This window comes from Pollicipes pollicipes, unplaced genomic scaffold (assembly GCF_011947565.3).
Source record: "Pollicipes pollicipes isolate AB1234 unplaced genomic scaffold, Ppol_2.1 Scaffold_3087;HRSCAF=3621_pilon_pilon_pilon, whole genome shotgun sequence".
NCBI lineage: Eukaryota > Metazoa > Arthropoda > Thecostraca > Pollicipedomorpha > Pollicipedidae > Pollicipes > Pollicipes pollicipes.
Genome location: NW_023596225.1, coordinates 8,137,550 through 8,195,049, shown reverse-complemented (window position 1 = coordinate 8,195,049; position 57,500 = coordinate 8,137,550). Strand labels below are relative to the sequence as shown.

Sequence of the window (57,500 nt, the reverse complement as noted above, 5' to 3'; positions counted from 1 at the left end):
GAACGTGACGACGACATTTGCAACACGCATGTTGCCTGAGGACTTCCTCTCTCTTTTGTTGCCAAACTAACACCCGTCGACCACATTTCCATCGCTTTTCTTGAACAACTGGAACGGCGACTATACTTCTGCAACGTGCTGCTGTGAGTTGCAAAATTAATGGGTTCTTTACCGCATTTTAGTAGAACCACTTAACGTTATGCGAGTCTGACTTGCGAATACTTTCATTGATATCGCTTGCACTTCCATAAAACCTTTCTTCACGTGATTGCGATCGCCGCGACCCTTCCGCTACGGGTGAGTGACGGGTGAGTGACGGGTGAGTGACGGGTGAGTGACGGAACGGCAAGTCGTACGAGTCAGGCAGTGACGCTCCACGCCGGCGAGCGACTAGATGAGTGAGACTCCACGCTATTGAGCGAATAGATAAGTGATGCTCCACGCCAGCGAACGATTAGATGAGTGACACTCCACGCCATCGAGGGACTAGATGAATGACCCTCCACCCCCGTCAAGTGACTAGATGAGAGACTCGCCACGCCATCGAGTGACTAGATGAGTGAGACTGCGCACCTGCAAGTGACTAGATGAGTGAGACTCCACGCTATTGAATGACTAGATGAGTGACACCCCACACCTGCGAGTGACTAGATGAGTGACACTCCACACCATCAAGTGACTGGATGAATGACACTCGGCGCCATCCAGTGACTAGATGAGTGACTCTCCACGCCATCGAGTGACTAGATCAGTGACACTCCACGCTGTTGAGTGACTAGATGAGTGACACTCCACACCATTGAGTGAATAGATGAGTGACACTCTACGCCACCTAGTGACTACATGAGCAACAGTTCGAGCGCACAAATGGCGCATTGCCACACAAAGGAGTGTGCGACGCTACGCCTGAGAACGAGCGGCCGTCGGGTGACGGTGGCGTTGACTTTGCTGCCGTGACGCCGCAGTCCCCGTCACACTGGTGGCGTGACGCCGCTGCCGTGACGCCGCACCGTTACGCCGCGCCGTTACGGCGCCAACAGCGACAAACAAATAACTGTGCCGCGGCGCACACGCAGCGTTCGGACCCCGGCCGGCCGACCTGACCCAAATCAGCCCCCTCTGACTGCGCGCCAGCCGCCCGCAGCAGGTCGTGCCTGGCGTGCTGCTCACGGCTGCTGCCGTCGAGGGGCGTACACTCCGAGCTCAATGTGCATATCATGCGGCTATTTATTATTACTAGGCTATTTCTTAACGACATCACGTCACTGAATCCTGCGGCGCTCAGTCCCAACTGCCGGGAGCATTTGTTAATTAACTGAGAACGACGTCCCACACTTGCATAGTTTTATTAATATGGTCTGCATTTCATCTTTAGCGTAACTAAGTTCAGCAATATGCTGGGGACTAAAATTTTCAAGCAATAGCAAACATGACGCTTACGCCATTCACTGTCCTTGCAGAGCACAACAAATTTGCATAGTTCAATGCACTTCACCGCTGTACAACGAGCTTGCCTGACGTCATCACTAATGTATACTCGTGGCATCCAATAGTTACACTGGTCATGCAACTAATCACTACGACCAAAATTATATACTGCCGGAGACAAGCTTTGTTTCCATGGAATGCTGCACGCAGTTGCATTAGCTAGCGCCGCGCATGCGCGCATGACACTATAGTGTGTGTTTCACGTCCATCGAGGCGCATGAAGACTCTCGGCAGCTTCGCAATGGGGAAAAGGATGAGACTGGAGCTGGCCCATGTTCGTCAGCTGGATGTGATAATCGAATAGTTGCTGCAATAACACAAATATATTATCTCTTTAAGATTTGCTTTCCGAGAACTTAGTGATTTTTTATAATTTGGGTCCTTTCAGTATTGGACGCTGGGTACTCTCTCGGTCGTTGCGCGCTCTCCAGAGAAAACTGATGACAACAAGGGGACATCGGGAGGCCCAGGCATCGTCGTTCGCCTTCACGCCCAACTAAATGAACGTGGGTTGAAATGAAAAAAGAGGCAATGAATCAAACTATTGAAATATTTGTTCCTTAAGCATAAGTGCTGCTGAAGCTCAAAAATGAAGTTCATGAGTTCTCTATTTCATAATTTTCGCAGGCTGATCGATGTTTTAGTTTGTTCATTGGTCTGGTTCACGCCTTTCTGATCTGCTAACTTGGTGGGCTGACCCCCATTCATCTATGAAAGTTTCTGAGATTGCGCAGCAGGCCTCGAGCTAACGAATGCTGCCGCAGGAGAGTCAAAGCCGGTCCAGCACCTCGAGGCGGACTGGACGAGCTTTTATACTCACTAAAACTTATTAAAGCTAAGCCGTTGACTCGCTCAGTATCTGCTACCTGCGCTTCCTGCCTCGGCTCGCCAGGAAACGCAGCGACAAACGCGACTCGTGCCACCTATGCGCAACAACTAGCATACGTTCTAAAATACGGTGTACACTGTGGGCACCATAAGTAGCACACGCTATCTGCATTGTTTGCTGGGTGGCTCAGCTCATAGATAAGCTCTGCTTGTTAGCCCGTCCTGGTCGATGCGTTGAGTGAAACGCCGTCCATGTTGCAAGCTAGATCATATTGGCACCCATGTCACAACAAGCCAAGAAAATGTAATGTCATTCAAAGAACACCATGCCATTGGTACACATGCGCACACGCACTCGCCCACACACACACACATAAACATCTCTTACGTCTGCCACGCCACTCTACTCGTTAATTTTGACGACGCACATTCGGTAGTTGGACGGGGAATCATGCAAACGTCTCGTAAATATTTGCGCGGCTGCGTGACTTGCGTGCTGCAAGCATTTCCGGCAGTCTCTGCTAAGCGCTGTCTGCCCGCGAGCCTCGCGCGCTGCCCCCACCCACGGCGTCGCCCCGCGCCGTCCTCTCACCAGGTGGGTACGTCGTCGGCGCCGCTGGGCGGCGGGTAGCCGGACCCCCAGCCGGGCCGAGAGAGACCGGCCGGCCAGCGCGGGCCCCGCCTGCTGCCCACTGCGGCAAACACACACAGTCAGACGATCGACGCCGCTCGCCGCCACGGCCCACGCGGCGGACGGGAGCAGGGGGGGGGGGGGAGGGGGAGGCGCTAGTGCCCCTCCAATGCTTTGCTCAGTGGTCTCGATGTCACGTTATGACCAGAGTGCTGCCATATTTCAGGCTGCCTACACCAGGACCGCGGTATTTGGAGGTATCAGTCGTCTTTGATACGGCCCATATCACAGCCAAAACGTTTCTACGTGTGACGTGCAAAGGCTTGGGAAGGAGACGACTTAAAGAATATGAATGAGAAGTAGATACAACTTTTCTGGCGCTTTTAACCAAGGACCTATTTGTTTGGAGCGGCCGCCTTCTGTGACTAAATTTCGTGAAACCTCGGTACAAGAAGATATTCTCGATAAGATAACCTCGGTACAAGAAGATGTCCAGTGACATATTGACTAGGAACACTTCTAAGCTAAATCAGCACGCACGAATTGAGGCATATGCTCCAAACCCCATAGGCATGCATGACACCGGCCTGAATACACTCCAACATGTTCTGGCATGCTCGAATCTTTTTTCACAGCCGTGTCAATTACGATTTTTGTGCTGGAGTAACATCCACGGACCTGAGAGCGTCAATACTACCGTGCATGGAGATTGAGTATAGCGGCTCGTATGTAAGATGATTGTTCATGACTGCGAGAGAGCCTCATGAACTGGTCCGGTCAGACGCAGGGCTGGTGCGACGCGTCGCATGGGTTCGTGTCACCATGATGCAGCGTCACGTCAAGTATCACATTACAATCCCATGCCCAAAAGGCATGACAATCACTTGACATCACCGCACCCTTATCCTGAGACATCTCTCTGCTGTTCGAAGCAGGTATGCGATGCCTGGATCGCAGCCTTCATAAGCTACCCTATGTATCGCTGTACGCCACAGAGCAGCGCGGAGGGTCAGGGCGTGTGTGTGAAGTACCTGGACCGGGCGCGGCGCCGCCAATCAGTTGGTCCAGGCCGTCCAGGCCAGCTGTTGGCCGTCCACCCAGCAGCATCGGCTCTGGAACGGACGCGAGACCAGATGGTAGGGCGGCGACGGTATTGGAACGGTGCGGTATCCAGCACGACGGTACGGTCGCCGTAGTGCTGGACTGCGACACCGCAGCGACACAGGAATACCCGAGCGATACTGAAACATCACAGACTGGACACCTGGCAGTGACAAGAATGTAGTGTTGTGGAATGGTCGAAATATTATCGTTTAAAAAGTGAGTGATCTCCAATAGTTTCACAATCTTCATATCTCTGCCCCAGATCATATTATTCCGTAGTTGTCAACGTTCTACTCCAGGCAGAGTAGCAGCTTGTTACGAAGCTTCGAAGAGCTCAATGCTACTTGAAACGTGTGGTAACAGAATTCAGTGAGCTTTCAGTCGATGGCTTCCAAGGATGCAGCAGCTCCGGGAACCTTTCAGAAACACCAGATGTAAGATAAAGGCAAACATTCAAAAACAGAGACAACAGTGAGCGCACTATTACACATTGGCTACTTCTCCAGACGCATTGTAGTCTTCTCTAGTCTACACATGCCAGTTTAGTCTCCCATCCTTTATCAATAACACGCACTGCTGAGCATGCTGTCGGTCATCACTGAACGCGCACCACGCTCAGCCTGCGTTATTCTGTCCTCCAGTGCTCTGAACCTCGCATGAATCATTTTTTACCGCAGCTGCCTATAGTGACGAGTATGCAAACACGTGTCATTACGTGCGAGTGTGCTGATTTGCACATCGCAACGCCATATGTCCAGAAAAATAAATTGTTAAGCAATATATCTAGTAAAATATGAGGCAATGCGAGATCGATTCACTTTTTGGCTGCTATAACACGCACAGTTTTTGGGACAATAGGGAAGCAAGAGTATGCTAACTATGCCTCATGACTCCCTTATCTCTCCCTTATCCCACTTCTCCTCTGTCAAAGATGGTGTGCACCAACATTTGATGATACTAATTTGAAGCAGGTTTTATAAGAGCACCGTTTTCTTTTTCACTCGAGATTTTTGCTTACATAACACGACATGTGTCGGGCCGCGTTCGATCTGTTGTTGGCAAGCATGTCAGCTGGAATTCGTGATGTCATGCGTGCTGGCGGAGTGTTCGATGCTTTTCCTCAGGTCCTTGTCAAAGAACCTCTCTACTCTCTTTTTGCAACCGTTATCCCTCCATCACAGATATCTATTCCTAGAAGAGTTAAGTGAGTGCAGGAGTTCTAAAATAAATAACGTATTATTGCGTTAGTAGCGCAGCTGTTCATATGACCCAAAGCGCATTGCTTTTATACTGTTCCACGATGAAAATATCACGTTAACCAGAGGAACTTGCTATATTGCCCCTCCGCCATTAAACCAGTAAGGTTTAAATCAAAGGACCTCGCTGTATTGACTTTGCATTGTTGACAGCCTCACGCAGACACGCAAACACGCACACACGCAGACACGCAGACACGCAGACACGCCATTCGAATGGTGGGCCGTCCCTCGTGTCTGGCCGGCTGCCTTACCGACACTCCCGCGCCCACCGCTCAAGCCACGGTCGGCGTCGTCCCGCTCGCGCCCACCGCCTCAAGCCACAGTCGCCCGCTCGCGCCCACCGCCTCAAGCCACAATCGGCGTCGTCCCGCTCGCGCCCAACGCCTCAAGCCACAGTCGGCGTCGCCCCGCTCGCGCCCACCGCCTCAAGCCACAGTCGGCGTCGTCCCGCTCGCGCCCACCGCCTCAAGCCACAGTCGTACCAGGACCCGGTGACGTCACAGGCCGTGATTGATTGACGGCGACCCGGGTGCATCGCAGCGGGCCAGGATCACAACAAACATGATCGATAAATGACGAAAGGCAAGTCAAGTTTAGATACGTACAGGGACTCGCATCGCGTTCGTTGTAAGCTGCGAGGCATATGTGCTGCCCCTACCATAAGATATGACAAAATTCTGTTATCCAAATTTGAAGGGAAATGTACTATTAAACACCAAAGCTGTGTTCTGTTCCCGAGGGCGTCGATTCGTTAGTCCAAAATTCACGAGATTTAACTTCGCTTATGTTTTTTATCTGCGCCGAATCCAGGACGCTGTAGATCCATGCACGCATAGTGCAAAGATAAAATATCAATAGATTACGTGGCTGATTAAATATCATGACGAATTCATATTTTTCAGAAATGTTGATTCACCGGTTTGCTTAAGAGGATCTGCCTCTATTGGTTTCCATTCCTAGCAACACCACAAGTTTGGCATCGTCCGATCGGAAGCTGACATCCTCCTGGCGAACAAAAGAATCTTAAAATTCAGTCTTTAACGAGACTCCCTGCAGTCCACAAAAGAGCAAGAGAACTGCATAGAAACGGGTTCTGAGCTTCGGCGGCCGCGCTACCGGGGGCCTTTTGATCAGATCAGTGTTTCCCGGAAATGCAGTCGCGTGTCTTGATCAGAGAGCGCGATGAGGCTTAGCGAGCAAGGCGTCGCCTGCGCGGAATAAAGGCTTTAGCTTACGTTTCGCGCTCATTTATAAAGACCACTTCAAAAATTGGTGCATGAATAGCAATACATCGGCACTTTACAGGTCAGATTATTGCTGCATAAATAAAAACGCATCGGTAGCTTTCAGGTACCATTACTTCCATCCTATGGCGTTTAGCTCACTTGACGCTTTACAGAGCGTTTGACTTAGAAACCAGCGCATGGTGGGTATTTCGGTTCGAATGTGAAAACGAACACCACAGGTAACTCTGGCGATGAATGGAAAGGAAAACTTCGCTGGATACTGTCACCCGTCCATTACTCAGCGTCGTCGTTACAAGGCAGGGAAAACATTGCTCTGAAAAACCGATAATGAAGCGCACATTAAGCTCAACAACATGTGGAGTACCTGATCATATCTTACACACGGAATCTATGAATTTTTTGTATAATTCTACCCACGTTCCGCCGCAAGGTGTTAAATGCTGCCTGAATGCTCGCCATCATCTTCATACACTGTCTGGCGTCATTAACTAAGTAGCAATTTTTACCTTGACAAGGCATTAAGTCGTTAAAGGCGAACAATTATCAAACGTCATATTCCGACATGCAACTGCAGCAAAAGCCACTTAAAACAAAAGCTAGCCGGCGCCAGCAAGTCGGGCTCCGCTACAAGACGCGTAACTTACCTCCGGTAGAAGACAGGCATATAATGATAAGTGCGGTCACATGAGAAGCCAGCTGGAGCATCTTATGCCAGTGGACCGTGCCACTGAAACAGACAGAAGGACGCGGTTACTTATTGGGAAATGTGGTCGCCAGACGACGTTTACAGTAACCAGTATGTGGCGGGATATCTCATCAAAGCACGGTTGAGTCATTACCAAACCGTCTTCTCAATGCAAACTTGAAGCTTGTTGACATACCCACCATACATGACGGACGCTAAATTGTGACCTTAGCCGTGTTCGCGAAAACAATGCGGTTGCGGCACGCCGCGTTATAAAGCATTCAAAAATGTCTCGGCGTGTGCATAACAAAAACGTGCAGAACTGTTAAAATAACAATTGGTTTCAAATTGTTCTTTACCGTTTCCGGCACCAAGAGACCTTTTGTTGGAGACAATTGTTTTCAACTGCCTGGGGCTCACTATATCACTTCGCAAGTTACCGGAGCATCTGATATGTTTTGAAAATTTCACGCCAAACGCCTTCGTAACAAAGGATACCAATGGTATGTGAATGATGGTAGTCGATAATGTATGAGACATGATATTTAATATTCTGTGGGGTCTGATGGTCGATATCGTGGGAAGGACATGCGCAATACATGGCAGGTAACTCAGAATATTTGGCGCCCCGGCCCACTGTCGGGCGGCCCGAGCTGGTGTCTGGAGTGGCCTGAGCTGGCTTCCGGAAGTCTGAACGGCTGTCAAGTGGCCTCTTTCTCAGTCCGCCGGCCACAGGCGTCATTGGGAGCCAGCAGCTAAGCCGCTGTCGGGCGGCCTGAGCTGGTGTCCGGCGGTCTGAGGTCCTGTCCGGCGACCAGAGCTATCGTCGAGCGGTCTGACCAGTTGTCCGGCATCATGAGCTGTCGTGAAACAGCCTGGGCTACTGTCCGGGGGAGATGGGGGGGGGGGGGCTGTGACCTAGTAAAGCGGCCTGAGTTGTCAGTCGACCTGATAGGATGGCTGTTGGTCTGAGCTTCTGTTCTGGCCGCTATATTTTGTAATCAGATATCGCTGCGGATAACGGCCCTTGACCGTAACATCAATCTCCGTGGGTGTCGGTCAGCCGGGAGCCCACGGAGACAGCCGGATCGTCTCGTGGTTATAATGTAGGCCCCGCACGGAGCACCCGGACTCTAGCGCCGGCTGCGCGCGACAATCCGTGGGCGCTAATGTGAATATTTCGGCTGAAGTCACTGGTGCCCTATAAACGACTGTAAAAGACATGAGTCGCGTTCTCCTGAGGGATGCGCGCTGAGCGCACATTGCTCTCGGAGTCGAGCTGGCATTAAATGAACTCCACTGAATGGAGTGATTCTGCTTTCGTGGCTGTCCACCTTGTACATTCGTTGATTTGGACTTTGATAGAACCGGTTGATTGTAAATGTTGACTGAGTTGATGTCCTGTCACGCCTCAGAATCCCAATGCGTTCGCGATGTAAGTGTAATGACCAGCATGTCGGACGTTCAGAGTTATTCAATAGCCTAGGTCTTTCCTTCCCGACTTCCTCTGCATGCTAATGTAATAGGCGTCAATTACACCTGAATACGTCAATTACACCTGACACAACAAAGACAAATGAAGCACCCTGCACGGCGTCGCGCGATGACTGGCCAAAGTAACAAAGCTCGGTGACAACGACGGAGCGTGCACGTCGTGTGCATGCTTGTACATGCGCTGAATCACACGACTTGTTCCATCGACTTGCGATCAGTCACGTGATCAGTGAACACTGTGATTCACCGACTTGCGATCAGGCACGTGACCAGTGAACACTGGTTCATCGATTTGCGATCAATCACGTGATCAGTGAACACTGTGGTTTAGCTGGTGCGACCTCACAATTTTTTTTTTTTAGCAAAGACCCGTGCTGGGCATATAGAGGGACTAAGTACCAGTCTGATAAGTCTTTTTTAGGCCAGTTTGTGCCCAGATTCAACTGAGCCTTTGGGCAAATCCCACGAGACTTTTCAAGCATACTTGAAACTAATGCCAGCTGACGGGCCATTCACTTTGACCACGCATGCGAACAATAACCGTTCGTGAAACCTATTTATCTTTCACGTACACACATTGCACCAATCCCATCCATGGCTAAGCACACAAAGAGATGATCTTCGTAACAATACAGCTCTGAAACTGCGTGGCGGCCATTATATCCCAGTCACGTTTTTCGTGGACACAATCACTGCTTTAAATTGGCAGCCAGACCGCATCTTATTAGCTTTTTTATTGGCCCTAGACCTTATCCATCTCTGATCTCGCGGAACGCTCGGTAATTTTGTCAGATTGTGTTTTCTTCAGTTTAGCATGCGCAGTCATCCCTGCCTCTCACTACGCGACCATTTCGGGAATCGCTCAATTAGCTTCGACCTATGACTAGGTCAACCTACGATGAGCCGCTTTCTGTCGCGGCGTGTGATGTCATCGGAGTTCGCCGCCAAGGTGGGTGTTTGGGACCAGACACGGCCGCCCCGCACGCTGCCTGCGCCGGGTCCCCAGGGAAGGGGGGTGGGATGGGGTTTAGCAGCTCTTCAGCCAGCCCCGCTGTTGTCACAGCACACAGCAGGGCTGTCGATGTGTGCGCATCTCTTCCATGGCCACACAAGTACGCGGCGGAGAATGAACAGGGACAGGGGCACAGCTGTGGCTCAAACCTTCCTGCGGAACTGTTAGTCTGGTTTTGACGCATAGATCACTTCTCTGGCTTTGAAGTCGGAGAAAAAGTCTATTTTTAGGCAGATAATAACTTGACGGCAACAGGCTTTCGACATCTAAAACGATTCAGTGATACATTTGACATGTTTTAAGTTTATCTTTTGCTTATCGCAGCTTTGGGGAATTTATCGAAAAATTGTCTGATAAAATAAAGGCAATTTTGTTACCGTCTCGTTCTACAATATGTGCAATACCAATCGGCGCTGTAGGTAGCACACAGCTCCCAGCAGTTTTGTCGCGCGTGATGGACGTTCCTTTCGCGCAAATGCTTGTGAGCGTGTTCGTGTTGCAGGCACTGATAGCATTTTGATAGTTATGAGGCTAATAAAAGCGCTCCTGCACCGCGATTATGATTTGTTGTAGTGACAGCCAATGGGCAATAGAGGGTGCGGGCGAGACGACAGCATGAAAACATGTGGGTTTCGCGACAGGTAACTAAAAGCTGCAGATGTCTCAAGGCCATTTACGTTCAATTGCCGAGGCGTATGGAAACAATGTTCGTGGATAAACCCAGGACAGGGGATCATTTGTTAACAGTGTTGACACGTCAAAGATAAATGGCAAATGTATTATCTTATCAACCCTCCCGTCCCAGCGAGGGAGGAACGGGGGTGGCGGTTGGGAGGGGGGGGGGGAGGATAACCAGATGGCGAGGCCCCCGAATCTCACTCAGTGTTCACTTATACCAGACATGATTTGACAGAACCGGATGCGATAAAGCGGGTGTCGTGAGGCGTCCCATTAAGCGTGCATTCAAGGAGCAGAACGCCCATTCTACATCACAGGGCACATGAAGACCGTTAGACGCGGTTGTCTTGTGAAACGCAGGCTATGGTCTGAAAAGGGAGCAATTTGTCCGTCATTTTGCGAAATATCAGGGTTTTAATCAAAGTCATGTGATTCAGCGCTAAGCTGCACCCTTCTCCGTGTTTTGGAAGACCGCATCAGCAATAAACATTCGGGTGTGCGCAAAAAGCATGACAAACGTTTGCAAAAGTAGGTGATGTTTTTTCATAATTACAGTACTACGAAAATGTCCATGATGTTACTACACTAGTTATCACAAAGCTGTTTTCTAAGGCGTAGGAGCTCTATTAATGCAAACATCGAAATCATGTGCACCATGCACTTCTTTGGGTAAATTTAGTCAACCGACCTGCGCAGCCCGAATTTTCCCCATTCATCTGCTTCTAACCTGTATTTTCTGACCGTTGTCATCGCAGTGAACATAAAGCTTTGGGGCATCCGCATACCAGTCGCCCTGTCATTGATCCTGGCCCCATTCGAAATGCACACAAAGAATAAAGCGCTGCATGGCCTCATCCCTGACCACGGACGGTCCCGTGATTGTGACGCACCAGCGACGGCTGGGCCTTCATTTCCAGCTGCCGGCAGCCCGCGCGCCTGCACACACTGTTCCGCCTCGTTGTTGTGTTCACCGGTACAGTCTACCGGGGCAGGCGCTACGGGGTGCAGGGCACGGGTGTGAATGTGAGCTACCGTACCCAAGGTGACGAACATCCAACAAAGAAGAATGCTGGAGCAGGATGAATGTTTTGCAATGGCTGCTCTCCTTTTTGATCAATGTGAGGGTCATATACACTTCCCTTGCCTCACTTGATTGTTCCCGCCGTGGTGTACTAACGACCTTGTTCACTGACTTGTTCCTGGTCTGTTTTGTGAGCATACTAACGCGTTTCACCTTTCCAAGTGGTCTTCGTGCAACCCCGTCAAAAGTACGACATCGTGCGCTTAACATCTGATTGTGTTGGCCTTGCTTGAGGAAAGCTGGGGAGGCAGCTCCTAAGTTGACTAAATACAGTATCAGCTCTAGGCGGCCATAACCCCGTACACTCCACAGTCAACTACACACTGCATAATTTAACTGTTCACTGTACTGTACAATTCCGTACACTGTACTGTGCACTGAAACTGCACACTGCACCTTGCTGCAAGCTGTACACTGTAACTATACGCTATACTGTGCACCATAATGCACACTGGACACTTTAATTGTGCACTATATTGTTCGCTGTAGCTGCACACTGCACATTGCGCCATACTGCACACCGTACACAGTACCGTTCACTTAACACTGCACTGTGCACTGTTCACTGTTCTGTACACTGTACACTGTACATGCCAATGGTCAAGCTAGCCCAAAATCTAGCCTCAAAATCTGTGCACTGTACGTACTTGCCAATGGTCAAGCTAGCCCAAAACCTAGCCTCAAATTCATCCGGACATACCACTTCAAAGTTATTCTCTACAATGAAGACCGAAGCATGCGAGTCCAACTGGCGGCCAGATGGATGAGAATGCCGCCGTCGGCGCTGGGACCCGCCCGCCACCCAGTGCGGCCGGTGGGCCCGCCGCGTAACGGCTCCGGCAGGTGCTGCGCCCCGTGACGGCTCCGGCAGGTGCTGCGCCCCGTGACGGCTCCGGCAGGTGCTGAGCCCCGTGACGGCTCCGGCAGGTGCTGCACCCCGTGACGGCTCCGGCAGGTGCTGCACCGCGTGACGGCTCCGGCAGGTGCTGCACCGCGTGACGGCTCCGGCAGGTGCTGCACCCCGTGACGGCTCCGGCAGGTGCTGCACCCCGTGACAGGCTCCGGCAGGTGCTGCACCGCGTAACGGCTCCGGCAGGTGCTGCACCCCGTGACGGCTCCGGCAGGTGCTGCACCCCTTGACGGCTCCGGCAGGTGCTGCACCCCGTGACGGCTCCGGCAGGTGCTGCACCCCGTGACGGCTCCGGCAGGTGCTGAGCCCCGTGACGGCTCCGGCAGGTGCTACGCCCCGTGACGGCTCCGGCAGGTGCTGCGTCGCGTGACGGCTCCGGCAGGTGCTGCACCCCGTGACGCCACCGGCCGCACGTGACCGCGCTGAGTCGCCGGACCGGCTAATCCCGGCCGAGCGCGCTCGTTACGACCGACGGCACACGCGCGGCTGTAATTGGGCGGTGCCACTGGGAGTCCCGTGGACAGCACGCCAGCATAACCCGGCACATACGACTCTTGTCCACCACTGCCACACTGCAGAGGGCCGGCGCGTGTCAACGGTAGAGCACGGGGCGAGGTTACGGCCGCGACGGGCCACACAGTTCATTGTGCGCAGCTGGAGCCGCGCCTGTAGTGGTAAGACGGTCAGGATACAGCGGAGCAGTTCAAATGTGGTGTTATCAGCAATACGCCAAGGCAGTTCAAAGGCACACCCAACACACCCGACAGAGGAAGAGGGAGTCGTTTGCGCTACAAAACATTTTCGAAATCTCCGCAGCTCCAAAATCGCCTTTGATGAGCCGTGCGAGTCTCCCGCCTGCTGGCTGCAAGACCCGAGTAGTACAGCACCAACCAGTGGTGATGGATGCACTTTACTTTAACATAATTGTGTTTGGGTTACGGGCTTCAAAGCTGCAAGGAGGACTTGGGCCAGTCTCTTAGAAGCAAGAGATGTTTTGACACGCTGTGATCTCTTCGTATCTGCGTATGTGATCTCTGCGTATCTACGCATGTGATCTCTGCATATCTGCGCATGTGATTCCCACGTCTCCATTTGCATCGGCGATACATGCCGAAAAGACCTGAGTGCCATTGCCGATGACCCAGAGATGCTGATCCGATGAGCTCAACAGACAGCGACTAATCAATTTCATGTTGTTGTGTTGTGTCTATCATGTTCTTGGGAGCATTTAAATCTCAATATTCGACGTCACTTTTAGAGTTAGGAATGCATGTGCACCGACGGCACCCAGTCTTGTGATCAATACTATAGGTCGAGAGCACGCCAAGAATCGGTGAAGAAATGCTCTTCCGAGTTTCAGTGTGAAGCGCTCAGACCAGATTTCCACTGGGAGAGTTGAGAGGGTTCTCTTTGCATATACGATGGTCCTTTATTGGCCTCCAGGGTCTATTCGAGACCTTAATGTGACCAGTTTGCGTCGCTGGAAAGGGCTCAATACAAATTGTATACCGCCGCTTTCGCCTTGAGAATGTTTGCTTGCAGCCGAACTTTGGACATTTTTAATCGAGCGAGGAAAATAAACGTAAGGTAACGTGGTTTTACTGTCACTTGACGCTAGACATTTTACACAAAGCGCGCATAGAATTGCACATATCATTGCATGTCTTATGGAAGGAGGGCTTATCGACCATGGAAGGAACTTGCTTCATAATGCCTGTCTACAATATATACGTATAATGCGGTATTATGACCATAATGACAACACATATGGCTTATTCTGAGGCGCTTCGGCTTTTAGAGCTAATTGAGCTGGCGTCTTCCTCGTGTCCACCAGAAACGTGGTCTGTCAGGCTCCCTCCTAACTCAAAAACTTTACGTGCTAGCGTCGGACAGGGAGCCGCACCCGATACATCTACATAATCGTACTACCATGGAACGCCAGCCAAACCTTTTATATATTTAGCCGGGTTGACGACTGAAGGTCGTGGACTTAATTCTCTGTTTTGCCTCCGGAACAGCGTCGTTTGACAGCGGGGAAGTAGTATTGGGCAAATATCATCTTTTGGGTAAGCGAAACACAGACCAATATCATACCATCCATTGGTATGATCTGTGTCACGTCAGATCAAATCATATGGCAAGCCGTTGTGTGCAGAGGCCTCGCCATGCTATATTAATGATGAAAAATGTCATGTCATCGACCAAGACACCCGATAGCACTCGTCAACTTTCATGAAATTTGTTTGATGCTATGATATATATATATATATATATATATTTACATCCATATTTATGCCAACAACGTCTCTCCTCTTGACACATTCGAACTACTTTACCTTGGACGAACAAATCTTGAAGCATTTTGCAAAACTGTATCATTGTTCTGTGTTGTAAAGCGCAGAAAATCAATGGAGGAAAAGCCTTCAGCCTACGATTTGCTACATATGTAGGATATCAAACGTCTGTATGCAAAATGTGACTGATATGACCTTGACAGAGGTATTTGCTCGTGCCTGTCAAAGCTAAGACATTGGCATTTATACAGGGGTATAAGGGGTGTAAAAAATATTGAACCCTATGGTGCGAACATTTTTAACATAGCAGATTGTGTAGTTTGCAAGCTATTTTAGACAAATGTAGGGGGGGGGGTCTTTTGGACACTTTTGTCAGGCCGGAGCCAATGGAAGCCATATCACGGAAGAACCGGCATTCAATGTGCCAGGGACTAGCGTAGGAAGGACTGTTCCACATTTCAACATATTCAGGCAAGCGGCAGATAGGATGGACAAAGCTCGCTTGAAACTAATAGTATACTTTTAAAAGTAAAAGGCTATTCGAAATAGCAACATCACACTTTACTTGTATATGCTTTATATTGCTTTATACGCTTGTATACTTGTATATTGTCTTTACTTGTGTACGCATTTGCGGTTCCAGTATTTTTGTTTAAACCTATTCAATGTTCAGCCTCATGTTCGTTACATCTAATAGTTGACCAAATAGCTGTGCTATTTATGGAAAAATGCGTTTCGTGATGGAGCCATGCAGTCAGCGGCGCAGCATGACTGCTACCCAAATGTCTTCCATCCTTGAGACATTTGGTGCTGCATGACCACAGACACGAACGCTGGGCGCGTTAAACGTACCAGGCCATATTGCTGATGACCATGAGCTCCAGTGAGGTGGGTATTTGCGTGACGTCTCTATAACGTCGTACGTATCTGGGTGACTTCCAAATAGGCGGCGCGTGTATCAAGCTCAGAAACAAGAGAGTCTCAAGTCTTAAAAAAGCATAACTGTGAATTGCGGGTGGTGACTATGTACATAACTACCTCAGTTGAAAACCTCATACAAATGCGGAACATTCTCCTTAACACGAGCATGTCGTGAAATAAGGGAATAACATGCACAATACTCTGTTTTTATACCAGTGCACATTACCACCGAAGCGAGTAGAGGCGACATGAACTCCTGGTGGACCTCGTTGAATGCATCGTGCATTTTTATGATATATCCAAATGCTTTGTTTATATCTCCGTTTGGCCATCACAACTGAAATGTTATAAGCCTGTTATTTTTGGCATGAGAGCCCCTGATGACAAAAAAAACCAAATCTTTATGTCTTGTTTCATTATATCAGAGTCAAAATATAGTAAGCGGCTCAATCTGAGAACCACTTTTCTATAAACCAGGCAGCTGCTCGGCCACTGTGTCACTGTGTCTCTATGTCACTGTGTCCTATGACTCCAGCCTATATGCAAAAACAGGTGTGCAAACCGCACCGTACGATCCGTTCCATGCGTCACGTATCATTGGCCGTTCGGTGCTGCAGTCGGCCGGCGCATGGCTCGGCGCACGGTGTGGGCCGTCGGTGACGCGCTATGGGCTGGGGACCGCGTCCGGTGACGGCCGCGGCGGCGTCCAGACACTGATCCGGCTGAGCCGGCCCGACGTCCGGCTGTCACCCGGCTGACGGTGGGGCCGCGGCTCTGCCGCCCCCGCCGACGGGCCGCAGCCGCCACCGCCGCCGCCGTCGCCGCCCCGGCTGGCTCCCACCCACGCCCTGCCAGGGCGCTGACGTCCGGCCGGCCTCCTGCGCCGCCGCCGCCGCCTGCTGCGCGTCACCCCCGTCAGGCTCGGAGGCACTCTGTTCCGCGCCGCAGTGCCCGTCACCAGACAACGTGGGCACCAAGCCGATCGTTCACCATGCTCTGGCGTTACTGCGACCAAGGGCACGCCAACAAACGTTAGGCAACGTCCTGGCGGACGCAGCCCAGATCGTGAAACCATCTGAATGACCTGAATGACCTGAAACCAGATCGTGAAACCATCTGAATAACCTGAATGACCTGAAACCAGATCGCGAAACCGTACAGAACAAACCATGGTAGTTTTCAAATACAGCAGCATTCACAACATCGGTGGTCTATTCTTAGAACTATCCCTACCATGCATATTTCACTACTTATTTGATCATCCGACATATTCAACCTTTCTCTCGTCACAGACCTGGCAAAACATTCTAAAGTAAAACAGTTTGCCGTTTTCCAGATCAACTCCGAGCTTCGTTGGAGGTCCGACTCATGCACGCGTATACGCCTTGTGAAAGATCTAATTATACGCATTAATTATCCCGCCCATGTCCGTACAGACAGCGGGCAGCGCGTCGCGCCGGACACCAATGGCCGTTTGGTGTAACGGAGCCCCGCTGCGCTGCCTCATTAGCCAACAGCGTGTGCCTGGCGGCTGAGGTCGAATCCGGCGGCTCATTACTCATCAGCTCAGGGACTCACCGCGGCATACGGCCGTCACGGGCTGGTGCAGCCTGCATGGGCGGCATGGTGTGCACTGAATGACGCTGCCGCAGCTGCTGCTGCCGTTTGGCGTCGGCGGCCCGGCCAAACGGATTGCAACTGCATTGAAACCGAGTATTCCCAAGGCGGCTGCCATCTGTCTGAAGGGATGTTAGTGCCGCGGGGCTTATCAAGTTGAGGTGCTGTTCAGTGCTGCTTAATACCCGTGCGCTGAGGCGGTGCTCCTTGCCCTCTGCTCCCCGCCCGTTGTCCTGCGGGCTACGAACTTCACTGCAACTGGACTAACTTTGGATCGCAATTGGAGCTTGACAAGTCTCAACAGCGCCCGAGATTTAATACCTTTTACGATCAAAGGAATCATGATTATGGGAAAATATCAGCTGAGTCTACATTAGTGAGAGATTTCCAGCTAAGCGTTCGGAACATTCGGCAACCCAATTTCAACAATCAACATTCGATGGGCACTTGTTGGCTAGTCAGCTGCAATTAACATATACCAGAGCGTAATACACAAAACTGTCAAAATTTGTGCTTTTAGTCATTCTGATGCTTTCAAGTCATTCACCTGTAAGCGAAAATATTTGTTTTCCGTACAAGTTGTGCCACAGCAGTTGGACTGGCAACATTCAGGTCGAGCAATACCATAAGATAAAGATCTTGTAAGGTAATTATTGGTCATCGTCAGGGCCTAGGCTAACTCAGAACGTTCATCCATACCCTTACTGTTGAGGAATCAATCTGGCCGTGGTCACCAGTATGGTCAAAGTTAATATTTGCAGGCGCCAGTACCAGGAAACATTTTTCACAAAAACATTGAAAGGGATCGGGCACTTAAAAAAATATTCGTGCGTCGTCGCACCCAAGCATGGTACCTGTTGCACCTTTCTTCTCGTCAGCGGTCTTGTTCTTTGCACTATCATGTTTCTGGCAGATGTCGATGAAAAGTGCCCCAATGGAGGTCAGTACGTCAGTGACACCGACCAGTGCCACGTCTCAGTGGCTCCAGCGCGCTGTACGGCCACGAAACTCCAGCCAATAACTCAACATTGGATTTTTTTTCTCTTCTGCTTTTACTTCTAAGTAGCAATTTGCGATACATTTTCACTTCACAGTGAATCTTCGTTAGAGTCGTCACGCCTGAGCCGACAGGCCGTGAGGCGCGGGCTTGAAAAGTACGGAGGGCTCTGAGCAGGCACCGCTGATTACATTGTGCGTTTGGGTTGGGGGGGGGGGGGGTTACGTTGTGGCACCCTATATGAAAATTCAACAACTTAGTTTTCTGGAACGCTGATGTACGTACAGTTGTTTGGCAATCATTGGTAGCAAATGCTAGTGGAAAGCTAAATTGCTGCACAAAAATGGTGATATAAGTATATGGCATACGAATTCAAAGCTTTCTAGTTACACAATGCATGTCATTTTACCTACACACAGTCTATTATGTATGCTGACTGTAGCTTCCAGAGAGGATTGTGATGGCTTACTTGCAATACCATGTACAAGCAAGCATAGAAATACCTTCTGAGAGGATGAAATACCCGCGCGGGTTTCAAGATATGGGTGCGGAGTGGGCGCAATTTTCTAAATCTTAAAAAGTGGCAGCTCTAAACTACGTTCCCAGACGGGGCAAGTAACAGCAACCAAAATAATTTACCGCATCCCATTTATTGCGCTGGTTATTGTTGTTTCAGGAGCACAATCTGCTTCTTAAAAGATAAAGCATGCAGTTGTAAACTTGTTTCCCTTCGCCCAGTCCCCTTCAGCTTAAGGGCGATTCCTCTAACAAGTTCGAGAGACAGCTGTTTGCTTTCGAGATAGATCTCCCAATCTCACAGCAAGGGCTCAACAAAAAGCCATCAGATTATGAATGAATGTAACAGTTACAGCCTGCAGTCTGACGTACTGAAAGTGCGCTCCCAGACTGTCGGGGGACATTGACCGCATTGAGAGCTAGCGGCTCACAGGGCCTAACAACGCCTAGCAAATGCCAAAATATGACATGACTTCCCGTTCCTGTAGGCCTGTTCGCAGATGCTGGTGTTAATCGCAATGCGGCGCCATGGCTCCAGTCACAAGGTGGACAGTTTTCCATGGTTAGTGCATCTGGGGACCACCTCATCCCCGCCACTTGCCCGTGCGCCAGCCTGTGCGGTATAAGATGGCATTGGTAATGTCGACAATTGCCAGGCAGGGATTTTATTGACGTCCAGCAGGCACTAACAACCGGGATGAAGTGTTGACTCTTGTGTTAGCTTGCCCTTTAAACACGTGATGAAAACTGAGGCAGGTATTTCAAGGGCTAGGATCACATAAATCTCAACAAGGCTGAGCAACGCCACTGGCCTGCACCATTTGCTGGCGGTATAAGGGCGCGGACATGCCGGCAGCTCTGCTCCGGGCTGTGGTGATGTCCACACACGTATGTCTAGACATAGGCCTGTCAGCGCGTTTTGGGCGCACCGGTCATGAAGCACTGCGATTTGTCGATCCAATTCGTCTATCGATGACTTGGGAACAAAGGCATGAGGTCGTGGGCATCCGAACCGGTGAATTTGCCCGTGAAACGCTGCGGGCATCACAAGTGTACCCATCCTCCGGCGCAGCAACTACAAGACTGCATTATTAATGGCCCCGTTTAATTACCCTGTTTACATGGGCAGCTGTGATTCGAATTGAGCCGGGACCCGTCCTCGATCCGAACTATCCGGCCCATGTATACACTCACGCGCCGTTCCGCTGATTCGAATCGTGCGCCGGAGGAAATCCCTTCCCGTGAGAGGATCATCCGTTCAGGAAGGGATTTCGTCCGAATTATCGGCCGTCAGCTGTCTAAACAAAAAAAAAAGAAAAATGCCTGGCGCACGCAGTTCTGTTCATGGCCATTTCAGCTTCGTTTGGTGTTGCCGCTTTTCCACGGGTTTTTAGCTATTGCTCGAGACGGTCCAAGTCCAACATGGTAAAGGAAAAGAGAAAGAAGGTGAATTTGACACCGTGCTGCTAAAACTACCCTTATTATTGAGGGCCTTGAGTGGCTAGCAGCACAGAAATCCTCACGTAATTTAGCCTTGCTAGGCGCGTGATCTATGCAGACAGCAGGCGCCGGCGGTGCTTGGTGTTATCTTTCCGCCTAAAGGTTGGATTAATTTACATCTGGGGCAGGCTCCATGCTTCCAAAAGCCAAATGGAGGTAATATGGTCATTTTATATAGCTTTGACTTGTTCTCACTTTAATTTTTGGATTGCTCAAAATTCTTGCAGAGAATGCCTCCAAGTTTCTTTCATTAAGTTAATACCTAAAGGCCCCAGGAGTGTTTTTGCAGATGTTCCTTAAATTAGGATGCTGGTTGCTTGTCAGTTAAATTTGTGTGAGAAAGGTAGCTTAAAAATTGCTGCATGATATGACGGATGAACAAATATAGATCATTGCAGTCAGCTCGGAATGTGAACTTTTTTAATGGTAGGACCGAAATTGCCCAATGACGGGGTCAGAACAGCAAGAAAGCAAATGTGAACACTGGATGAAAATAGTTGTCATCATTACTCTGCTAAATCCAAGTTTGTGTGTTCCATGTGCAGGAAAACAGTGCATAAACTAACACCTAACGTGATGGCACATGCTGCATGGAGAACACGTCTGTGTTGCATATCATCACCTGTTTTTGTACTGATGATTAAATATGTCACCTTGGTGCTTTTTTGTGATGGGTGTCTGCAGGCCATGAGGTAGGTACTTGAACTGTTCAACAATTCTTGCAGGGAGTACCAATAGTTTCTTGCATTAAGTGAATACATAAATGCCCCAGGATTGATTTTGCAGACATTCCTCCTGTGACTTGAACATTTGGTTGACCACCTATTGGCAGGAGGGATGTGCTGGATATTGGTGACTGGCTCGTCAAGGAAATATGAAGCTACATCACACTGGTAGACCAAATGGCAAGGAAGCGGGGGCTGGAATATTTGTTTTTGATGCGATTAGGCTGTTTGTTGCTTGTCGGTTTAGTGTGTGTGAGATAGGTAACTCAATAATTCTTGCATGATGCAAAGGATCAACAAATATAGGCAATAGATCATTGCAGTCAGTGCAGAATGTGAACTATTTTTAATGAAGGAGCCAAAATTGCCCAGTGATGGTTCCAAAATGTCAAGAAAGCAAATGTGAGCACTGGATGAAAATAGCTGTCATCAGTACTCTGTCAAATCCAGGTTTGTGCATTTCATGTGGAAGAAAACAGTGCATAAACTAAGTAAACCTAACATAATGCCACATGAGGTGCAGAGAACATCTGTGGTGCACATCATTACCTGTTTTTGTACTGGTGAGTAAATATGTTACCTTGGTGCTTTTTTGTGACATGTATCTTTGCAAACCATGAGGTGGATAATTGAGCTGTTGCTATAATTAATCATTTGTTATGAATTTTGAGCCCAGATTGCATCTGTCATGACAGCTCCGGGGCTGGTTCACATGTTATGATCTTTGGACTGTGCGAACACAGCTGTTTGTGCCACCTAGCCATCAGTCCATATCAGCCAATGCTGTTGACTGCAAGAATATCAAAGCAGTATTTCAACCCTAGTATGTCAAGAAAGCAAATAGCTGCATTGTGACTTGCCAGTCCATGCCAAGTCTAAATGGCAATGCTGCCCTCAGGTACTGATGATGCATTGGATGGGGAAAGACAACATAGTTACACAATTTTTGCCACTAACTATATAGCATTCATGAGTCATTTCTGTAGCCTAGCTCACTGTTGCAGGCTGCTCATAAATGCATTAGTGTGGGAGTAGGTAATGTGTTTCTTGGGCTGCGCAAAGTAGATGACATGATGCTGGGTGGCATACTGATATGAGTGTGGTAAGTTTGTGAGTGTCATTGGCCAATACAAGAAAATACTGATTTCCTGCTAGCCAAAGTTTCCCGCTAGTAAAAATTTGCATATAACACTGTTTATGTGACAGATTTGGCAGTGCTGACTGCGCAACTCTTGTGTTTCAAGTGCTATGGCTTGTGCTGTAGCTATAAAGCCTATGAGTCCCGCACAGATCATTTTTCCAACGGAGTCCATCTTCCTCCTCGCCCTCAAAGCTGTCTCGCGCCCACCATGGCTCGTGACATTCGCCATCCATACGCAGAGTACCGGCTTTTTTCTTCTTGTTTTGTTCAGTTCGCCTCAAAAGCGCAGTTTTCGCCCATAATGCGTTCCTTGATTCGAACTAAGCGGGATCGAACTATCGACCGTTAATCCGACCGTAAAGCCGGTTTCGCCCAATGTCGTCATCGTTACCCTCTTGGCTCAAGTTACAGCACTGTGTCATTAATGACGCTGTTTCAAGTATTCTACGCGCTCCTGTGACATCAGGCAGAGGCGTGTGATGATCGGCTTCGGCTGCCGTCGTGCGGCACAGCATGACGTCGGCGGCAGGCGGCCACGGCCGGCGACGGAGACGGCTGCCGACCAACCAATCAAACGGCCCCTCATGTGAACACCCGGAAACTACGTCACGCCTGGGGTGGGATAGCGGTGTGCGCCCCAGACATGGAAACATAGCTACAGGCAGTGCATGGAAAGAACATATTCAAACTGTCGCGAGTCTGCGGTGCCAGAAATGTGCCTGGTTCCCAAGATGCATTCCAGAGAACGGGTTCCTGAATCTGGAACCAGGAAAACCCAGGAATGAGTCTGGTATCAAACTGAGGGATTCAGCGGGAACCCAGACTCAGCCCCACATTAGGCCGAGACATCCAGCAAAAGCCAGGATTCAGGCTCATATAAAGTCGGAAGATCGAGCAACAACCAAGATCCAGCTCAACAATGAGCCGAAAGATCCAGCAAGAACCAAGATCCAGTCTGAAGCATGTAGAGATCTAGCAAGAGCAGCATATAGCTTAGGATTAGACCGAGATTCAGCAGGAACCAATCCCTAGTCTGGAGTGATGCCAAAAGAGCCAGCAAGAACCAGAATATTACCCAAGACTACTGCCGGCTGCGATTTTGGAGTTCAGCAGGGTGTTAGTTAGGGGCAAAATCTCTTAAAATAGTTTAGGTCCTCGGCAGGGAAAATGGCTCCACCTGTGCCTACTCTTTTCTTGGAGTTGGGAGGGCTGAGGTGGCCCAGCAATGTGACACTACACTCTTGGTGCTCCTCACACTTGACAAGAGTTAATGGAGACAAAGCACATTAACCAGCTCAGAAGGCTGTTCAAATTTAATTGTTTGATGAAAACCTGCCGCAATGAGACCTTACAAACACCTGTCACACTGCAGGATGGAGCATGGAAACTGCAGTCATGTGAATTCAACCATTTCATTTTTCTGCATGCTTGCAATCTTGTATATATGGCTCAAAATCCACTTTTGGCAGTTGCAACATAAGCTTTCGTCCAAAGGCTGGTCAGTGGAATGCCTACAGACATGGACAAAGGATGCTTCGCCGCAATGGCCCGAGATGCACCGAAATCATTGGTTCTTTGCTTCACGTTGCGTCTGCCACCAAGTCCTTTTTTACACGTCATTGTCACGACAGCTCTTTTCCAACCCAATAAACCCTCAGCACTAACAAACACAGGTGACTGTACGCTTTCATGACAGCATCTTAGCAACAAGACCAGAGAGCACATGCCATAAATAAGCAAAATGCGGCGGCATCCGACCCGACTTTCTGATCTATTCCGCCATCCATTTGGTTTGTTTCCACTTGACAAAGGTGCTAAAACTGGATAGCGCCGCACCGTGCCGTACATACAGACCCCGCTGGATGACTTAGGTCAACCGGCGCTTTTCTAACAATCAGTTTGGAATCACCTAGTGCATATAAAATCACATCAGAAAAAGTGTTATTACCCGAATTCATCAGCATGGAAACAGGCAGGGTGACCTGCAATGGAGCCATAAGCGTCCGGTGCAAACCAAGCTCCAGTGCTTTGGTTTATCGAAAGATACAGCAGGAACCAGGAATGAGGGCGTCGTTTCGTCGGAAGAATCGTTGGGAACCACCATCCAGGGTTTTGTTTCATTGAAGAAACCAGTGGAAACCAGGAATCAAATCTGAGAATCAGGCACATGTTTGGCCTGCACTGCCGAACGAGTTACTCTGGCTAAGGGTGTCCCTTACACACATGCGTGCTGTGCTTCTCGTGCTGTATTCGCTACTCGCGGCCAAAACAGGTGGAATTTAGCGTTCTTGTGCCGCGGAAGACACGCTCAGAATGTGAATGGGTGACGTGGTGTCAGTGACCCATCCAGCCTCCTTGTCGTGCTCTGCAGAACCTCGTCGACGCAAATCCTTCAACGGGTTAGTGTTTTGGACTGAAAATATATCATCGTTCGCGTATATAAGAGTTTAAGCATGACGGATGGGACATATGGGAGGTCGTTTGTTTAGATTCGAAATAATGTAGGGACAAGAGGCTCTGCCTCATGGGCCCCTTACAATTCCCTCGTGATCCCATGCCATAGGACCCTAGACCAATCTATCAGATAAAGAGGGCCGAAAGGACTTCGGCCTGATCAGGCCATTGCTCTCAAGGCTGAAGCCCAAGGCTCAGGGCCACGCGGGCTTCGTCCCACCGTCCGCTTGCTGGCGTTGTACATTGTGATCCATGAATACGGGCACGTGAGGTGCAATGACCAGGCGTGGTTACTCACGAACTGGCCTATCCATACCGGCAGGAACAGCAGGTCAGGACGCTTCCGAGCAGACCAGCCTGTACCGGCAGGAATGGGACGTCAGGACGCTTGAGAGCAGACCAGCCTGTACCGGCAGGAATGGGACGTTAGGACGCTGCAGAGCAGACCAGCCTGTACCGGCAGGAATGGGACGTCAGGACGCTTCAGAGCAGACCAGCCTGTACCGGCAGGAATGGGACGTCAGGACGCTTCAGAGCAGACCAGCCTGTACCGGCAGGAATGGGACGTTAGGACGCCTGAGAGCAGGCGCAGGTGTCTGTATTGGCAGGAGCAGCGGAGTTATCCGTGAATAGTGACGCGTGCCTCTCCTCCAGTCAAACGCCACGTTTCAGCATGAATGCGATCTGCTACCTGGATGCGGCTTGAGACAAGCTTTGCACAAAACTCGACTAGAGTGGTTTGTCGTCGGTTCTAATTCTAATGATGTGCCCAGTCCCGGTTGTACGGCCGATCTGCCTACAAACATGTGTCATGCAAAAAACCGTTCGCATGTTCGACCACGTGTATAGGTCGTCGGGATCCCATCAACGACCAGTGTCCAAAGGTGCGAAGATCCGCTGTCCGCAGATACACAAGCAATTGCTGTAGCACTTGTAAGAAAGTGATCACCGACCGCCGTGCTCTCTGCTGATTCTTACGTGCGCGTAACGCAATGTGACAACACCAAAGATAAGTACTTCGATATTTGAACGAGGTGTGGTTGAAAAGGCGCAGACACGTAACACTCTTGCTCGGCTAAAAGGAGGAATTCGACAGAAAAATAACGAACTGTCACGATGACGACTACCTGAGTGTGAAAAGGTTGACACCAACCAACACTCACGTATTTCTGTTGCCGCCACCAAAATCCGGCCGGGTGCAAATCCAAGCTGTTTCCTTGATGCAGGCGCTGTGCGGTTTTACCGCGAATCCAAATGGCACGAGACGAGTGCCCTCGAGCCGTGGGACGGCTGCCGCACGTTGAGGCAGGCCGACGAGTGGCGTCGGTGTCGCCAAGAGGCCCGAGTCCGTGCGGTCCGATGCGGAGCGGCGCGGAGTCCAGCAGACGCGCCACACGGATCAGTGTCCCACGTCACGCGACGGTCGGCTGTGACTACGGGCGCCGCTCGGTCGGCCGGCCCTGATATAGGCCCTGGTCAGTCGGCCGCGGCCGTGCGGACCCATCGACGCGCACACGTCACGGGGGCCCGTCCCGGCCGCCGGCGAACCAGCGATAGGCGACGGCCTGACGCCCCGGGCCCAGCCCGCCGTCGGCAGATGGTGCTGCTGGCGCCCCCTCCCCTCCCCTCCGCCCCACGGCAGCTCGTGATTTTAATAACCGCCGAGCACACAGCGCGTCGACGAGGATAGGCCGCGGTGGGCGGGTGACGAAATGCGCGCAGTCCCGGTGTCACCCCGTGTGCGCGAGTCTGGCGCAACGTCCGGTGGAGCGCGCCGTCAGAACCAGACGCGCCGGCGGCCGTACCCGCCACGGACCGGCCCCGTGCCCGCGCTCCCAGCAGCGGACCGAGGCACGGGCCACGGAAACGCAATCAAGGCTGCTGTCCAATCAGCCGCTCAGATGTCCGTCTGTGTTTTCTCGGCACGCCACAGCACAATGCCCCGGTGGGGATGCCAGATGACACGCACGTACGAGCGTGGACGGCAGGGCGATGATGCTGGTCTAAAAATGACGTGGACTTGATCATATATAACTGGTTATTGCGCACAGTTTTCGTAAAGAACAGGCAGTGGTCTAACCCAAAAGGCTCGGCTTGAACAGAAGGCTGCAGTAGAGCCCGATACTGATCGAATGTTGCCACATTCAAGTAAAACATCTAAAAGGGCACCTGTGAAGTCATCCCCTAGATAAGTGCACATCGACACAAAGACACGTGATGTGATCCTCATCGGCGCAAGAAACCGATGCAGCTGACGCGTCCACAAAGCTCAATAACCCTCTGGAATCTTTCCTCGTCGCTTAGAGCGTGAATAATCAGAAACCGTAATGTATACATATGCAGCAATATATATATATATATATATATATATATATATATATATATATATATATATATATATATATCTCTCTCTATCTATCTATATCTATATTCGCATACATACCGATATATACATATGTACACATATCAAACACACACACAGACATACATATATATGTGTGGTGTATATATATATATATATATATATATATATATATATATATATATATATATATATATATATATATATATATATATATATATATATATGTATATATATATATGTATATATATATATATACATATATATATATATATATATATATATATATATATATATATATATATATATATATATACATATATACAGAACGAAAGTATCACTAGGTGCTTAAACGAAAGCATTGCAAGTTTATCTAAAACTGAACCAGTTGTATTTGCAAGGTACGAACTGCCTTATTCCCAGCCACATTCTTGTCTTCAGCGTGGTGACCCCGAATGCGCACGTAGATCGACTGACAGACTGAAGAGCTGCCGTGACACACAGCGGCCGCAGCTGCTGTGTGTCACCAAGGCATCCGTCAGTCATCAGCATAAGTCATCGGCGCTTTTGCAGGTGTGGGCAGAGCGGCGTCGCCGCCGGAGGGAGGGCCGTCCCCGCCGGTGGGAGGGCCGTCCCCGTCGAAGGGAGGGCCGTCGCCGCCGGAGGGAGGGCCGTTGCCGCCGGAGGGAGGGCCGTCGCCGCCGGAGAGAGGATCGTCTCCGCCGGTGGGAGGGCCGTCGCCGCCGGAGGAGGATCGTCCCCACCGGAGGGAGGATCGTCGCCGCCGAAGGGAGGGCCGTCGCCGCCGGAGGGAGGGCCGTCGCCGCCGGAGGGAGGATCGTCTCCGCCGGTGGGAGGGCCGTCGCCGCCGAAGGGAGGGCCGTCCCCGTCGAAGGGAGGGCTGTCGCCGCCGAAGGGAGGGCTGTCGCCGCCGGAGGGAGGGCCGTCGCCGCCGAAGGGAGGGCCATCGCCGCCGAAGGGAGGGCCGTCGCCGCCGGAGGGAGGGCCGTCGCCGCCGGAGGGAGGGCCGTCGCCGCCGGAGGGAGGGCCGTCCCCGCCGGAGGGAGGGCCGTCGCCGCCGGAGGGAGGGCCGTCGCCGCCGGAGGAAGGGCCGTCCCCGCTGAAGGGAGGGCCGTCGCCGCCGGAGGGAAGATCGTCCCCGCCGGAGGGAGGGCCGTCGCCACCGGAGGGAGGGCCGTCTCCGCCGGAGGGAGGGCCGTCCCCGCCGGAGGGAGGGCCGTCCCCGCCAGAGGGAGGGCCGTCCCCGCCGGAGGGAGGGCCGTCTCCGCCGGAGGGAGGGCCGTCGCCGGCGGTCATCCCGGAGCCGTTCCGCTCAGGCGGCGGCCATCGACGCGTGAGATACACGGCGCGCCGGGGGTGCCGACTCCGGGTGTCGGCCGACGCCCGGTCACGGTCCCCGCATACAATGTCTGACTTGATATTTGAACTTGTCAGCAGCCGGTGCCCGGCGACGCGTCTGTCTCGCTCGGCCTCCGAACATGATGGAAAGTTCAGAGCGCCAGACGAGACTTTTGTTGCTTCTTCAAACTACCTAGAATCTTCACAAATGCATAGCTTCTAAACATTCGAATGCAGTTGTTACAAAGGGTACAAGGTGCGTGTTTCTCGACGGATTTAGTCTGAAACATGCTTAATATACATTCCCATTGACCCATGTTTGCTTCACCACTTGCAAGCGGTGGCTTAACACAAGCTTCCAAAGACCTCTTGGGTTTTCATGGACAGCTTGTGCCGAGCAATAAAGTGTCATGTAGCACAGGATGATGACAAAATCGAGGACAGGAAGCGTGTTGGCTGATTCCCATGCTGGTGCGCGATCTCCTAGAATATTCGGACTCCCTGGAAAACCGGGGAGGGTAAGCCATAGCTGCGACTCTTCTGTTACGCTCGATCGCGAGGGAGGGTAACCCCCAGTTGCAGCTCCTCATACGCCCGACCGCCGAGGTGAGGGTAAGCTACAGTTGCATCCCGTCACCATGCTCAGCCACTGGTGATAGTGTAGGCCGCAGCTGATGCCTGTCACTAAACAGCGTACATGAACTCCACCGCTAACACCCCTCCAGTGCGGCCTGATGCTGCCGCTACTGAATGCCATTGACCCGGTGAAGTCTATCGCTATCCTTTGATGGCGATTGGGGATTCACGACACATCGAACTGGGGAGCACAAATCTTTCGTCCACAAGCACCTTGCAGTTAAAAATAATTCGACAGCGAAACGGGGCATGAGAAACGCTTAACATTTCTTGGTGCTGTGACAGGAAAGCACCTTGGAATCAGATGAGAGGTCGCGCCTATGAAACACTATGAGTGAGTGTAGCTTGCGACATGAGTTATGATTATAGCATCATAGGTTATTGCATTTATTACTGTATACATGAGGGAAGCATGTGCCAAGCCTCCGTATGACCATCTGCGCTTTCCAGGCCGTTAGGTGGGTACTGGGGAGGACACGTGGAGTGACGAACCGTGGTAGTAACACGGCTGAACAGTGCACCGGCTGAACAAGGTGACTCCCGCGCTTGTTGACACATCGACTCCTTACACTGCCTCCCACATCTTTTGATCTACGTCCAACCCCCAAGAGTGCTCAAGCTGGCGTTTCATCAGCGAAACAACAGCACTGACTTCAGCTTATACGAACAAGACAACAGGAGAGTTGCCTGCTGGTAGCTTTTGAAAACACTTGGCAACTTAAACCTTATTGATTTCGTTCACTCAAGCTGCAAATGATTCACGTCCGCCTCTTTGCAAACGAACCAGTGTGGCGCCATGTTCCGGCCCTTTTATTGACCCACCTGTCAGCGGCGTCTTCCCGAGAGACCGGAAAGACCCGTATCCGGTTCTTCCCGCGCAAACAACAAACACTTGCGTCCATCGCACGCGGCCGCTGTCGCCGCGTCACTAGAGCCACTGCACACACCGCTGTCGCATCGGCACGGCATCCAGGAGGTCTTACTTAGCTCGCTTTCATCTTTGCTAATTACCCAAACAGCTCGGCAGAAGTTCGCCAAGTGGCACTCGAAGGCAGCCTGTTTTTCTTGAGCAGAAAATCTGGTGGGTCGTTTCCTCGAGTGACGTTTAAACCGACCACAGACCTCGCAAGATCCAGCTGTTTGCACAGAAACTGAAACCGACACCAGAGTAGCCCGAATGATGCCTTCAACATCCACAGCCTTTTAGTCAGCAGCGCTGAACTATTTTGGGAGGCCCTGGCACGATTTTTATATTGGGACTCGAACCCAAGCAGAATTCCTCCTGCGAGTCCAGAATCCTATCCGGCTCATGAGCACGCGACGGACATTGATACGCTGTGGATAAGCGCATGGTCTGGCGGAGGCAGTTGCCCGCTTATCCTGAGCAGCACTGGGCAGTGTGTACGGCGTGGCGGACACCGCTCCACGCACGTGCGTCGGCGGTGGACACCACTCCACGCACGAACGTCGGCGAACGCACCCATTCTGGCGTTAATTAACGACTCCCGAGAGCTTTCTCGTTAGCAAACTCTCCACGAAACTGACAGCCAACTAACGGACGGCGATTGTTTCAGCAATCGGAAGCCATTGGAAAAAATAAGTTGAACCAGGTAATTCGATAGCAGGATTCGGCCGGCTGTGCCCGTCTTTAGACGAAGAATGCACTGGGTCAAACGGCTTAAGCTCGGATGCATTGCTGTTCAGTCACACTAATCAGTTAAAGCCTGCACTTAATGTTTTTAAAAGCAAATCTGTTAGCGAGGCTCGTAGGCATTCTTGCAAAGGAACCTTTTTGAGGAAAACAATCGTGTCAAAAGAATGAAGGCAATGTTCTTTTCAAAGAAAAAGAAAATCAGTCGCAAGGTTATTCAGATTCAAGGCACACAAAGTTTACAATGCACCCAGTTCCAGGCTGTCCACTCACCCAGCCGATCAGCCCAGACAACAGGTATGACTTTAACTGGCCTATAAAATTTGACCCAGGTTGATGCAATTTCAAACAGATCCCTGTAGTGTCTTACTATCTTAGGGTTTCGCGACTCTACCCTATAGGGCTCCGAGATAGTTGATGTCAAACGAGCCAGCATAGCGTGCTGTAGCTCTCATTGCCTAATTTCGCCCCATGTGGCAATTTATACGCATGGAGCTTGGTCGGTCCCGAAACATGTCTTCTTCATCTCAGAAATCAGGGTTGACGCTTTTGCAGTAAGTTTGACCCGTTCAACGTCAAAGTCGGCATAGCACTTGCACTGAGCTTACGAGCCGAATAGAGGGATGCACTGAGCTTACGAGCCGAATAGAGGGATGAGCTGAGCTCACGAGCTGGATAGAGGCATAAACTGAGCTCACGAGCCGAGTAGAGGGATGAGCTGAGCTTACCAGCCGAACAGAGGGATGAGCTGAGCTCACGAGCTGGACAGAGGCATAAACTGAGCTCACGAGCCGGGTAGAGGGATGAGCTGAGCTTACCAGCCGGACAGCGCTACTAGCCCTGAGGCAATTCGAGTCATTACACCTTTTGGGCTCGCATCCATATCTGCCTGAAGCTTAATACATTTTGGTGCCGAGCTTGCAGCCTGTGGTTTCAGTTCCGCACATCACACACATTGATGTTCGCAACAGTCCGAGTGCGGTCACAAGCACACATGTCGTGATACATGGTAATGTTGGCTTCCATGCCCGCATTGATGTACCGTGGTAATGCACAGACACTCAATCCGATCATGTTATCGCTCGAATATACTGCGTCCTTTTCAGCTTGATGAAAAATGTTAAGCCGCGACGTATGACCGAACCGAACTAACCTACGATGGATACAAGCTCGGTCTTAAGATTACGGTGGCTACGCACTCGAAAATTATGCCCTGGAAACGCGGCTGATCAGACCAACCTAGCGATCGACGCCGCAAATTGCTGGTGAAGTAATGTTCAATAAATATTGAAGATAATTCCCGAGCATATGAAACACATAGCATATATAAAAGTACATATTTGAGATCATTTATTTTGGAGATTATATTATAAATATAATAAGCAGCTGCTAAAATAAGCAGCAGGCAGAGAATTGGTTACTGAATCCAGTCGCCGCCAGTTGGCACAGCACGGACGAGAAAAAAGGGGGCACGCATAGTGTTCCCGTACGGATGCCACAATTATGCACTGTTAACTAAATACACCAAGTACACTTTCATAAAAGCTTGACGGTCAAAACGTGGTACACTCCAGTACTTTTCAGATCGGTAACATTATGTGTGGTCCAACTGTACGCCGATAGGTTAAATACGAGTACACGTTCCTGCCCATACCGGTAAGACGGCTGAAGCTGCTGACAGTTCCAAGCTGGACAATTCCATGGAATCTGGCTTTGAAACTTGTCCTGTTGCTTTAAGCACAAATATACCACGATATGAACTTGAAATTTTGGCCGAACGTCAATGAGATCATAAATCGTCCGAGACTGAGGCGTGCAGTGAATGACGCCTAAACATGACGTAAGTATGTATTTATTCTATGGTTTGGAAACATTTCATTCAGGGGGATGTCTTGGAAACCAAAGGAAATGACTACTTCCAAAGATAGTGCACGAAGCTCGTAACCACGAGGCTTTGACTGGAAAAGTTTAATGACTTCTTGATGAGTAGGGTTAAGTTTTCCTCATTATTCTTCACTTTGCAGTGACGTAGCTAAACGCAACATCCTTAGCTTCTAATGAAATGAAACCATGCGTGAATTTGGTAATTTATCGCTTTCGTGGTTTGCGCGGAATGAAGAAGTTGACGTAACTCTGAAAACTCAACAGCAATTTATACTCTTGAAAGGGGTGTTCCACATTTGAATGGGGTTTTGAACTGAACTAGCGGCCTTGAAGATCATTCGGTGCGGTTCACAGCCCTGTCCTTCCTAAGATTTAAGCTCCCTTAGTTTCTGAGCTAAAAGCCCGCAGAAATGTGCCTGCAAAAATATAGTTCGCGAGTCGTTCATACCTGAAGCTCGCAAGCCCGAGTTCCGAATATCATGACCGTCAATTGGCTCTTAATCAACGCTGTGCGAGATATGATAACGCAATAAAAGATGACGTATGAAACAACATGTTTACCTGACAGAGAAATTGCGTTGTCTGGAGCAATATTTCCCATTTATAAGTGTACCAATCGTTATAAGTCAGCTTACTTGATCATATATGGTGCTTGCTTTAATGTATTTAAATGTACAGCATTCCCTGTAAGCAGTGGTTCACACCAGATATACCGCTGAGCCATAGGATCTTGTAGCACGGATCACAACTTTGAGCTTGCATCCTCTTCAAACACGCATGGCCATGGTGCAAGCCATTTACAACTCAGCAACGTGCGATCCGTCGGCAGCGTAACCCGAGGTATTTTCACAGACCTTTGCGGTATCCTCAGGACCAGCCGTTTGCGAAAGGCCTTGCGTATTGAAAAACGTTGCCGCTTAATGGAAGAAAAATGTCACCCCAGTATTTGCGAATGACGGCCATTATAAGTCTCCGACCGTTATCACTTCCTTGGGCCCGTCAAATTTCGTAAGCGCGGTAAATCGCACATGCTGACGTTAAGTCGCAGCAGAAAAGAATGCGCCGTTATGAGTTCACCTGGCTCACTACGTGAGGTGACGCGGACGGCGACGTCTTTCCGTGGGCTCGGATATAAAGCAGACGGGCATAATATCCGGCGCCGATGAAGCTCCGTGCTGAATTTCCCGTATACGCTTTCATTATATGACCGGGAAAGAATGGCCGTATTTAAAGTGGGCGTCAATCTTGCCCGCCGGCCCGCGCGGAATTTAAAACATTGGGCAAAGCCTTCAATGATTTAGATGCTTGCTACGGGCACACGATTTAGGAAATGAGCAGTGTGCCGATGAGGATGGCAGAGAGGGTGCAAACGAAAACCCGCTGGAACTTGGCACTGGTGGCTTATAAATGGCTGGATGTACATGTGGTATAAGGAAGTCAAATCGATGGAAGAGTTCACGCAAGTTGCTGAATGATTTAATGAGCACGTGGTATCTTTCGTGATGTTGATGAGCGCAGCACACTATAACTTTGGCAGCCAGCGTAATTAATCGCAGCATCAAAATTAACCCGGAATCTTTCAGACGGATGGCTTTCCCGTCGCACACTGCACGTATTCAAGAGACGATATATTTAACAAAATTACACAAGTTTTCTAGGTGCATTTGCGAGAAACATTATGCAAATTGATAAGACAGCATTGTGAGACCAGTTCCTTGTAGAATGACCCGGAGAAAGGAGAGATAGACGCATTTGTATGCCTTGATCGATGCAAATATCCGAAGTGAATTCAAGTTTGCCAATGTTGGCAAAATATTTTGTCGATAAGACAGTAGTATTGGCCTTATTCCTCGGAAAAACCAGGAGAATAGAGATATAGTTAAGTAACCTAACTATATCTCTATTCTCCGGAGGAATAAGGCTAACACTACTCTCTTATCTATGGGACTAATGTTCCTCGCTAATGCACCGAGCAACCTACGTAAAATATATTATCCATTGATACGTTTGTCTGCTAAGATTAGTCTAGGTTAGTTGAGAGATTATTCCTCAGCCAGAACACAGACGCTGCGCAATACCCGAAACACACCATATCATGAGGCATACCAGCATGAGCGGTCAATGACATTCATATGCGACGATAATGTAGCTCCGCTCCACTCCCAAGCTTGTTCAAGTGCCCGCGATTTGAGTGAGACAGGCTGTCATCTGAATGTGACAGGCTGTCATAGGAGTGTGGCAGGATGCTGTCTGAGTGTGTCAAGCTGGCATTGGAGTATGACAGCCTGTCATGTGAATGTGGCAATCTGTCATCGAAACAAGATGTTCCAAGAAAAGGAGCTCACTAATTTGTGTTAATGCTGCTATCTGCAAAACGCAAGCTTTTTCAACTACTTAAACGCGCCAAGTTTTTCAGCCCTGCTATTTAAGACCTGAAAAGACAAAACTTGAAAAGGCAACGAATTCTGTTGCCAGAAAATGAAATAACCTGCCAGATGTACGGAACAGATAACGAGAATGTTGTTGCACGTTATCAGGAGCATTAGGGGATGGTGGAGACGTCATAACACGTGGGTTGGCCGAAAGAGGTTCTTTACAACCCAGGGCAGCTTCAGTTCCAGTGCTAGCTGCGTTCCGCAACCATTCGACAGCTGCAGCGCGTCTCAGTGTATCAAGGCACTTATTCGTGCGCCTGATATCAGGTGTTTTGATTAATTGTGCACTTCATATTACAACGTGCATTACGGATCAACCGTTTCGCTGAGTAAAAACCATTTGCGTAGCGTTTGATTTTGATCCGATTTCGCACATAGAATGCCAGATTAGCCCCCTGAGATCTGGGAGTCCGTTGAGCCGATTTCGCATCGCAAGGTCTCAAACAGAAGGGTGTGGTGTAAACCGTTTTCTTTGGCCACGCAATTTGATGACGACAGTGGTGCACTCAAGAGGGAAGAAATAAACGGTGAATTTGATTTGGTTTTCAAAGTATAAGATAAAGATAAAGTGAGTTACAACAAAAGACGATCTTGTTTCGCCTTGTTTTAACCATAATGCTACGAACTAAAGACGTAAAAATTATCCACAAACGAGTTGACGTAGAGCCTTACCTGCCCGCAAATAGGTGTCACTAGTAGTATTCAGCTTTGCGATGTCAGGTGGTCGAACCGGGCATTGCAGTGCACCGCACTCAAGCGATCCCCCCAGCGAACGCTGATAACGGCTATTCCCACCAGATGTCTGCGCAATGCGCTGTTGGCTGCCGCGGGTGGCCACACCATGTCAAGAAGAGTCGAATGTTGCGCGCGAGTCTCCGGCACTGGGAACTCCAGCGGCGAGCGGTGCCAGCCTGCTTCGCACGCGGTGTCCACTGGGCGCCGCTGCTTAATGACCCCTTTCGGAGTCGGGATCGGTGAGCTGACTGACCTCGCTTGACCCCACTGTGTCGTCGGACGGGTGAGCCCCGCTCGGGAGCACGGGACAGTGCTGGGAGACGCGGAGCCGTCTGATCGCTCGGCCTTGCTGCACTACGTCACGTCAGGTATAGTCTGAGTTTGCTGAAGATAAAATAGGTCGGGACCGTGCACCAGGCGGGCACCGTCTAAATGAAAGTAAAGCTGCCATGTGAGCAGGCTCGGACGCCACCTGCTCCCGATATAGAGGGACGCTGGGAGCGATCGGTGCCGCTGCCGCCGACTGCCGCTGGCCGACTGCATGTGACACGGAGGCCTCCTGGGAGGCCGGAGGCACCTGGTCCTCTCTGCTGGAGCTTTCAAAGTGACAGTGGCCGTCCCCTGGGATGTCTGGACGACAGGCTCGTACAGCACAACCGTGGCACCACTCTGTTTATGTCCGGTTGGCTTGCGTTGGCTGTCAAGTAATTTGCAGCAAAGTAAGTGGTTTGAACCGGTTTTGCTCGCTGATAGTTGTTAATGCCCCTCTTTATGCATCCCTAAACCGCCAGGAGCTAGCTGTAAAAGCTTGCGACCAACGAAAACATTTATCGGGCAACGTCCTCGCTACTTGTGTGATCCGGGAGTTGGATAGTTTATGGGATGTCCAGGCATACAAAAGAGGAAATGGAACGCGGGTGGCAATGGATGTTTTCATTTTCAGGAGGGCTCGTGAAATCGCGAGGTGTGCTGCACGTAAAATGCATCCGATTATGTGTAATGTGCAAAAGATGGTTCATCTAGAGAAGAGGTGCCATCTTCTAAAAGTTCTCATCTAAAGTACATTGTTAAGTCCAAAGATGGACTACCTGTCCGTCAAAAAATCATATTCATTTTATGATTCAACCAGCATACATAACCAATTAGCTCAGTCACTACCCGCAGAAAGAAAGAACAAAAATGATCGTGGGTTAGTAATGTGTATATGCATTAAATAAGATAAGGTGTATACCAATTTGCAACATGACAAAGGATATGGTCTGTCCGAAAAAATCCAAAAAAGATCTGCCCCCGTTCGTCCAATTTCCAAACTGCGCTTCGGAATTATTTAGAATTCCAAAAATTTAGAATCCAATCAGCACCTCTAATCTGATGTTACCCAATCGGCGGCACATCTTTCAAACACCGCACGACTAAGCGTTCGCGTCTGAGTTGCACCGCTGATGCTGGACGACGGAGGTGTCACCACGTGCGCACTTAGTGTTCCTTTCTCTGACATCTGAAATCACGTGAGACTTCGGTACTATACTTAGTGCGCCGAAAAGGCTGAGATAGCGTGAGTAGTAGTATGCTGTGATTGGTTATGCCGTACGAGACAGCGTGAGTAGCAGTATGCTGTGATTGGTTATGTCGGACGAGACAGCGTGAGTAACAGTATGCTGTGATTGGTCATGTCGGACGAGACAGCATGAGTAGCAGTATGCTGTGATTGGTTATGGCTGACGACGCAGCATACTGTCTTTTGTTTGTTTTGTTTGTTTGTTTGGTTATGTCGGACGACGGCAATACGATTTAGATTATTTTCAGGTTTCTATGATCGCTTCCGGGTTGACCGCTTAAATGTCGGCCGGTTTCCAAAGATTGCAAGTATTTACAAAGGCAACACACTAAGGCAACGCGCCAGAGTCGTAGCATTTATATAGGAATAACATCTCTAAGAAATGAATAACGCTTCTTCTTTCTATCACTAACCTTCAACAAACTGACACCTTTCCCGTGGGTAACGTTATTTCCCTTTGAATACTAGTTCACCAGTTCTGGCCTAGCAACGGACGCTTCGTAGCGACTGGATGACGCGCAATGTCTCGGCCCAGGGCCAGCATCATAACTGACCACGCTCGACAACGCATACATTTTGTGCGCACACGCATCCGCAATTATGACAATAAGGGTGGGCCTCGTGTGTGCCCCATCTCTGGTGCGCCAAAACGATAAAACCTTTATCTGCCGCTCAGTTCGGCCCGGGGCCGGCCGCCGACGGGCAAAGGAAGCACCAGGTACCGTTCGTGACATTATCATGCCATCAAACGTTTGGTCTGTGTTGCTTGTGGCAGATTACCCTGAGGCTCACTGGGAACAGCACGGCTTAAAGACCAGGATTGTTTATGTAGTTAATCATATGTTTTTTATTCAATGCATTTTATATTTCATTTGTGCATATTGCATTACCATATTTACAGTCCCGAGCAATTGCATGTAAGTGTTCTTAAACACATCCGCGTAAGTGCATGTGATGAATTTTTCTGCCTTTGCCGAAGTTTCTTACAGAAGTTAGCTTTTCTTACAGGAGTTTCTTACAAATGTTACAGAAGCTCTTTGTGCTAGAAAGTAACTCATCGATCAGACATGTGTCTGCTTTACAGTATATCTTCCGGTGAACCGGTCCATGGGTCCTGTTTCCGTAACCACAGAGTCCAGAAACCAGTCTAGAATTAAGCCGAGGGACCAGAAAAAAACCGGGATCCAACCTGGCATTAGCTGAAAAGATCAAGCAAGGACAAGTAGGCAGGCTGGCAATAAGCCGAAAGACACAGCAACCTAGAATGTGACTATAGATCCAAGAGGAACCAAGATCCACGCCGCATTATGTTGAGGGATTCAGAAAGAACCAAGACCCAGCCTGGAATGCGCAGAGGTCCAACAGGAGCCAAAATGCAGCTCAGGACTAAGCTGCATCCCGGGAAGAGTCAATAGGTAGTCTGGAAATATTACAAAGGAATCAGGGAGAGCCAAAATATTACAGCCAAATGTTCCTCTGGGGCACAGTTTTGTAACTTGTTCTTGAGACTAAGAATATGACATCGCCAAATTTACTCGCAGATTAAGCCAAAGACGTGTGTCTCCTCAAACTTAGCTCCCTTCTGGCTAAAATTAGGAGGGTTGGAGTCGCTGAAATGAATATGACACTGTAGTCCTGGGATTCCTCACACATGATGAGTAACTGAACACTGGGCGCATTGATCCCTTCAGAAAACGGTCATTTCTTGCATTCATGTAATCTTATATTTGTGGTTCTAACATCCACTTTTGGGACTTCAGGCATTATCTTTGCTCAAAGGCTGGTTAGTAGAATGCATGCAGACATGAACAATATGCTGTTCCGCCAGACTGAACAAAAATCATCGTTTCTTTCCTAAATGATGACGACATCAACAAGTACCTGCGTCTCACCGATAGCTTTGACTCCGTTCAAATCAGAAAATCATGTCAGCAGCTCAAAACACAGGTGACCGTGAACCTCAACGGCAATATCTTGACAACAAGCCCAGAAGAACGTACTGAAATGTACAAAAATGTCCTTATGTGATTAAATTTAACGTAGTATCTGGTATGTCATATATCTGTTCTGACCAAGGGAACAGAAACACTTGATCTCGGCCAGCACAGCCTATAACGCAGACCACGTTGGTGGACCTTGGACAAGCGGCGTGTTTTTCAGATAACCCGTTTCGAAGTAACTAGCCCACAGAAAATCAGATTAGTTCAAGAAAATACTAGTCGCCAGAATATATACATTTTGAGTAAAGTATCATGGTCTGCAAAATAAATCAGCTGGAAATTGCTGCATGATTTCTTAACAATTTAAGATTATATTGTCACCCGACGGATTTACACATGTTCCGCGACTTTCTCCTAGGCATCTGAATCAAAGGCCAAGGATCGGCTGAATCGAAACTGTTTGATCCAGACTGGAGACACCACCCTGGCTGTGCAATTAATTTAATTTCTGATGCAGTCAAGTGTCTGTCTCTGAAAAGCAGGCATAGACATGTTTGCATTAGCATCAGCGACAAAGACACCATTTGAAAGTAACGCGCAAGTTTGACTATTTAGGAGGACATAAACCGTACAGATATATTCGATCTTTGTTGACATCGGACAGCAAGGGCGATTGAAGTTCTTCCTGTTTTGGGGGCCAATTGAAAATTGAAAAAGGTCAGTCCCTCCCGGCTTCCCAGTTCTTGCACCGCTATCAGAAGAGAATACAAAAGCCAGGCTTCGGATGTAACCCTGTCAGCATTTTAGGGAGGCCCAATACCTAGAAGTCCTGCGGGGCATTGTAAGCCGGGATGCTAATACGATTGATTAGGCCTTCTCAACGCGTCAAGGTTGGCAACATGCATCTCACTTTTGTTGACAAACTACATATTTATGCAAAAGCAGCTTATTTGAGAATCGTGCTATCGTACTATGCTAGCCATCAGTTGATGCCTCAATCAAAACCTACGTGCGTAGTAGGTTTTGTTGCGATATATCAATTAATGTGTGTTTAATATGCCAGCAAAAGTTCTCGGGGCTGAACCATCTTTGTGGTTAACAGGCAGCACTGATAGCCTGGAATAATGAACAGATACTTCAACTGTTCTGCATTCAAATGTACGTTGTAGGCAATGGTCTTCAACTAACGTGGAAGCTTTATTGGCTGTAGTGGTTTCAGGACATGCTGACCGTTTGACTTGCCGGTAATGTAACTCGGAATTGATGTGAGAGCAAAAACATCGGGCTATCCAATGCGGCTTGTGTGAGTGTGTGGCTGAGAATCAGGAGCCGAGGGTGTGAACTTTCAAAAACCGGGAAAACTGATATCCAAGGTCTAATATTCTCGGATGAGACAATGAGAGATGGGAACTATGAACCAGCCCCATGATGGTCTGCTGAAGAACCAGTGGGAAAAGGGATTCATTGGATTGGTTCGTTAAAAGAGCCATTGGGAACCAGGATCTGAATTTTTGTCTTGTCAATGCAACCAGCGGGAACCAGGATCCGGGAGTTTGTTTTGCTGAAACAACTAGTGGGAGCCAAAATCTAAGACCATAGCTTGTTGAAAAACTAGCATGGACCCGGATCCAGGGCTTTATTTTGCTGAGAAGAACGAGCGGAAAGCAAGATCCAGTGTTTCCTTTTTGTCGAGACAAACACAGCGGGAACCGGGATCCAGATGCCTCATCAACATGCCTCGACCAGGTATTGCCTTCACTTGGACTGGCCCCCAGCGCCAGCCTTCACCTGGACTGGCCCCCAGCGCCAACCTTCGCTTGCACCGGCCCCCAGCGCCAACCTTCACTTGGACCGGCCCCCAGCGCCAACCTTCACTTGGACTGGCCCCCAGCGCCAACCTTCACTTGGACCGGCCCCCAGCGCCAACCTTCACTTGTACCGGCCCCCAGCGCCAACCTTCACTTGTACCGGCCCCCAGCGCCAACCTTCACTTGGACTGGCCCCCAGCGCCAACCTTCACTTGGACCGGCCCCCAGCGCCCACCTTCACTTGGACCGGCCCCCAGCGCCAACCTTCACTTGGACTGGCCCCCAGCGCCAACCTTCGCTTGGACCGGCCCCCAGCGCCCACCTTCACTTGGACTGGCCCCCAGCGCCAACCTTCGCTTGGACCGGCCCCCAGCGCCAACCTTCGTTTGGACCGACCCCCCAGCGCCAACCTTCACTTGGACTGGCTCCCAGCGCCAACCTTCGCTTGGACCGGCCCCCAGCGCCCACCTTCACTTGGACCGGCCCCCAGCGCCAACCTTCACTTGGACCGGCCCCCAGCGCCAAACTGGAGTTTTTTTTTTAATTTAGCCGAGCAGGCAGACCAACATGCTAGCCTTCATGAGGCAATCAAGGTTTCGATACTTACTATTGAATTTACGTTCTTCGTTTCCGCATAGCAATTTACCACAAGACGAAATACATAATTGAGTCATGGCGAATAATACGCACCAAATGTTGCATTTAAATAACCTACCTTACAAGCTCCTCACAATCCTTATGGGAAACCACGCCAGGAAACGTACTAAGATGATAAAAAACCCAGATGATGATGACTATCAGTTTTTAACTTACCAATATCGCAATATATCGTTTTTCAACAAAAGAGATATCTAATGTACGTTAATAAATTGAATTACTTTTCTGACTCCTCCGAGGCTAATGTCTAAACTCAGCTTAATTGCAACATGACGGTATATGGAGTTGATTTGACGAGTAAGAGTCTTCAGTGGGCGCTCAGATTTGTTACACCGAGGAGACAGCGCAATCAAGACAAGGGGAACATTAAAAACTGAACTACAAGGACCATCAAATAGGTGGAGGAAAATTGGATGCATCTACGAAGTCCCACAATCTGTTTCCCACACGGTAGTGCAGTAAAAGGTCTAGCCCACTAAAACCTGTTTTTCTCTTTCAACGCGCAATTTTATCGCTATCAACATTTCGTGGAACAATAGGCATCAAGGAACTTTGAGCTTTGAGTGCGTTTCAGTTTCTTTTCACGAAGAGCATGCGTTGATATGAGTCTCCCACGCCTGTGAGTGAGTGGACCCTTTTTACGTCTGATCATCAATGGTGGTGGGAACGATCAGTGAGTTGAGGTGTAAGTCACAGGTTTGTTCGTTAGTTCGATCCTGGAGGCATTCTGTTGATTGAGGTAACATTGAGAACTTAAGGCTTCCTCCTGTTAGATGAGGATTTAGGTGATGGTGATGCCTTTCTTGTCAGGTCGTCTCGGGCTATGCTCCGGCCATGTTATTGTCTCGTATGTTCTTTTGGATCATAATCGATAACACCGTTGGAGTCACCGTTATTTACAAGGATGTGCTTGATGCGCTACAGTTCCCTATGAGGCATCGTTCAGCATCTAAATGTTTTTAATACACTGCTGTTACAAACTTGTGTTCATCAACAGTGATGTCAACGTCTAGGTTTGACATGTGGTTGTTGACGCTTAGTTCGTATGTTTACCAAAGGACTGAAGTTCACACTATCGCACTTATGATGTCGATCACCCGTCTCTTGTCTCTACGTCGATAAAGATGTCTACATGCCAGGCGTTAGACCCATAAAATATGCGCAAATATTAGGACTTTTTCAACGCGGCGTTTGTAAGCGTCCGTAAATAGCGATGCCAAGGGGACCAGGTTGTCATTCCATTCTTCTGCCGGCAGACTTTTCCGTCTGGTGCAGGAAATGGGCCTCTGTCGCGCAAGTTCGTGGGAGCTTCTCCAGACCGGAAGCACTGAGTTTAGGGATGTTTGGGTGGTGGTAAGTGTTCGTGAGCAGGATTTGTGTCGTCTCTTCGACCGCAATGTTCCTACATAAATTCTCAACGTCTAGCACCGGCGGTAAGCCAGAATGTTGCGTGCCTTTTAGAATGTCCGAATTTCGTCCGTTGACTTAAGACTACTTCGCAGCAGCGTACGGCGTGATGAGGCAGTTGAGTTGCTGGGCCAGTTGGCAGGTAGGCGTTGGACACTAGAATGATCTGGCGCTGTGGGTTTTCTGTTCTAGGGATTTTGACATCACCGTAAGAGGAGTCGGGCTAATATTCCCCAATAACCGTCTGGCGGTAACATCATACCCGACAGCGTTGGCACAATCGATTATTGTTTTGCTTTGGTTTTTGTTAAAAAAACAAGTTTCCCAGACGGTTTGTCTCCGCAGTCATTTACAAATATTGTTGTGCTCCGTGTGGAGCATCTAGCGTGGGTCCAATGGTTCGTCACCACAGGGTATAACATTTTGGAAAGTCTGACCATACAGGTAGCATTCTCTCTAACTCAAACCCAACGTCCATCCGAGGTCATTCATTTGCGCGTGACACCCACTTAAGCATTGGACACGTCCGTATTAGGGTGTCGCAACAATTCTCTCGACCTTAAGTTTTTTATTCACTTCATATTCACCACAAAAATCAGCCATTGAACATCATGGAGCATGCATATCCTTTGCAAATAATAAAATGACCTTTTTCGTACAGTCAGAAATATATTTTGTCGCGTGATTTGCGCATGGTTCAAGCTGTCCTGTTTATACGCAGAGAGGTCTTGTTGCATTGTGTCAGCTGTGACCGTTGCCATGCCTAGCGATGTCGGTTAAATGCACTTATATCGCATCATTATCATAAATGCACCATATTTTGCGTCATTGCGCTGTTGTCCTAATATACACAATGCATTGAAACGTTGGCGAATTACATAAGCGATAGCGACTGCTGTCCCTGCCATAAAAGTTTTACTGCTTCTTACTATTTGAAGATGCTCCATACATAACTATATATATATATATATATATATATATATATATATATATATATATATATATATGTATATATACACATATATATATATATACATATATATGTATGTATATATATATATGTATATATACATGTATGTATGCAACGACTGGAATGCACCTCAATACGCCGGAACTGGAATTACAGATGGGGGTGGGCGCCAACGACCCAAGACGGCCGCTTTTCAGGCGGTTGTGGATTGCTCTCCAGCATGCTAGCTTGGTTGGATGAAGTCACATACAAAGCCACTACATGGATGTATTTGCTTTAGAAGCAGCTTAACATCGCCGCTGCCAATATATACATATACACACACATCAAAACAAAATTATGTCCATGTTCATCCATTCATCGACATTTCTATCAATGGGTTGATCTTTTTTTTAAACAAAACACAACGCATAGATTATTCAGTTCCACGTCGCACAACGCACACATTTATTTTGTCCATAAATCTGCAAAGTTCACGCTTAATTAGACATAATTTGAAAAAGTTACACTTGCAAACTGTTTAACTTAATTCAAGGCACACTTATGTTCAAATGAGGGCATTTATAAGTATGTATGAATGCATGACATTAAGCCGATGCACACTTTTCAAACTTACAAGTCGGGAGGAAAGCGATATCAAACAACCCGCTTGACACTTCTTCGGAATAATGCTATATGCCACATAAGCGTCCTTTCGGGGATGAACCCAATTCCACGTGGTGCAAGAAGCAAATCGATGGCTGTTATATCTTTATGCTCAGTTGTATTATCTCATTGGCGAAAGCCGCGTCATATTACCATTGGCAGAATGAGTTGCACATGAGACCAATTAGTAGGTGTAGCCTCTGATGTGTCAGATCAGGCCGTATGCGTCAATGGCAGGTGTACACATGGCAACCTATGCTAGCGCATGGACTGAAACGAAAAGAGGGCCACGGATCTCATTTGTAAGACTGCATTAAAACATCGTAGACAGCTACAGGCGATTTTTTACTTGAAGCCACGAAACAAACAACGTATTTCCAATGCTCTTATCACCGAACACGTGTGACATTGTATGGCTCGAGTCTTGAGTTTCGTTTCGCATCACTGCATAACCGTGTATTGCGATATAAAAACGTCTTAACGCAGAACCATGTGGTGAGATGTGCATTCTACAACCAACCGGCGTCTGGCTGCAAAACGCGAGCGGCATGACCCCACCAAGAGGTCGTCATCTGTGGCCAATCAGAGGCAGGATAGGTAACTTTACTTCGACCGAAGGTGCGAGCACATTGTTCTGCCTGAGCCACTGATAGTTTCGCCATGTTGCGTGAAGTTCTTAAACGTTGCTCCAGAAAACCTCACCGGGTGCCTTTAAGTCTGCCCCGTTGAACGAGGATTTACAGACGCCACGTGTCAGCCCTCCTCGAAGACAGTTAGTGTTCTGTGACTAATCTTTGCTGCCATCCAAACCACTAATGACGCTGCGTCCACATGCAGCGCCGACTCGGTCTGGCGGGGAGCGCCGCTGGTGTTTGGCGCACCAGGCGCGTTCGGGTACTCACGTCAGCCGCCGCTGTCACGGGCGGAGCACAGCCCGCAGCTGGCGCCGCCGCGTACTCACGTCAGCCGCCGTACTCACGTTGGTTCGGGTACTCATATTAGCCGCCGTACTCACGTTAGTTCGGGTACTCACGTCAGCCGCCGCTGTCACGGGCGGAGCACAGCCCGCAGCTGGCGCCGCCGCGTACTCACGTCAGCCGCCGTACTCACGTTAGTTCGGGTACTCATATTAGCCGCCGTACTCATGTTAGTTCGGGTACTCACGTTAGCCGCCGTACTCACGTTAGTTCGGGTACTCACGTTAGCCGCCGTACTCACGTTAGTTCGGGTACTCACGTTAGCCGCCGCCGTCACGAGCGGAGCATAGCCCGCAGCTGGCGCCGCCGCGTTGCTGGGCTCACCACCGCACCCCTGCGCTCCGCTGACCGGAGTGGCCCTCCCGAGGCGCCCGCCGGCGCGACCCCGCCGCGCAGCCAATCAGCACGGCTGGCGGCAGCGCTACGCCCACCCATTGGCCGAAAGCGCCGCTCGCGCGGGGGCGTGCGTGCGTCTCCGGCGGCGGCGGGGGCGGCGTGGCGCCGGAACTGGAACGCCCGCTTGGGGGGGGGGGGGGGTGCGATCAAACACGGCCGTTTTCCTAGCGGTGATGGATTGCTCTCCAGCATCTTAGCTAAGTTTGGTATAGTCGTATGCAAAGGCGCTACATATAAACCATAAAACCTTTCTTTCGTGTGGGTCAATCCGTCAAGATCCTTCGCATAGGTCGTGCATTCGCACTATTTGCCAACAGCGTCACAACGAGTCATTTTTGGGGATAGAGTTTGACGTCCGCTTTTTCCCTCTTTTCTGTCAGCTCAGAACAGCGAATGTAGCTATCGAATATAGCATTCTTGGTTAAAAGCATCGGTCAGCAAATGCTGAAAAACCATATGTGAAAGCATCGGAGTGCTGCTATTACTAGGTAAATACATCGGAGTGCTGCTGTTACTAGGTAAATACATCGGAGTGCTACTTTTCCTAGGTAAATACTTCGGAGTGCTGTTATTCCTAGGTAAATGCATCGGAGAGCTGCTACTCCCAGCTAAATACATCGGAGGGTTTCTATTCCTAGGTATATGTACATTAATATCGTAAATTTCACAAAAAATATTTCATCTCGTGCCCTAGGGCATGTTTACCGCCAGCGTGTTTTAAGGCAGTAGCTGGTTTACGACTTTTGATATGTGCCGTGATGTTATGATAGTACATTTGTGAGGACGTGTAAACCCAGAATTTGGCACGACCCCGTCACAAGCTGGCCCGCTGTCACGAATTGAACCCCTAACTTGTCGGCATCATGTGCTGTATTTGGGGGTTTTCTACCGCTGATGCATTACAGTTTCCATGCAGAAATGTGGTAATGGGGTGGGGTGGGGGGCGCAAGGGAAAGTGCCCCGCCCCGTAGCCTCCTAGCCTAGTAGCTTACCTCATATACTGAGGTTGTCTAAATTCCTGAGACCGCAGAGAATAACTGGCACTTGCCCTCCGTACTTCAGAAAATGTTGGCTGCTGACTGTACGACAAATTCAAAGTAAGTTTACCCATTCAATTCAAACACAAGCAAAAGGAGAAAAAAAAACGTTCCAAGATAAAAGCGTTCACTGGCCTAGAATCGCCACAAAATCGCGCTATCTATCGAGTCCAACCCATGCTGTCAACGCATCGCAACAGCACTACACTTCTTCCTTTCTTCGTAGCCCCAGAGTGTATCCCAAGTCAGGGACAACCGCAGCGGTTGCGACCGCCCTTACAACTGCCGTCGTCATAATGACGGCAAAATCTGCTAGGGCGGTAACCAGCTATTGCGGGTTTGAGTTCACTCTTCTGAGTTGATAACCCGCACACTGCGGGCCTGCGGCCTAAAAAGTGGCACATTTACTGGTGTGAATGACGTCAGTGCAAATGAGCCTTTGTGAATGGCAAGGGGACGGCAAGAGCCAGTTATCGAGAAGCCCGATGGCTGAAGTTCCAATCCGCGTGTCAATATAGACAATGTGATGCGCCCTTATTACGCTTCGTTGCATTCGCTGGATAAAAGCCTCATGTTTGCATATCTTTTCATATCAAGCAGACTGTTTCATGCTTTCGTAACATTCCACGCAACCATATCTAGCAGAGAGTCCAGTGACATTTTTTCTACAGAAGCGGCTACTTCAAATGGAAGTTCCGAGCATTTATTTCTCTCATCTCTTTCTCTCCGAGCATTTATTCCATCTCATTTTACAAAAAGATCAGAGCATTTGGTTTTGTTCACCGGATTAAGCTCAGCGCAGTGGTCTCATTTGTGTGCGTGTCTTTTATGCTGGCATTTCTACCTTTACGCCTCAATGGTTTTGCAAGTTTTTGATATTTGCGCAGACGCCTAATGGAGCGTAGAACTTCATTGTGGTCTTTATTACATTCTAGGAACCGGTGCCGGCGGCGCAAAATGTTAACAAAAATAGGATGGCGTAGTTTCGAAACATCTACCTCAAACGCAGGAGGAATAGTCTTTTGGAAAACCACGATACTGCCCTCGTGAAGAGGCACACTAAAAAATAATTGATGTCCCGCACGAACCGCAAGGCTCGTGCGGTTCAGGCCACTGAGGATACTTTTTAGACCAAGGGCCTCTTGAGCAGCCAACCGTTTGAACATGTCGCCTCACGCTGAAAACCAGTGACGTTGCTTCTGTTATTGTGTGTGCGTAACTTGAATGATTGGATCTGATGAAGCGTACTGCCTGAAGAGCTCTATTTGAAAGAAAGGAAAATGCACACTACATAGTATTTATACCAACGGGGCATAGGAAAGTCAGCCGGTTGTAAGGATTCGTTTGAATATCGTTTATATAATATTATTCATATCAATGGCTTCATGGCCTTGGCCTTCAATAGTGCTTAAGTAGCATTGGCCTTCAAAAATGGCTAAATGGCCTTGGCCTTCAATAGTGGCTAAATGACATTGGTGTGTCCATAAAGGCTTTCTTGGCCTTAGCAGCGCGTTGAAGCTCCTTTCTTTTACTTGATTTTCTGTTCTATTTCCTAGGGTCGAAGTTTAGGAAATGGACTCTAAAAATTCAGTTCCCATACAGGAGTGACAACTGCAAAAGGGCGAAAGAGAGATGGCTAGCAACCCAAAACACAGCATACTCAAGAGAGACAATTGTTCAAGCTGGCGCAGACTACAGACACCTGGACATTGGATCCAATGGTAAGTACAGGGGAACTTTGACACGTATTTAGACAGACGGCTACACAACTAATGCATGCAGAGACAAGCAAGTAAACTTCTTGAGTACAACACGATCCTTAAAAAAATGTCATATGACGCTGAGAGCTTTCTAAATAAAAAATCAGCTACTGCACCATAAGTATTAAGACTTTTAAGCACTCACTCAAGTGAGATTAATGTGACCGTCTCTCAACTAAGACACAAAAACCTGCTCTTGTATTATATAAACCTTTAACAAAACTGTATAACCCACTACGCAACACAATTTGTAACTTTGTAAGGGTGTACAAATACAACATTGGCATCAACATTCTGGCTGTCAAAACTCGTGCACTGGAAATTTGAACAAAAATGCTTGACCTCATGCACAGGATACACTAGTACAAAACGCTGTACCAACGACACGACTTCACAATTATATGTCTTGACGCAGCAAAATACTCCGAAGAAAATCCGGCACACGGAACATTTGGATAAAATTTCAGACGGCCTCTCACATAGTTTAGACGGCAATGAACTGGTTGAAATTTTTCCTAATCTACAGACGATGGAGGATTAGGACAGATGACACGTATTGTAGGGCACAGACAATAAACGCAGACTGCTCACCGCGATCTGTCCTTTGCCACTTTCTTCGGATTCCAGACCTTGACGGACCAGCAGAAAAGACGGAAAGCACACCTGTTTTCTAAGCTGACTTTTCACTGTGCTTGTCATTTTCAACTAAAAGCAGAAACGTCAAATGCATTCATCTTAAGCTTATCTTAATAGAAAGCTGCCGTAAACAGGGGGCTTCAGCTTTCAGTCCTACCACGATATTCTGTTATGCACCCAGGAACAACGCATGACTTCCTTCTCCAACGACTGCTTTGGCAGAACAAACCGTCCTCTCAGTAGAATGGTGCCAGCGTCAGGATTCATTCTGTAAAAAGCATTTTATCCGCACGTCAACGAAATAATCCGAAATGACCATACTGCCTTCAGCCCACTTCATCACGTGGCAATCAAATCGCTGCGATCAGCGTCAAAAGGCAAAACCCCCGACAGATCCTAGCCGTACCGCGACTGCTGCAACTTTTTTGTCGGACATCTAACGGTCTACGACGAGAACAGACTGGAACCGCAGCCCCAGTCGCAACGCGGGAGTCTTCGTTCGAGCACTCTTCAGAACTTCGACCGCACCAGCCAAGACTTGGGCTTGTTTGGAATTACTAAAGATGAGACGGTAAATGGGCAAACTTGCGCACGTCTGGCAAATGTTCAACGCACTCACTTCAATCGCAGACTACGCTAGGTAAACTCAACCCCAGCACGTCAGAAAAACACTGGAAGGGACCTTAAAAAAATAGCATACACGGAAGCTTTTCGACAGCAGGATATCGTGCTTTCAAGCATCATTCATACCAGACACAGCTCGCAGATGAAACAAACACCTGCCCCCGCCCGATCCCGACCACCACTACAAGAGCACACGTAAGATATTTCAGCATTCCCGGGAACGCAACGCCCTTCTTATTATGTTTCGTTCAGCTTTAGACCCGAAAAAGGTTGCGCGCAAAGTGACGGTTAGAAACGTCACATCTCAACACACACATCTTCCGAGCGCAAAACGTCGTGCACCACACTGTCAGTGTGAGAACCACAACACTCCACTGGGTTCAATCCTCAAAATAGGCCGATCGAATCCATCAGTATTATTTGGAATCGAATAAGTTCGCTTGCTTGACCGATGCCAAATCAAATCCATTTTGCATTATTTCCAACTTCCATAGTTCGTACCTTGTCCCTCATTATGTCAGTCCACTCCGATCCATGAAGTGATCCTAAAGCCATGGAGTTACATGAGTGTTTTCTTGTGGTTGTTAAATGAAGTAATCAATTGCAACATGCAAGATATGTGTATGCTTCATTTCTTTAGAGACATCATACCTGAGAGTGGAATGTTGCATCGCTTTGTTATTAAGCCAGCCGGCATGAACCAATTGTCATTTGTGAGCAACGCCAGCATCAGGGCGATTATTGAGGTGGTGAAAATGGGAGACCAAGTGGAAAGCAGACTTGTGTTCGACTTGAGCTGAAATATGTATCGGCTCATCAGTTAATCGTTTTCGAGTGAGTCGTAAACTAAGTCGGCTCATTAGGAAAATGTTGCTTTAAGCGATGAGCTTAATCACATTCTTGGTAATTTCATGACGTGAATCGTAGGCCGATCATTTCTAACAATGTGGTGTCAGCGAGTCCTCTGACGCAACCGAAAATGGTAACATGAGGAAGCATAACACACCCCAGACAAATTAACAAACCATTTCGGAGTACTTAAAGAAACGGCATGCAGCACTAGTTATAAAGTTTTTTTTTTGCAAAAGCTGCACAAAGTTTGCTACTGTGACCTCTAAGCAGCAAACACAATGTTGTTGATCCCGAACTAAAGTTCGCCAAATCTCAGCCAGGAACCAAAGGATATTGCATGGTACAGACAGCCTACACTCCTATAGAGTAGAGCGGGGCAACGCAACCCGTCGAGGTAATGCGTCCCCATAGCTCCATGTCTAGACTATTTATAGCTATCGATGTAAACTGAGATTGCCAGATGATTTGAACCTGTGCGGTGCCCATTGTGCTCTTTTGCGGACACCTGGTGTGGATGGCGGATTAGGGGCAGAGAAGGCAAGTTTTTAGAGATAAATTGAGCTTTTTCAGTAAAGCTGAGGCATCTTCTTGCACCCTTCATTCAAGCCTTGTTGTTCAAATGTGTTTGATAGTACACAAGACAGGAGATTTGCTGGCTTTGGCTTAGAACAAGAATGTAACAAATCTGGCGAAGTGTCTTTAAATGATCGTCATTTGCATCGAGGCACAAATGGGGTGATGCGCCTCGTTAGCAAGGGGCACTCTGGGGTGCTTTGCCACGTGAAACGATCAGGTCTGGCAGACGATAAATAATCACTCCTTAACTTTATGAAGTAGCTCCGTGCCAGCGTGTGCATGGTAAGAGCATGCATTGGTTAGTCTGGTTATATTCCCGAGCATAAGTTTTATACCCCAACCATAATGTTGCAGCCGCCGTTCAATACCACTGAAGATAAGCTATCAGCAAAATAGACGTCAGAGAATATCAAAAAGTGGGAAGGGGCAGGCTCACGGTATACTACAGGAACTGTTTCTGAGAAGCCAGCAAGGTGACCGGGGAAGAGCGGGAGTAGAGATGAACGTGATTGTCTACTCTTAAGTCACATAGTGGCTCTGAGAAATAATCAAATGTCATGGTTACTCTACTAGATACACGTGTACAGCTGTTTCCCACCGGTGCACAATTTTGCCTATTTTACTCATCTAAGCCATTCGGTAAATCCAGTTTCCAAAGATTATTCGTCCATTTCAACGTTATTTCTCCACGGGAGGCAAAATTCCACTAGTGGGTAGGCATTTTGGGTCAGTGAGCAGACATCTGCCTCAACAAGGTACATGCCAAAATACGAGCTGAACATGGGCTGGTCAAAATTTGGAATGCAAACGGATGACCCATAGAGCACCAGAGTTTTCATGCGCCTGAAGTTCGCAGACTGCTTTGAAAGATATAAAATTTTCGCAGTATTTTAGGCGGAAAAGAACTCGGTATCTTCAAATACTAACTGCCATAAAATCCATACTGCCATACATACTGCCAAAAAAAAGCAATGTGACAAAAGGCCATAAAACTGGAGCTTCTGTAAAAAACCAAGTCACAGAATGAAGGCCCTTCTGTTATATGTTTCTTGTCTAAGCCCTGCTCCCGCCGGCCGTCGGCCGTCGGCGGCCACTGCCCTGGTCTGGCTCTCCCCCGCACGACTGACCGCAAACTGACCGTATGACAGCCTCGCTGCATGCTTATGGACCAGCATTATTGTTTATTGTTGTGGGAAACATACATTAGACATGCAACAGCATCTCATTCCGAACTAGCTTCCCTTACTCTACACCACCGCAGAAGCAAGCATTTGGAAAGCTGCCTGTCTCAGGCGTAAATTGGTCCAACGGACATTCAGCTGTTCCTCATTCAGCACAGGGTTGACAAAAGCCCCTTTTCAAAGACCTTGCACACGCCAGTCCTGCGTGGTGTCGGTCCGTAATGTCGTGGGTCCGACTCGCCAGCACTTAACTTGCGAATAGGGACAATGGCAGATTTACTCCATTGTGGCGGGCAGACATCCGTGTTCCAGACGCAGTTGAAGACGTTTGACAGCAATGTAAGAGGTTGGCTGTTTAGGCCTTTAAGCATGCCGTTGGTGCTTTGATCGGGCCTGGCGCTACGTTCCTCATCCTGGCCATGGACGTCGTGATTTCGAGCATTGAAAAGCTGGCATTGTAAGTCTCAGTGTTTGAAAAGTGGAAGTCTTCTAGGTAACGCTCACTCAGTGCCTTGTGCCGCACACATGCGCGATCCTGAAAGCCTAGTTGGGACCGCCCCAAATGCGCGCGCCCCAGTATTTTGCATACCTCAGCAGTGTCGGTCACCGTGGTGCCACCGACATTCAGTGCAGGTACCGGCGTCGATGCGCCTTTGCCAAAGATGCGCTTCATACAGTTCCACACTTGCGTTAGTGGTGTAAAGCAGTAATGCCACTAATGTACGCCTGCCACGAAGCCTTCTTGCCATCACGTATAACGCAACGCGCTTGCTCTCTCGTGAGCTTGAACGGTGTACGGTTGGCCAATGTGGGGCACAAATAATGTGTTGTCGCGTTTTGTGTGACCTTGACCGTGGACCCTGAGTGAGTTTCCGAAATTTGGCGAAAGCGGATATCACGAGAATCATTATGTTACCCTTTCGTGAATTCATTTGGTAACGAAGTAAGTCCTTGGCATTGCGTGTTATGCGACCTTCAACTTTGACCTCTTTTTGCACTTCTCACTTCTTGTGAGATAAGACGCGTTTGATTTGATCAGCAATACTAGCTTTCTCGAAATGCTTTGGGCTACCCCAGAATTTTGATTTAAAGTAGGTGTTTTTGCGGAATAGGGCGCATACTATGTAATTGATTAAGCCAATGAAACTAGCTCGCCGCGTTACATTTCGTGCCCGTTTTGTGCTACACCTCTCTGTGACATATTCCGTTACGCCGGTACGTGCGTGCCATTCCAGTGGCCTAGGTTTCACCGTCGGTCACCGCCGCGGCTCCGGTGCGCTGTCGCCAGCGTCAGTGCCCACTCATCAACCCTCTCCCCCTCCTCGGCTACCAGACGTGCCGCCGATAGGGGTAATTAGGCGAACGTGTCGTTTGTTTACGCCCATGCTCACGCCCTCCATTGCTTGCTATACGCAGGGAACAGCTGTCTGCTCCATCCAGCCGCTTGTGACCGCACAGTGAATTGCGCTACGTTCAAAAAAACTTCAGATTCAAAGTCGGAGAGAGAGAGAGAGAGAGAGAGAGAGAGAGAGAGAGAGAGAGAGAGAGAGAGAGAGAGAGAGAGAGAGAGAGAGAGAGAGAGAGAGAGAGAGAGAGAGAGAGAGAGAGAGAGAGAGAGAGAGAGAGAGAGAGAGAGAAGCTTAGAAGCGTATAAAGTTGTGACATCAGGGCTGCTGACTTGTTCCAAACGGTTTCTTGATACCTTTTAGACGTAACTCATGCGTTACATTTTTGACGCGCGATTGTGTTTGATTCTCAGATCACGAAAAGCTGCCTCACTTATTACCTGTTTAAGCTTTTTTAAATCGTATGCAACTGGGCACCGTTTTCACTATAATGAGATTCTAAAATACTGCAGATTGAAAGTGGACGCTCCTCGGGGATAAAGGGATCGCACGGAGCTGGCCGTTCTATACATTTCTTTTCCCAACGGTGGTGTTTCTGCGACATTCGATTTTTTTAAGTATTCATATTCATAGATACGTGGGAAGATTTGCGTTGATGTGTGACTGACAGAAGCAAGAATGTCGATTTATCAGTGCTTTCTGATCATTCATCCCAAAAATGTTTTCGATTTGATGTCGATGCTTGTTTGTGAGTCGAGCTTGAGGCATGAGCGACCTTTTTGCATATTTTCGCTGGTGCGTAGCTCAGAAACTAGAGGGATATAAGACTTCAGAAGCGGAGGGCTGTGAACTGCACCGAATGATTTTCAAGATAGCTATCTCAGTTCAAAACGTCACAGAAATATGGAACATTCCCTTTAAGTCATATATATTGGCATGCATACAACGCATAGCCTGTTGTACCAAAATGCGTCTCAAATACTGTGTTGCCAGCTTTCGGCCACAAGTGAGAAGGGAGACGCTGAAATCCAAATTGGACCCCCTCACCAAAATGTACCAGATCCTAAAATTTCCTGTATCATCTGATTTATTTGCATCTACAAAGAGTGAAGAAATACCGGATGCTTCGACTTGTGGGAATTCTCCCCATCTGTGGTTCATTACGCTGTAAATGAGAACAAATACGACATGGTCTCGGGAAAGCGGAAGCATTCTCCATGAGACATTATTATGAAAACTTTACTGCTTTGGTGCCTACTTCGCAGGCAAATGCATGCATCACAATCGTCACAAAGTCACAACCCGGGTTCTTAAAGACATCCAGGCTCTTATGCGGTGTTTGCTGTCCTTAAGTTAATAAATAACGCAACGCACGGAATTAATGCCTCCCGACAGCTTGAAATGAACACATTTCCCTCTTACCACGTATCGCATTACTCTCAGAGCGACTGCCACCGCACGAATTGTGAGCTCTAAACGTGCAAGGAAAGCAATTAGGTAGTGCCAAAGACTGCTGCCTGGGCCACTCAAGCGCCATCATTCACCTTTAGCAATGACACAAAAACCTCAGCCTCTCGAGCTCTCAGTCGAGTTCATATTTATTAATTGCATGCCCTGCTCACTAGTGCCGAGATCACGAACGTTGGCATCTGCCAGCTTCAAGTGTCGGTAGTGATGCCAACTAGCTAAGTTTTAGCTGTCGATCTTCGTAGGCAGAATTGTCAGCCTAGCTAATGGCGTAATCATGGTCTGAGCCAAAACTATCAACGGGTCAGACATGCGTAAGTGCTCATGTTTTCGACGCGTGCCCGGCATTTCTATGCTGGGGTAATTATCAGGGTTTCATATGTGATTATAGGCCTAGATACGTCAAGACCAGGCACGTGTCTCGTTGCCAAGATGACACAATGCAGGACACGCCAGTCGTGATATTACTCATGAGTGCCACTTCGCAATTCTTCAGGGGGCCATGTCCCCCCCCATGTTGAGATGCGCCTCCTCCTAAAACGTCAACACCAATGCTACAAGCATTGCAGAGGGCTCCAGGCGAAATTCCAGACGCTCCCTCATTTCGTCTTACAAATAAGTTTTGACCGAACACTTTTTACGAACTTTCAATCTTGGTATCACTGCATTTATGGCATCCTGCGGCCCCGCGCAAAAAGTTGATATGTTTCCAACTCTTGCAATGAGCCGCAGCTGGCCGCAACTGGGTGTGAACATCAATGGCTATTTTGCATTGAATGAGCCAAATTACTCTTATATGAACTTAAATGGTAAGTTAAGTTGAAATGACGAAAATGCCTCCCAAAGGCTGCTTTATACAGTTTTCCCACAATTCGTTCAAATCTGGCGGTTTTCTCACCTGTCTTTGTTTTCACCTGTTGAGCACATTGAGCAAGAGCACAATCGCAAATTACCACCCAGTGATGACATGATGTGATGTGATGACGTGATATATAGACGGTAGCCTGGAATTGAGATGTTTTTAATACCCATTCGGCTGGGAACAAACCCAGGACCACCAGCAACCCGGAATGTCGCAATATCGCATATGAACATAAGCAGCATCATGTCCCCACAACACCTTGATGAGGTTGCTGTCTTCGCCATCGTTGACACCTCGCTGCTGACTGAAATCAAACTTTACCCGTAGGCCCATCCCACCTTGCATAATTTTGACAGCTGCCACATTCCAATGACAAAACACAGGACTCGACATGGAGGTGGAATAACAGCACACTTTAAATCAACCCCCCTGCGAAAATACTACCTGAGCTCGACCTGGAAGGGGGTCGAATGGATTTTATCCTTCGTCGAGCTCAATCAGAAGTTAATGGGGTTTGCTGCGGCTGGATTATTGTGGTTATTGGGCTGGATTGGGCTGGGCTGTTATTGAGCTGTATTATTGCCTCCTCTGCTGGTTTTTTTGGTATTTCCCACCCACTTTTTCCGACAGTCAAATGTCAGACTTCTTGATTTGTCATTATCAGAAGTGCTGGCATCGCACAAGCATGCAACCCTGCACCTATATTGACATGGGAAGATTACAATGCTGGCAATAACTATCAAAGTAAATTCCACGCTGCTATCACGTGGACGTATTTCCATTTAGAGACAGTCTAAAATACGTAGTTAATCAGTCTCGCACAAGCCATTGATCGGCCAGCAGCCGTGTACAAAACACAGCCAAATTGCAGAACTTGATACTCACATCCAACGCAAACATCATTGCCAGCAGTGCGGTCCCCCCCCCCCCCCTTCTCGCATAGCGCACAGAGTCACTTTTGTCACCATCAAGGTTGCAGCTCCACTTGTAGAGTCATCAATAAAGCAAGGAAAACAATAAAACAGCATACAAGCACTGTACAAACACAGATGCGAACAATCTTGCACAGCTTCTGGTAAACACAGGCCGGGACGGAGGACTTGATTACGGTATTGACACAACCTCTCTCTCTCTCTCTCTCTCTCTCTCTCTCTCTC

At 48.8% G+C, this 57,500-nt stretch overlaps 1 long non-coding RNA gene across 1 annotated transcript; it reads right to left on the bottom strand.

The window, feature by feature from the left end:
* Positions 1-2,927: 2,927 nt before the first annotated feature.
* LOC119114752 (uncharacterized) lies at positions 2,928-45,949 on the bottom strand. The gene is made up of 4 exons (XR_005096061.1): positions 45,866-45,949; positions 7,202-7,284; positions 3,979-4,059; positions 2,928-3,008 (listed from the first exon to the last, which is right to left on the bottom strand). It is a non-coding gene; the product is annotated as an uncharacterized LOC119114752 (long non-coding RNA).
* Between the last annotated feature and the right edge of the window lie 11,551 nt (positions 45,950-57,500).